This window comes from Vigna umbellata, chromosome 9, assembly GCF_029865625.1.
Source record: "Vigna umbellata cultivar VRB3 chromosome 9, Vumbellata_1.0, whole genome shotgun sequence".
Classification (NCBI taxonomy): domain Eukaryota; kingdom Viridiplantae; phylum Streptophyta; class Magnoliopsida; order Fabales; family Fabaceae; genus Vigna; species Vigna umbellata.
This window is the reverse complement of record NC_142173.1, coordinates 8,909,774-8,981,862: the sequence shown is the minus strand read 5'-3', so window position 1 is coordinate 8,981,862 and position 72,089 is coordinate 8,909,774. Positions and strand designations below refer to the sequence as shown.

Below are 72,089 nucleotides of genomic sequence, written 5' to 3'. Positions count from 1 at the left end.
AGACGTGAATGAGAAGAAGAGGAGGCTCCAGCTGTTCTGCGACGGTGCCTTCTTGAGTCAGCCATGGAGGAAGAATGGGAAAATGAGATTTTGAGAAGGTGAAGGGAAATGAAGAAGATTTGAGCTCTAGATTTGATTTCAGCAGTATTTGGGTGCAAAGGAGTGTCTAATAATCGATTATGGGGGCTATTTATAAGAAAAATGGACAAACTAGCCGTTTATGGTCGTTTATAGCCGTTATGGGATGCTCCAACGGCTCTTATTTTGAAACTGTCAGCGTGATAATCGATTATGGCTCGTGATAATCGATTATCAGTTCAATAATTACTACCCAGAATTGCATGATAATCGATTATGCATAATGATAATCGATTATCTGCTCAAGATTTTCCAGAATTAAATTTGATGCATGAATAATCGATTATAACTTAGTGATAATCGATTATGAAGCGTTAAGTTTACGAAAAATGCAAAAATTTGCATAGATTTTGATTCTAAGATATGTCTAACACTCCTAACTCTCTTCTAAGTTCATAAAGTAAAGATACTCCCTTAAATATGCAATTCAAATTTAGTTTTTAGCATACTCAATTAACCCACGAAATCAACAACCACTTTTCAAACAATTAAGATATCAATGATTAAGCAACCAATTTATAAACTAAAATGAATGCCACAGTAGCTTAAATGGAAATTATCACAGCTGCTACAGGTTTGACATGAAAGCATTTCAGCTAGCACAATCAGTTAAAAAAAAATTAACTTTGACAACACAATTTACAACTTTCAAAACAACAACTATGATTCATGCACTCTCATATCCCAATCTGTTCAACCCAATGAATTCAACTCTGCATATAAAACAACATATATAAAAATTAAAACAACAATATGCAGTAATCAGATTTAATTCAATAACATTGTTTATCTAGGTTCAATGGATTTTATCCATGAAATATTGGCAAACCAGAATTTAAAACTGGAAAATTGACTCAAACAAGGAAATGCAGTTCCGACAACTGCTTTTAAAGACTATTCTACAGTGATTTTCACAATTTGAAATCAAGCTTTATGCGGAGCAAATCATAGCTCATATGGCATGCATATAAATAGATCTCCACAGAAAACATCTTTGAAACGGAAATGCCAATTCAATCATCAAATAACTTAATTATCTAAAAATGCCAATGAAAATCTATCAACCAACTCATTTAAATGAATATAACAGTAATCAAATAATGGAAAATTAGAAAGATAACCAGAACAAAGTGCAATAACACAGTTCAAACAACACTTAGCTCAATCACATGGAGTTCGAACCAAGGCTTTGAATGCCATTTGATGGATTCACTTCCTGCTCTTAGATCATTATTTCCGAAAGCATAATACCATGGATCTCTCCTCTCCTTTTGAGAACTTAACCTGCAAAACCATCCAAGAGAGGTTTGGTGCCCACAATCTCATTTGGGTCCTCAGGGTTAGAGACAAATTACTTTATAATGGGAATCCAAGCACATTTTCCATCAGGAACATCAAAATGTTTGATTCTACATTTGTTTGAAGTATGTCCTTTTTTCATACAATAGAAGCAACAAACACCATGCAGTTTGGTTTTTACAGTTGTTCCTTTTTCAACCCAAACTCTACGAGTTCTCTTAACTTTAGACTTTTTATGATGCATTTCTTTATTTCTAACATTGCTCCTTCTAAAAACATGTGAGACAGACTTGGTTGCTTTAGAAAGTAAATTTTCAAGTATGTCAATGTTAAACATATGATTCTTACAAGACAAGCATTCAACAGTTTCAACAATAGCATTTGCATTAGATAATTTTGTTTCTAAAGAACTAACTTTATTTCTTAAGACAACTTCATCATCAAGCAACTTTTCATAATTCAATTTTAATTCATTTTTCTCTTTCTTAAGTTTTTTATGTGCAACATCAAGTTTTTCAGATTCAATCAACAATTCATAGAAAGCTTTTTGTAAATCTAATTCACTAGATTCAAAGCTGGAATCGCTTACTTGACTTCCAGTTTCTTCAGAATCTGCCATAAGGCATAGATTGGCTTCTTCTTCTGTGTCACTTGAACTTGTTGAGCTAGAGGCATTATCCTCCCAAGCTTTCTTTTTCCTTTGAAACTTTCTTTCCTTCTTGTCTTCACTTTTCTTGCTTTTTGGACACTCAGATTTTACGTGCCCTCTCTCTCCACAACCAAAGCACTTTACGTTTGATGGAGATTCTTGACTTTCTTTCCTATCTTTGTGAAACTTGTCCTTTCCCTTTGCTTTCATGAACTTTGCAAATTTCTTTATCATCAAGCTCATATTTTCTTCATCATCAGAATCATCTTCTTCGATTCTCTTAGAGCTTTTTCCTTTAGAAATTTCAGACTTGAAAGCTAGAGTTTTCCTTTTGCCTTGATCCTCTTCAGCAGTCAATCTCCTCAGCTCAAGTTCATGCTCACGGAGCTTTCCAAACAAGATTGGCATTGACATCTGAGTAAGATTTTGAGATTCCGAGATGGCAGTCACCTTTGGTTGCCAAGACCTGTCCAGAGATTTCAGAATTTTCACATTAAGTTCATCAGTATCAAAAGTCTTACCCAACCCTGTTAAATGATTCACAATATGAGTGAATCGTTTTTGAACATCAGAGATCGTTTCTCCAGGTTGCATTCTGAACATCTCATATTCCTGAATGAGAGTGTTCTTCCTAGCACGCTTTACGTCCTCTGTTCCTTCATGAGTGACTCTGAGGACTTCCCACATTTCCTGTGCTGTCTTACACACTGAAATTCTATAAAATTCATCAAGTACAACAGCAGATGAAATTATATTGCGAGCTTTAATATCAAACTGAGCTCGTCTATTTTCTTCAGCAGTCCAATTAAAATAAGGTTTTTCAGTCTCTACACCATCAACAGTATTCATAGGAATATAAGGGCCATTTTGTACAGCTTCCCAAATACCTCTATCAACAGACCCCATAAAAATCTCCATTCTAACTTTCCAAAAAGCATAGTTATCACCAGTAAACAATGGAGGTCTGTTAATGGAAGCACCCTCAGCATATACATGGTTTTGATTGTGACCAGCCATTTTCGCAAATTTTGAAAAACTATCAAAGCAAGCTCTGATACCAATTGATGGTATCGGAGGGGGTATTTTTCGAAGAGTATAGCGCAGCGGAATTAAAAACTCAGAGAGCGGAAAACGTGTTCGATCACAATTAAAAATAATTTGGTCCTTTTAGTAAAAATAATTTTCTTTCAGAAAATTAATCAAACAGTTGATATACGTAAAATAATATGAGTGTAGGGAATAAGAAGATCAACACAGAATTTTTATCCTGGTTCGAATCAAAAGATTCTACGTCCAGTCGTTAATCACTATAAATAGTGATTAACCTTTTTCACTAAAAATGGTTTCACAGATTACAAGATAATGAACAGGAATAAAATGAATAGAACCACTCTACCAACTTGAAGAGAACCGCTTCAGCAATCGACCAACGATTCACAAGCTTCTCCTTTCACAAGACCAGGCAGAGCACCTTGCTAACTTGAAGAGAGTCTGCTCCGACTATCGACACACGATACGCGAGCCTCTCCTTTCACAAGACCAAGCAAGGAAACAATGAACAAAAAGCTTTCTAAGAACGTTCCTCTGACACACAGTGTTCTAAGCTTTCTCAGTTCAAAAAACGTTCCTTTCTAATTTCTCCAAAACAAAATATATAGCCAAGTACACTGAGTGCCAAAGGTCAGCTCCCAACTGCCATGAATAATCGATTTTTGTAAGTGATAATCGATTATTCAAGTCCGTTATAGGTTTTCAAAAATGTGATAATCGATTATATGAAGTGATAATCGATTATTCAAGTATGACTTGTGATAATCGATTATTGCTTAATCATAATCGATTATTGTAGTTAAAAATGCAAGTTTACAAGGTTTACAAGAATTTCCTACTACATTTAATTTCTACAAATTGCTTTTAACTAATTCTAATATCTTCTGCAACTAAAACTTCTTGTAGCATCATCAAAACAAATTTATTCAATATTTACCAATACTCCTTATTGGTAACAAGTAAAGCAAAGTTAGAACTCGAACCAGTCACTTTACTTCATCAAGTGTGATAAGGTTAATCCTCTTGTGGTTTTGCTATACATAGGCTACTCCTGAGAGATCCACCACACCAAAATCACAAGCGACCCCATCAACTCTCACACACTTAAGTATTTTCATTTATGTGAGTCTCATGCCTATGCAACTCACATCCTAATGCACTTATCCATACGATGCCGCTCCATTGAGGTTACCCTCATAGTAAACTCCCACAAATCATGGGCATTATTGAATAAACTTTGACAAGGCCCTAGTCTAGACTCTCCAAATCAACCAAGAGACTTTGATTTCTTCTTGTTTGGGTTCTACTTACCCATTTCCTCTAGTAGGTTTTGACCAACCATGTCCAAGCTCTACACGACCCAAAATACATTCCTTCCCTTTGCAATGGATACATGTGAGCATACATCATCAACATTCATCATTTCATTCATTACAATGAGTATCCATTTAAATAGAATATAATATAAAGCACCACAAATTCACCTTCACAACACAGAACCATCATTATAACATGCATATAAACTTAACAAAGAATAATGTTAGCTTCTCTTACCAAAATAGGTTCACCTAATGATGTTAGGCAACAACTGGTTGTTTACTCTTTCTCAAGGCTTCTCAAGCTCTCACTTCTTATAAGCACTCTTAGAATGTATAGAGTAGAGATGAAGGAATAAGAGAAGAGAATATGGTGACATGACACCTTATATTTGACCTAATATGGCCCAATCTCTAGCTTCCTGAATGAGACAAAGTTTACAATCCTAACCTTGTCTCAACAGAAAGTTATACCAGACCATATTGTAGGTTTGTGTCTACATTGTCCATCAAACTAATAGCTTATAAGTGTAATCCTCATCATCTCTGTTAGAAAAGATGTGCTTCGTTTCTCACACTAAGAGAGGGGGTGAATTCGTTATGTATAAAAATGATCGCTTTTGAAATCTTTATAGCAAAACTGAAAGTCTTTAAACTTTTCTTGAATCGTAAGTAAAAATGTATCCAATGTAACAATATGCGTATTCGAATACAGATAAGGAAGAAAATTCAAACTCTGATTTTTATACTGGTTCGGCCACAACATACATCCAATGTCCTTCCACTCAACCCGAGACTGGAAGCCAATGCACTATAGAGATCTAAGTTGTTACAACAACGGCTTTACAGCGACCACAATGTCAAAATGTAAATCACCTCTCTAACTCATTAATCTAATATAGGCAAATACAAACAGACTAGCAGCAAGAACAATCCTCTCCTATAGTCAGCCTTTGAGATCCCCCTCAAAGTCAAGAACCACGTTCTTCTTCCTGTATACACCACAGGAAAACAACAACACTAAGCATTTGCAAGAGCTCTTGATCCAGCAGTATGCACCTCTGTTGTGCAGAACGATCAGACTTTACAAATCAATCAATCTTGCTACTCAAGAAATCTTCAAGACTTGTACACCACGTCAATTCTTGTTTCTTGGAGCGTTTCTCTCTTCTGTAAAACTTCAAAGCTCTAATCTGAAACTGATATGAAAGTGTTAATCACAATTGTCTTACAGAATTTCAAATCATGCGTCAATATATAGAGTAAGTCAAATCATACGCATTTTGAAAACTTTTCTTCTCAAAATCCATTATAGCACACTTGAAAAAGATTTGTGCAAACACACAAATTTTAATTGATTTAACCACTAACGTAATCGATTTAAAACTTGTTGTTTTGCCACAGTTTAAAGCTTAAGTTGTCTTATGACCTTAATTGATTAACCCGTCATTGTAATCGATTAAGTCATGCAGATATGCTTGGTGCATGTGGTTTTCATTTCAAAACTCATATTATGCATACACATATATAATCACATTTCAAACACAATAGTATGCAACAATCAACACAATATGTTCACAGTTATGCTTGTATAAATCTCACAATAATCACATAAGCATATAACACATATAAGACAATACATATACATGTGTTTTTATTAACTATGTGTTGTCATAACCAAAAACAGATATCACAGAGATTGTGGGTTAAGCTAATCTTATGCTTCCCCTATCAACAATCTCATTATAGTAGAGAAACATAATTCTAGAGTATTTTTCATTTTACAAATTCACTTTGCAAAAGAAATTCAAGTTTTATTTTCATGAAAACCTTATTTCAAATAAAAGATTAATTAATAATTTTATCTTTGTATTTAAGTCTTTCATTTATTTTAGTTTTTATATTTATTTTGAAATCATTTGAGCCTTAATGTTTGTTAACGTTGATTTTACGAAGGGACAACATTGTCTCTTTTTAAAAAATACAGGAACTCAACTAAGTCGAAAAAGTTGTAGAGACAAAAATGAAACATAGATCTAAACATAAAGATCGAATTACTAATTAAACCCTTTACTAGATTGATACATTGTCACATTTTAACATCTATTTAGCATAAAAGACTACATTAACTCTATTTAATGAATATTGAAATTCAATTAAATAAAAACCAAATATAAAAATAAAAACAAATCAAATATATGAATATAAAACCAAATTACTCGTTAAGTCTTCAAACAAAATATAAATGTACCAATGATAACAGTTGAATTTACCGTTATTTGATACTAAAAATACCCTTTTTGACTTAGAATATAGCTTAGAATCATTGTTTTGATGAATAAAAGAGTTGAAGGTGAATTTGATGGCTTTGTGCTAGATTTCAGTGTTTTCAACAGGAATTGAGATAATATGGAAGAAGATTTGAAAGTAGTAAGGAGTTGGAACTCAGGAAAAGATGGAAAAGCATCAAAGAAGGGAGATCGCAACAGCGTTGAGCGCCACTTTGGGGGCCCTTAGTGCCAAAGTACATTGTCTCACGCTTGACTGCCCTTTTCTGAAGCCCTCAGCAGGATGCTTATGGCTTGCGCCCGGGCGCCCTTTTCAGGGGCACTGAGCTCAACTCTGACGAGACGCACCATGCTTGCTTGCCTTCTAAGCTAACCCTGAGCGTAACTTGTGACTCGCACACCGCTGAGCGCCATAAGTGGGGCGTTGAGCGCCACTCTTGTGAGCTTGGAACCGTTTCCTATTATTTTGATGTTCTATTTAAGGACTTGGACGGCCTAGGGTTCATATCTTTGGACGAAATAGGCTCAGAAACACACTCCTTGCTCCCTTGAAGGCGAAATTGCATGCAAAAGCTCCTATCTTCAATTTCTAGGGTTTTATCTTTCATTCTTTTTCCATTGTTCATCTAGTTTCACCATGTCAATGGTGAACTAAACTCTATATGTTGTTGGGGATGATGTAACCTTTGTAAACTCTCATGTATTGAATTGATTCCTTATTATATATGCTTCTTTCATTAATTGTTAGGATAATTCTTCTTTACGTAATGCTTGCTTTGTTTAACTCATTCTTTAGCATGATGTATGATTTGCATTAGTATCGGAAGGTATTTTACAATTCATGATCCGAAGAATTATTCCAAGAAGTAGTATTACTCAGGAATGGGGGATATGAATTCTGGTTGTCTTAAGCTCCTGTTCTTCATAATTAACTATTTGGAATACAAGTTAAGGATATACTTTATTCACCGAGGAATCGAGTTTTAAGTGTTTTAGAGAGTGACATTGACATTAATGAAGAAGTAGAATTCGTATATACATGAGAATAAACTAGGTGAAATCTAACCCCAACAACATAATCATCTCATAATATCAAAATCGTTCATCTTTGCACTTTTGTCAAATTGATCAAATTGCATGCATATTTACTTTTCAGTATTTGCATTCTAAACCCAAAAGAGTTTATTTTCAAGTCCTATTTAATAAAAAAATCACATAACTGTGTAGGCCGTGAGTCCTTTGGAATACGATACTTGGTCTTACCATTTTATATTACTTGATACGATTCGGTACACTTGCCGGAGTCTTAACAACCAACATATTTTTAAGAATGATTAACTAAGTTTATGATCTAACTTGGTCATACATAAATCGAAACATAAAAAATGTTAACAACGGAACATAAATAACAAAAGCTCCAAAGGCAGCATTGCCACCAAAATTAAGCCTAATAACAGCATAGTCATTAAGCAAAGAAATTAATCAGCGCCTATGTTTTCTTTTTCATTCTTGCTTCTCTAAGGCTAGTGATTTTCTAGGCCCTTTGAAGCACTACATACTAACTCACAATTAAATTCAAGATGACCAAACAAGTCTCACGACCCTAAGAGTGAGACCACAAGAAATGGGTTGAAGATGTTCAAAGCTTCAAAGTGAGATCAAGATTAGCACTTCTTGCCACCACATTATGATTCTGAAACCTATCTGATTGTTGTCCAACTAGTGCTGCATTTGCTGAAGGAGGGATGAAATTGTAACAATGTTGCTGCTGTTGATTGTACCCTGATGGGGGAGGAACTTGATTCTTCATGTTTGCCTTTAATAAAAGAAAAATGGAAGTTAAGAACGAATAATAAAATTAGAAAATGGCTACTATGAGTTTTTCCGAATCGGACAAAAATCACGATATACCAGGTGGTGAAATGGTTGGAAAGCTGAAGTAGAGTTTAACTTAAAATTTGAGCAAGGGATAGGAGGAGCTAGTCTAAGAAAATCTCCACTGATACTCTCATTATCTTTCTTCTTTTTCTTTGAGTTTAGCTCTGAGTTGGATGCTGCAAGGGAAGGAACTTCCCTGCAAATGAAGAGTGAGTAAGCAAAATTTGTAACTACAAAGAACTTATCAACTCAAAAGATCAAAGTTGAACCAACAACCTTATAGTTGAATTGCTAAAATCCAAGTTGAATTCTCTTCCACGACGGCATGGAATTGTTTCACTTGCTTTAACAGGGGAAGGAAAAGTTAAAGGTTTAAAATTGGAAGAGGTTGCAGGTGGGGTTTGAAGAGAGAAGGAGCCTGGTCTTTTAATCCCTGTCATCTGCATCAAGCTCACAACATTAAAGTTCTGTTGTATCATCTATTCCAAATTTTATAAACAAAATCCATGGAAAATTATCTGATCACAAATATTGAATTCATCAAAATATCTATACAAAAATTGAAAGAGAGGATCTATGAACAACTAAATGAAAAAATGTGTTCAGCGGTGGAAACAGTTAAACTTAATCAATTGAGAGTTGAAAGTGTGAATACCCTCTCCTCCTGCCTCTTGGAAACATAGCATCCACTGTAGCTTTGGTTTGAAGGGATCTCTATCAAGGATTTAGGCACAGTTGTTGATGAAGTCCCTGAGGAGGCACTCACCTGCAAAATCCAAACCATATCTGTCTTATTCCACAGGAACAGAATGTGTAAAACATGGAAACCATTTTGAGAATTCAAGAGAGAGATCAAACATTAAAACATCTTACCATTGATGATGAAGGGTGTTGTTGTTGGGTTCTCTGCAACCAATTGAAGGAGGGGCTAAGAGGGTTGGACTGACATGGCAAACTTGATGCAAGAGTCAATTTAGGGTCCATCCCTAAGTTCTTGCTCTGAAGTTCAAAATTATGGTGGGCCCACAGGTGGGCCCCACTCACACGCCCCTGTGGTGGAACACCACCATGCCAACAAGCCTCAGAGCCGCCGCCACCACCACTGTTTGCTAATGAAACAGTGCTTGAAGGCATTGAATTTGAAGAAGATGGATAGTTGCAGTGGGGAAAGTTTGCAAATTGCAGACGCAGATCACAGGCTGAATTGTTCGATGATCCATTTGCATTTGCATTTGCACCTGCTACTGCTGCTGCTGCTGCTGCTGCTTTTTTCTCCTTTTCTTCTTCTTCAAGTCTAATTTTTTCAAGCTGTGCCACACCAAGTCCTCTCTGAGGCACCTTCTTTGGCTTTGGCCTTTTGCAAGGTCTACCAGCACCTTTTCTACTGCCACCAGCACCAGCACCAGCAGCACCACCAATGTTCTTATTCTTAGAGCTTTCATCTTCTTCACCCATTGCTGCTATATTTCATGCACCACTCACTGCAACAATTCGCCAAACAACTCCAAGGCAAATAAAACCAAGATGAGAGAATAAAACAATGTGTCAGAGTGTGACTACCAACCCAGTTATTTCATGCAAACCTTGAATTGTTCAACTTTGGGGGAATTCTGCAAAGCCTGTAATGAAATGTAGAAGAAAAAACGAGAAAAAGTAGGGTCACTAGGTGTAAAGACACAGTTTCTGAAAGATTTCGGAATTTTCTAAAATCTAGAGGTTTTTGACACAGACATATATCATCATCATATCTTATATATAGCCTAAACAAGAAAAATGGAATGCATGTTCAAAACAAAAACCAAGCAAATCTATGACAACTAAATATTATTTTTCCAAACATCATGAATGGTTTAAAATCTGATTCAAAAGATTTCAGTAATCTGTACTTTGATCTGCGTTGACCAGAAAAATCACACACTATTTATTAAATGTGCTTATGTAAATCCAATTATATTAAACTGAAAGAAAAATCATAGGTTGACACACCTGAATCAGAGGGTTCAGATACAAATAGCTGTATCTGTAATTTTCTTTTTTCTTTCTCTCTAAATCATTTTGAACTCTAAAACTATCTAGGAGACTCTTTGGGAAGACAATGTTTTCTTAGGTTGTTTGTTTCATATATATCATGGAAGGACCACAATTCCTTCGTTGTCTTTTATAACTTTCTTGTCTCAAGTGTGTGGGTCCCACTTATGGTTCTTACTACCCACCAAATAGCCTTCATAATAACTCATGCAAGAAGAGAAGGAAATGGACAATCGCGGAGTAAGGCTTATTTATGGATGGTAGTAATGAGTGTCATTAATAAAAGCAAAAAAGTCAATACAAAATATTTGTTAGAGCAAAATATTTAAGAATTGTTTATGACTGTTTTATTTTTTTTATTAATTGAAACTATTAAATGTTAATTATTATTTAATAGGAGAAATTAAACCATCACTCGTCTAATTTTTTAATCTACTCTTTAACAGCACCTTATTTTACTTGTTCTTATTCTGAAAGGTGACAAAACTTATTAAGAAAATGTCTAGGAAAATACTAATTAAAGAATATTTAATATGTATTTTTTATGGTCATAAGAGCATGCAGTATATTTTAGTACATATTTTAATTATTTGAAGGTTATTGTCAATGAATATTTTAAACCCATTACTAAATAAGAAATACTTAATATATTAATTATTTTTATTATTTGAAGATATGTATTAAATATTATTTTACGTTTCTAATAAAATAAATATATTTTTTCGTTTTTGTTTCTGCATGATACCTAAGATAATACTTAACATTATTTTATTTAAAATGATGATTAAACAATTTCATTGTTTTTTCTTTTGTATTTCTTCAACTCCGGCTCTGTCTTTTAAAAATTTGAAATTATAGGAAAAGTATATTCATATTTTCTATGATAATAAAAAATAATAAAATATAATAATAAAAATAATATATTATTATTATAAAAATATTTTTTTATTAGGACTAGTTATTTTAGTTTTAGAAATAGTTAAGTTAAAAACATATCAACTAAAAAAAAATTAAATTTTAAAACATATCACTTAAAGAATAAAATTGATAAAATAATTATTAGTAAAATTAGAAAACGAAACATGTAGCAAAATTGGTGAATCTTTATATAATGGTGTAGATATTTTAATCATTCTTTTAACATAATATCTTATAAATAAGAATCAGTTAAAAAACATTGTGAATTCATTGTCTTGACAGTTTTCTTTTTAACTAGTAAATATTAATAAATAAGGGTTAAATATACTTTTAATTTAAGGTTTAATATGAAATTAAAATTTATTTTAAATTTTAAATTTTAAAAATTAATAAATATATTTTTTATAACTTGATGACATTAATATATTTTAAGAATTAAATGATTTTCTAAATTGACATTTGAACTGAAAAAATATCAAATAAGGTAAATAACATAAATAACAATTTAGAATAACATTTAACACAAATAAAAATTAACATTATTGAGCTAAAAGAATTGTATCTCTTCATTTTAAAAGTTTGAAAATTAAAATGTATCAAATTTTAGATAGATAATAACAAATTCTAATTTTGTGTTCAAATTTAGGACTATATTTAACATTATTTATATATATATATATATATATATATATATATATATATATATATATTAAAAAATTACTTTTAATCTGCATTTAGTAGTTAATATACAATAAAAGATAAAATATCTTATAATATTATATCGGACACACGAATAAATTAAAACTACATTTTTACAACAAATTTACAATATCTAATATCTAATATTGTGACGTCATTTTCATGCATACTTTTATCATTTTGATAGTTTAATTTTTTTTCTTTTGTCTTTTTTATAATTTAAAATATAATTATAAAGATAAAATAATAATATAAAATGTATCCTATATATTCTTGTAGATGCATTAAATTAATACTATATTTTAAAAACTATTTCAAGATTTTAATACATGTCTAGTTTCTCATGTAGTTTATTAATGTTTAACGATAATATATTTCTCTTAAAAAAATACTAATTGGATATGTTACTATCACAAATAAGATTTTTTATATGAAACTACATTTAATTAAAAAAATAGTCAAATCCTTATATCGCTGAAAAAAATAAACAGCGTTTGTTTTATATTTTGAAATAACAAATATTTTGAAACCAACACGAGTGAAATTAATTATGTAATTAAAATTAATTTTGTTTTTTCTGTAAATATTTTTAATACATTATAAATAAAATATTAAATGAAAAGATAAATTCAATTAATGCCAATAAACTATAAAACTATTAATTCTTAACATTAAATATTCTTAATTACTTTATAATTTATTAAATACTTTAAATACTGATAGCAAAAAAATATTAATTGAAATGATAAATACATTAAATTTTTAAAAAATATTTAATTCCTTGAATATTGAAAAAAAATATTTATTTAATAAGTATAGAATAATTAAAAAGGAATATTTAAAATAATTTACCTCTAAATTATCCATTTAATGGGATGATTTAGTTTGGTATAATAGTAAAACTCATTAATAAATTGTGTTATTTCTTGAATGTAGTATGCAACCTTCTTTTAATTCGACTTTTTTTAATTGAACATATTTTGTTATTATATTGAATACGAAATAAATATTATAAAATTTATTTAATGTTTCTTTTAATAACAATGTAAAGTGTGTAATAGGACATACAGTAAATAAATATAGAAATGCATAACTTCAGATTTTTTTATTAATTTTTTAATTGTTCGTCTTATCTTTAAAATTATACGAATGTTTGTATATTCAAAATTTTTAATATATTTTAAAACATCAAAATCAATATAAACTCACATATTTTAAAGTTAAATATAGTAACAATATTAAAAACTTAATAAATAATCTAAATTCATAAATATAAAAAAATATCTCACCAACAATTTTGACATAGCTGTAAACAACTTATGTTCTTTTAACGGCTAAAATGGGTTTCAACTTTTAGTAATGCTTGGGATAAAGAATATGAATGCTTGAACGAAGTCAAAGTTTATGAAGGTATAAATTATTGTTTATTATGTACAATACCATAATTCAATAGTTATAAAAAGCATTCCTGCATTCTAAATTTAATAATTTTTAGTATTAAAATCATTTATATTGATTGACATTTCTAGATGTTAGTAATATACTGAAATATTTTCTAATTTAATTAGTCTCCTAGTAGATAATTGTTTTAGAATAATTAATAATTATTTATAGAATTTAGCATAGAGACTAAGATTATTTTAATAAATTAAGTTAATAATAAATATTATTATTTTAAGGTAATTGATTTTCTTAATTTTGGGGAAAAAACTGAAACTATATTTAATATTGTACATTATATGTCAACTTATTTGCTTCCACTTAATTATTTAATAATATGTATTATTTATTAAGAGAATGTAATCTATTGGTTATATCCACAAAAGGAAAGTACGCAGTTGTTAACATTTTGAATTCTAATAAATAATTCTTCAACCTTACGGGACTATTTCTTTTGAGGAAATAGTTATAAATTTTACGACATTATTTTAATTATAAAATAACAAAATTAAAATGTTAGTAATTTGTTTTTTCTTAATTAAATTTGTTGTCTCGTTTTTAAGAGATTAAAGTAATTTTGTTTAAAAAGAAGTTAAAGTGGATTTTCTATTAATTTAAAATTAATATCATTAGTAAATTTAGCATAATTATAAATCATCACGAAATAATCTCTTTCAAATTATTTATAAATGTATGATTAAAATAATGACATTTTATTAAATATTCATTAGTTTGAATAGTGAGATATTATTAAATGGTCAAGTGGTGAGTAGAGTAAATATTTTAATAAAAAAAGTTGAAATTTTAAGCAGGTTTTTTTAGTAAGAGAAGTTCATTTTATGAAATTCAGAATTTCTTTACTATTCTTTCTAAACCCTTCTTCTACCTTCTCTATGTATCATTGACTTCATTCTTAATTTGTTGGAAGATTAGAGTACATCATAAAACTCTTGATAGGAATGTCTATCTTTCTACCCGATTAGTTTGTTGAATATAATAAGTTTTTTTTTTCTCTTTCTTAGAATTGTTTGGGCTTAAGGTTGCACGTAGGGACTACGAGATTGTATGTTTGATCTTGAAACTCTAGATGCATATTTATTCAATTAGGATTGTTGGGGTATCATTGGATCACTTATCTTAGCCTTCTCTATGCATATATCACATTCTTTATGGTTAGAGGTGCTTAGAACCAAAGGATATTGTGTTGTGCTCTTAGACTGGCATGGGAAATTAGTTATTAAAAATTGGTGGTGTATTGGTATGAAACTGTGGTGAAATTTTGATTTGGGTTAAATTGGATTTGACGTCTAGTATGACTTAGTTAGTTGAGAATGTGAATTTGATTGATTGAATCTGAACTATGAATTGATATGTTGTGATGAAAATGATTTGGTGTTTCTGAATCAAATTTATAGAGATCTCATTTAAGGATACCTCCAAAAATTCGTTGTTAGGTATTTAGTTTGTAATAATCGATTATCCAATTATGGTAATTGATTATGCATCAATGAATGCACAATGGTCAAAAACTTGCTTGAAAAATACTTATAATTGCTCGTGATAATCAATTATGGCAAGTCATAATTGATTATTGATAATCGATTATGGCAAGTCATAATCGATTATTGATAATCGATTATCATAACTAACAATCAATTATCTTGAATATAAAATGAGGTTTTCTGATTCAAAACGAATTTAAACGCTACCTAAGGTAAACAATACAGATCTACTAAATTACAAAAGTTTAATATAAAAACAAGTCTGCATGGGGATCTGCTTACGATAAGAGCACTTGAGACTTGACTTTGGAAAATCATCGAAACTTCTTCTCTTCATCTTTATGCTAACACAATCCTCCTTCAACAACTCTAATTGAAGGGAATCCACTATAATTGGTTAAGTATACAAGAATACAGAGAAAACCTTCTCAATGCACTCCTCTCACCACTCAAAATCAGTATAGCAACACTAGAGATGAACAACCTCAATCTCTTACAAACCAAGAGCAATCAAAACCCTTAACCCCTAGAAAATCTCGCATAGGTACACAATACACAAATTGTTTATAAAGAACCTGATCTTTAACACAAACTCCTTAAGTGCAGATTCAATCAGAACCACTTTAGCACAAAGTCTTTAATGAATCTTAATGTAATCAACCAATGAAGTGTAGATCCAATAAGAAAGTTTCTTGAAACCACCTGTAATCAAAGCTCAATGAGAATGTTATTATTTCAAAATTGCAATGTTGTGGAAACAGGTTTCAAGTCACATATATATAGGATTTTCAAATCCTATCGTAGTATAATCGATTATGTTAATTGCATAATCAATTATGTTTTTTCTCTGTTTTAACAGATTATCCTATGTGCGTAATTGATTATTTAAACACTTAAGCCTTTTATTGATTCATTTAACAATCTTAATAAATTAGGCTATTTATGTAATAATTTAGGCTATTTATTTGTTTTAATCGATTATCAAACTTATGTAATCGATTATTTCAATACTTAATCATATTAGCTATCCATTTGTCATCCTTAACAGATTATTTCACTTATATAACAAATTATGTTTTTTCTTTGTTTTAATCGGTTATTTACCCTGTATAATCGATTATAACAAAGCATTTTGCCCTTCTTAGCGTTCTAAATGATTTCGAAAAATCTAACAGATTATGTAATCGATTATTTATCAGAAATGAGATTATTAATATGTTTTCAGCTTGATTTATTCAACATTAATCGTATTACATATCTAGCACAAACATGATAAAGATAAAACATTTGTTATGCCATTTGTTGTGCAAGAAACCATTAATAATCATTTAATTGTTCATCATAAAAAACTAAGATATAAAGAGGTTAAGCTCCCCCTATCAATATTCGTAAGAAAAGAAAGGCCTTATATCTCAAGCCAAGAGGAGGGTGAATTGGATTATCTATTTTTAATGATCTTTTCGAAATCTTTATGAGTTCTTGACTTTCTTGAAATCAATAAAAAAATAGTAATGAATCAATAAATAGAAAAAAGAGTAGAGAAAGATCAACACAAACAATCTATACTGGTTCGACTTGTTACCAATGAGGAAGCATTGGTAAATTGAAGATAAATGATTTTGATGATGCTGCAAGAAGACAGACTTGAAGAAACTGTTATAATTGTTGTAAAAGCACTTTATAGAATATAAATATATTAGGAAAGTCTTTGAATATGTAAAACTTAGAAAATCTCGTATCTTTAGTTAAGTTACGCATTTAATCGATTATGAGAAGCTATAATCGATTATTCTGAGCACTCTTGAAAAAAGCATTTCGCTCTGGAATAATCAATTATTTCTTCAAATAATCGATTATCAAATGATCCTCTTGAGAACTGCCAAAGTCTCTGGAATAATTGGTTGTTCCTCAGGATAATCGATTATTACTTTTTGAAAAACCCTGTAACGGACTCAGATAATCGATTATCACTAACAATAATCGATTATCAGTGACAGTTGTAATCTATCTCTTCAAACTCAGACCAGTTGCCTATATAAGGTTGTTCCAAAACCCTTAGAGGGTTAACTCTGAGCTTTTTGAGAATACAATGTGATATGAGGAAGTTCTAAAAAGCTGGTTCATTGCATTGCCTGGTCTCGTGAATAGGAGAAGCTCGCGCTTTGTGGGTCAAAGGTCAGAGCAGTTCTCTTCGAGTTGGCAACGCTGCTGTTCTTTCAATTCGTTGGTCGAAGGAAGACTGTTTCTGCACTGTTCCGGTTCGTTGGTCGAAGGAAGCATCCTTCCGGTTCGTTCGTCGAAGGAAGGTTTTATATTACTGTTTCATTCACTCTATTGTAAATCTGCGAAATTGATTTTAGTGAATTAATAACTTTTTATAGTGATTAACAACTGGACGTAGATTCTTTTGAATCGAACCAGGATAAAAATTCTGTGTTGAATTTTTCTACTCCCTACACTCTTTACATTTTATGCTCATAAACTGTTTGATAAATTTTCTCTAAGAAAATTGATTTTCTAAAACGGACCATCTTAATACGAGTTTGATCGAACACACTTTCCGCTATCTTAATTTATTCCGCTGCGCGACTCTATAATGGTATTGATTATTCCGACAGGGCTATCACAAGCCTACATCCAGTCCTCTTTGAACAACCTTAGTTGAAGGAAATCCACTATATATGATCGAGTATACAAGAATACAAAGACAACCCTCTCAATGCACTCCTCTCACCACTCAAAATTAGTATAGCAACGTAAGAGATGAACAACCACAATCTCTTACAAACAAAGAGCTATCACAACCCTTAACCTTTGGCAGACCCGCACAGGTACACAATACATAGATTGTTTATGAAGAACCTGATCTTTAACACACACTCCTTAAATGCATATTGAATCAGAACCACTTTAGCACAAAGTCTTGAATGAATCTTGATGTAATCAACCAATGAGGTGTAGATCCTACAAGAATGTTTCTTGAAACCACATGTAATCAAAGCTCAATGAAAATGTTAGTATTTGAAAATTGTAAGGTTATGGAAACAGGTTTCAAGTTACATATCTATAGGATTTTCAAATCGTGTTGCAATATAATCAATTATGTTAATTGCATAATCAATTATGCTTTTTCTCTATTTTAAAAGATTATCCTATGTGTATAATTGATTATTTAAACACTTAAGCCTTTTATTGATTCATTTAACAATCTTAATAAATTAGGCTATTTATGTAATAATTTAGACTATTTATTTGTTTTAATCGATTATCAAACTTATGTAATCGATTATTTCAATACTTAATCATATTAGTTATCCATTTGTCATCCTTACCAAATTATTTCACTTATATAAAAGATTGATGGGACGTCGGTTTGCACTGTCAAACGTCTATATGAACGTCTGACACTACAGATCAGACGTCTATATAGACGTCTGACACTGCAGATCAGACGTCTATATAGACATCTGACACTGCAGATCAGACGTCTATATAGACATCTGACAATGCAGATCAGACGTCTATATAGACGTCTGACACTATAGATCAGACGTCTATAAAGAAGTCTGACACTACAGATCAAATGTCTAAAGCGTCGCCGTATTTGATTGGATCTTTCTCCGCTTGAGGCCTCTCGGGTTGCTCCTGTCTCATGGTGATTCGAGTTTAGAACTTTATATTTTAGTTGAAGAGAATGGATTGTACGTTTTTTTGTATTGGATGGTTTTAAAAACGTAGTGAAGGAACTTAGAGGAGTGCAAAACGCAAGAAATCGCCGCCCAAGGACACGAGCAAGACTGCTCTGAAACCTAACAAAAACGCATTTTAATCGGTTCAAATGAAAGATAAATCATCAAAGAGTAATGTAATCAGAGTAAAACTATTTTTCAACAGTGCAAAAGTGAGAAAACGAACCTGAAAAATGTAGCATGTGGAGAGAAAACGCGAGGAAGATGATGAACATTAAGTGCGCGTAACTGCTCCCTCGCGTTCGTGGTGTTTTAATGCAGCCATATAGAAGTTTGTTCCCCCACATTAGACGTCTATATGGCTTTAGAAGTCGTATTGGGGGATCTGACGTCTAAATGAAGTCAAAAAGTGACTTTTTAGATTTCAAAAATGAGTATATAATAGTATGTTCCCTCCACATCAGACATCTATATGGCTTTAGAAGTCGGATTGGCGGGATCTGACATCTAAATGGAGTCAAAAAGTGATTTTTTAGATTAAAAAAATGAGTATATAGAAGTATGTTCCCCCCACATCAGACGTCTATATGGCCTTAGAAGTCGGATTGGCGGGATCTGACGTTTAAATGGAGTCAAAAAGTGACTTTTTAGGTTTCAAAAAAGAATATATAAAAGCTTGTTCCCCCCACATCAGACGTCTATATGGCTTTAGAAGTCGGATTGGCGGGATCTGACGTCTAAATGCAGTCAAAAAATGACTTTTTAGATTTAAAAAATGAGTATATAGAAGTCTGTTCCCCCCACATCAGACGTCTATATGGCTTTAGAAGTCGGATTGGCAGGATTTAACGTCTAAGTGGAGTCAAAAAGTGACTTTTTAGATTTTAAAAATGAGTATATAGAAGTCTGTTCCCCTCACATCAGACGTTTATATGGCTTTAGAAGTCAGATTGGCGGGATCTGACGTCTAAATGAACTCTTAACGTTTTAGATTTCAAAAATGAGTATATAGAAGTCTGTTCCCCCCCACATCAGACATCCATATGGCTTTAGAAGTCGGATTGGTGGGATCTGACGTCTAAATGAAGTCAAAAAGTGACTTTTTAGATTTCAAAAAAGAGTATATAGAAGTTTGTTCCCCCCACATCAGACGTCTATATGGCTTTAGAAGTTTGTTCCCTCCAAAACAGATGTTTATATGGTTGTTTTATTTACGGAAAATGCCACCGGTCATTTTTTACGTTGGATACTCGAGGGTCGGACGTCTAAAGGGTGATATTGAAGGCCTTTTCTGCACTAGTGGCAATTTGCCCCTGTTAGCTTTGTAAGTGATCTGGCAAAATCTAACAGATTATATAACAGATGTAATCAATTATTTATACCAGAAATGAGATTATTGATCTGTGTTAAGCTTGGTTCATTCAATATTAATGGAATTACATATTTAGCACAAGCAAGAAAAAGATAAAAAGAAACCATTAATAATCATTTAATTGTTCATATTCAAAAACTAAGATATAAAAAGGTTAAACTCCCCTATGTTTTGTTATAATATATTTGACGTTGGATTTAATGATATTTCCACGTCATATTATATTTGAACGTCGTCTCATTACCAAGGCCGACGTCCTTTTTTCGATTTTGACGATTTGTTTTTTAAGTTTGTTGAAGTTGCTCTTCATAGAATGAATCAATTTTCTCTGAAATCTGATAGTAGAAAACAAGTAGAGCAAAAATTAAAAAATGAATCATTCAAATAAGTTAAATATTTGGATTGTATTAGATCAAACTATGCAATGGTATATGTATTTCTTAATATTGTTTCACCATTAAACATATTGTGAATCATGGTTTGAGTTTTTTGAAGACTTTTCTTTCCGTAAGATTTCATCAACTTCATATAAATAAGCCCATAAGATGAATGTGCACTTTCAAATTAAAGAGGGAAAATTGCATTTTGGAGAAGAGAAATGCTTTGAAATCTGATGGAAAAAACAAATATTTAAGAAAATGTACAAATGGATCCTAATATGTTCAAAAGAGAAACAATTCTGAACAAAGGTAAGACATTAAGGCTTCCAACCCCCTGACCATTTTGACGTCGAAGCCCCATGAAATTCGACGTCAACCTTCCTTGGTAACAGCAGCAGTCATTATTAAGCCTCTCAAGTTCCCTTTCCCCTGACATGTTGACGTCGAAGCCCTGTTAAATTCGACGTGAAACCCTTTGTTGTAAGTATATGTGATTATAACTCCCACATGATCCCATCTATCCCTCAACAATTGAATGTCGAACACCTTATAAATTTGACGTCAACCACTCGTTTGTAACTGCATTATGTCAAAAGACCAAAGTCCACCTTTTCACTAATATATCGACGTCGTATTGTAGACAAGGTCAACGTGTACATGGTATACTGATTCATTAAATAAATTGTCTTGAAGATGTTTCCACCCAAATAAATCAGTTAGCTCTGGAATTTAATGGTAGAAAACAACTCCAAGACAATTTAAAAAATGAATCATACAAATGTGATGAAGATTGACACTATATTAGAGCTTTGTTTTTACTTAAAATTATTTCAGCATTAAACATATTGTGAACCATGTTTCATAACATTTTTGTCCTCTAAAAAACATTTAGGTCACTCGAATTTCAAATTGCACCTTCATATGTATTGAAGTTGAATGCGCACTTTGAACTTTATGTAAGAAAATTGTAATTTAAAGAAGAGAAAGACTCTAAAATCTAAGGAAAGGAAAATTTAAAGGAAAACACAAAGATATATTCTAATATGTTCAATAAGGAAAACGTTTTGTAAGAAGTTGGGTTACATGCATTGTATTTATAGAAAAAACATAAACGTCGAATACCACACTAATTCGACGTGAACGAAGTAGTTTAACTTCATAGGTAACAATAGTAGTTATGGCTACTAACTGCCCTTATCCGCTGACAAAGATTCACCTCGAAGCCCAGTTGAATTCGACGTCAACCCAATAGTTAAACTTCATGGGTAACTGCATAGTAATTATGGCTTTTAAGTGCTTTTCCTAAGCTTGTTGACGTCAAATACACCTCATATTCAATGTCAAACCCTTCCCCTGATCGGTTTAACGTTCAAGACCCATGGAAATTGAATTTAATAACTTCGTTGGTAACTCTTCTGTAATTAATGCTCCCAACCACCTTTGACGTCTTACTATATTGTAAAATTTTGTAAAAACTTAACCTAGTGTCACTGTTTTTCGCATGCTCATTTGGCTTTAACTGTCTTCTTCGTAGACGACTGCGAACAACAAACAAGGTTACTTTTTACTTAGTAATGTGTTGTGAAACTGTTTTGATTATCATTTGTGTTGTTTTTCTTATGTTTATACCGATTCATTTTCATTTTTCTTGAGGTTTTCTCATGGTTTAGCGAGTTTGTCGTTCTTCGCTTCAAGTGACCTTCATTTGCTTTCGTTTAAGTGCGAACTTCCCCGTCAATTTCAAGTAACCTAAAGCTCCAGATGAAAGAGAGAATGAGGGAGGTCATGGAACGCTTCTAACAACAAGAGGCATGTCAAAAGCTTCTTGAAGAAAAATTTCAGATAATGACCCAATAACAGAGGGAGCACATCCTCCCAAAAGATCCTACTCCATCTCGTTTGAGCACCAAAAGCTCATGCTCTATTGCAGATCCTACTGATTACATTTGTTAGTATGAGCTTTTGGTTAATGAGGATCCTTCGCACGTAGTGGTTGTGGAACAACAAATTGTAGGAGGACAAACCATTCATGGTGCTCCTTTATTGCCCGCTGACTCGTGGGTCACGATTGATGAAGTTAGAGACCCCATGCTCGAGTACCTATGCCAACATCTGAAATTCAACTTGTGGGGGAGGCCTTAGGCACATTTATTGCATGGCCTAAGGCTATGATCATGCCATATTTTGGCCCACTAGTAGTATTATATTGTTATTCTTAGTATTTTTATCTTCAAGTTATAAATAAATTATTCCTAACTTTTATAAATGTGTCTTTCAGTTCTATCGTCCTGACAAACAACCAATTGGTAAACCTGTGAGCCATGAAGTTGATGAGGTAGCAGAAGATGATGATGATCCTCTAGCCATATTGATGAAGAATTTACACAAGTTGAATATAGGACCAGTAGAGTTGTACTGGGAATTAAGAGTATTTGGCCTCCAGTATCATATACCATTGTATCTTTCTCTAAATGATGCACTAAAGGTTGTTGGTGGAGAAAGAATGTTAAACATTTTAGTGATACAATTATGGTGCACGTAAGTTTTTTAGTACTCTTTCACTTTTTTAATGTTGAAATTATTACTTTTTAATATATATATATATATATATATATATATATATATATATATATACTTTAACTTTCCTGTTATAGGTGCATGAACACCATCATAGTGGACCAAGGTCAGGCAACCATATATGGCTTTCTTGAACCTCAGACCATTCAACCATCTAGAAACACACTAGAAGAGAAGAAATTATATATGCAAACATTGATGGCTGAGTCTAAAAGAAAGATGTATATCGCATCATACTTTGATGGGTATGTGTTACTCAATATTGTCCACTTTTATAAACATTTAATTTATTGACTCACTATTTGTTGCTACATGTTAGGGGCCATTGGTAAATGATGGTGATCATTCCAAGAAATGCAAAAGCATAGGAAGATGAAATTTGACTTGTAATCTTTGTTACAAAAGTAAGTAGTACATTCCTTCATTTCAATTATGATATTAATATATTAACTTATGTTTCCAATGTTTCAAATGTTTCAAATTTGTTTAAAGTTGTGGGTAGACCAGGAGGACAACAAATTGAAGTAGTCTATCCTAAGGTTGGAATTCATTCATCTTTAACATAATAATTTTTGTAGTTAAATTTAAACCATCATATTTGACTATTTTTGTTCTCATGTTTAGTGTAACGAGCAAATAGATTCTTGGGCATGCGGATATTACATCATGTCATGGATGAAGACAATCATCAGAGAAGGAATCAAAGAAGATTGGACTGAGGTAATAATTTACATTTGAAATCTTACAAATCTCAATGAATTTTACACATTACAATGAAAATAATAGAAAAGTTTACTTAATTTTGCAGCGGTTCAACAACTCATCTTCATTGATAGATGCCACAATAAGGAATATAAGACAGGAATGAGCACATACCTTAATGAAAGATGGAATTAGGCTATAGAATAGTTTACTTGACTTTATGTTGTTTTTGTTTTGATATTGATAGTTTTCCTTTTCACAATGAATTATGCTTTTATATAGTTTGAACTGTGAATATATGAGTCTTGGATATATATACATTGGAAAATTGTTTTTCTGAGTTTTGGGTTTGGTAATTTTAAGAAAAATGAATTAATTTAAAAAAAAGCACTTAACTTAACGTCGACCCTTAAATTAAATGACGTCAATATGGGTCTATTGATGTCGGCCAGTGCACTACACGACATCAAATCCCTTCCAATAATGGACAACCAAAATAATAACCGTTGGGCGAAAAAATCCTCGGCTCAGCGAGGTAGATGTTAGACCTGAGTGATAGGCCGACGTCCATATCGCGTCTCACCTTAACATATTGGACGTCAAGTTCACGTCTCACCTCTACGAAGTGACATCAAGATCACGTCTCACCTCTATGAAGTGACGTCAAGTTTACGTCTCACCTCTAAGAAGTTGTAGGCTATTTTTGTACTAGTGATAGCACATTATCGAACTTGACATTCTTCTTTTAAATGCTTAGACGCTCGACCTGATAAATATTGGAAAATGATAGTTGTTATTATCGTGTTACTCAAAATATATATATACTGCAGCATTTTGTAAGAACTTCCTTTATGAAAGGTAATTGTTTATCTTGGAATATTCTTGTATTCGTAAATAAAACACAACTACAGGTTTTTCCAAGAGGATCATTTATATAAGAGAAGAAATAATTGCACAAATATTTTTATATTAGTTCCCTCCAACTGAGCTACGTCCAATCTCTTCCGTAGAGGGTTCCATTATAATCTTCACAAGATTGCAACTGAGTATTCTCACTACTCCTGGTCTGAGTATTCGCACCACTCTTGGTACTAGACTATCACGCCTAGGTTTCCTTTGAGTATTCACACAACTTCTGGTACTAGACTACATCACCTAGATTTCCTTGAGTATTCACACCACTTCCAGTACTAGACTATCGCGCCTATATTTCCTTGAGTATTTGCACCACTCCTGGTACTAGACTACCGCGCTTAAAATCCTCAACTCAAACTAAGTTCAGTTGTAAGTGTTTTGATTTTCTTCAGAATTGCAATCAACCATTGCTTACAATTCGTTCAGACTATAACTCTCATATAGAGGATGTAAATACAATACAAAGCAGTCTAAACACTCGTAGATGTTTCTCTTTTCTCTCTTACAGTGGTAAGCAATATAACAATAAAGTTCGAGAGTATTTCTTTTTCTTTTTTCTCTTCTCTTTTTCAGCTCAGATGTATTCTTTTTCTTAAGCTCTTTCTTTTCTTCTCTCTTGAATGCTTGTAGGATGGATGTTTCGCTGTAAGCTTTTCACTTGACTATCCTCTTAAGCTATCCTCTTTATTTTTCTTTTGAAAGATCTTTTATTTAAAGGCTTCATGGATATATATCCGTTAGACTTGAGCTTTTGGCCTTGATTTTCTCTTTTTTCGTACAACAACCATTGGGTAAGTCAACTTGTCAAACCATACATGCTTTTTCAGTACTTTTCTTGAAGTAGGTTGAGTTCTTTTTATGCATGGTTTCACGTGAAGAACATTCTGTGAATATATCCTTTGTCTCTAACGTCCACTTTTTATATGTGATCTGTAGTTCTGTGGATGCGTGTAGAATAGCTTATCTCAAAGAGTAGAGTAAATTGTGCATGCAGTAGATACGTCTTTTCTTATCATCTTTGTTGTTTTTAAACGTTGAGCATTTAATGTCATTTAATGTTTGATCAAAACAACAAAGTGCTTTTTTATTTTCTACCATTAGGTAGCTTTTTCCAATTAAGCTATTTTCAAAAGATACCAAGTGTTGTATACAAACTTCATTGTTGGACAAAGTATGGTTTAGGCTCATGGTATCATTTTTCCAAGTAAACACTTCTTTTGTTTTTGTCTCTTCTTAGTAGATAGCATTTAGTATGTTTCAAGATTTCTTTTATGTTTTAATCTTTAATTCTTTTAGTTTTGTTTTGTTAGAGTATGATAAACATCTAGCGTTTAACTTCAACTCTCTTAGAAGCTTTAGGCACAATAGCGTTTAACCGTGCGTTTAGGTGTTTTGACCTAGACGTTTTCCTATTTCCTAAGAACCTAAGTGTTTTCCTAAGCTTTTCTATGTTGAGGATTCAAGTTCTAAGTTTTGTGTAGGTTTTCTATTTGGGGATTTAGGTTCTAAGTCTTGTGTTTTCACCCTAAGTTGTTTTTTGTAAGAAAAGTTATGGCTTGTTTCTCTTATAAAGAAGGCGGGTGAATTGGTAATCAATAAAAACGTTTTCTTTTTTAATCTTTTTGGAAAATTTAGATGATCTTTAAAGCGCAGAATACAATTAACAAAATAATGCAGTAGAGAGATTAAGGATAGAAAACAAACACAGTCTTTTTATCCTGGTTCGGCCTCAATGTCTACATCCAGTCTCTTTCAATCAACCTTAGATTGAAAGACTTCCCACTATAAAGATTTGAGTTTTACAACAAGGCTTTACATAGACCACATTGTCAAAATGTAAATCTTCTCTCTAACTCACACAAATATAATATAGCATACAACACACCATGCAGAAGAACAATCCTCTTCACTATAGTAAGCCTTTGAGACCCTTCTCAAAGTACAAAGAACACCAAGTTCTTCTTGGCAACACGCACAGCGAAACAACAATCTTATAGATTGCAAAACAAATTATGATCAGTAAAGAATACACTTGAATTGTGTAGAAGTGATCAACCAATAAGCTTTCAATGTAAGCCTTCAAGAATTCTTCAAAATCTATAAGTTCTTTGATTCTTGATTCTTGGAGCACTAGGCACACCTACAATCTCTTTCTCAAACTCTCTGATATCGGATGTGAAAATTCTAAAATGATATAAATGTCAAAAGTTGTTAATACAGTGTGCAACTCACAATTATATAGATTTTCTCATATCAAACGCAGTTTAATCGATTACAAAAATAATATAAGCGATTATGCTTTATCAGAGTTATAACAAGATTACATTGCAACAGATTTAATCGAATACTCAAATAATATAATCGATTGCATGTTAACAGTAAGTCAAAACATTTAAAAATATGACCATTATTATAGTTAGGCTTAGCTTGAAAATAGTTTTCAAATAATACCAAACTTAATTGATTACGTAAACAGTGTAATCGATTAAGTCCTTCACTTAGACAATTTTGAAAAAAATTTCTACAAAATCACATCATTGCACATTTCAAACAAGTGTTTGCAAATACAGGAGTTTTAATCGATTTTACACATAATGTAATCGATTTGAAACTTGTATAGTTTGCCACAGATTTAAGCATAAGCTATCTGATGAACTTAATTGATTACTAAACCAGTGTAATCGATTACTTCATACACATTTTCTTTGTGCAAGTGGTTTTAACATATGAACACATGAGAATGCATACAATAGAACTAAATACATTTATGATCATAGTGAGTATGCAATACAATCAGTTTAGCAACATATGTATACAACATAAGGACACATTTTTGTTGTTGTCATGTTAACATATATGTGTTGTCATCACCAAAAACCAACCACATGGGAATTGGATTTAGCATTCACATTGCTCCCCCTATCAACAATCTCCCCATTTTTTTATGATGCACAACCATGATGTACAACACAACCATGATGCACAACCAGAAATTGTTCTATCAGTTAATGTCAGATTTCAATTTCTAATATCTCTCCCCCTTTGGGCATTAGCAAAAAAGGTATTTTAGAAATAGAAATAGAATATTATATAGAGATGCATCAACATGTACCTTTTCATATTAATGTCAGAAATTGATGCTCTCCCTATCATTATGCAGTAGCTCTAAGTTTATTAAGGTCTCCCCCTGACATTTTGTAACAGAGCTAACAGTAATGAATATAATAGAGTATGAATTTCAGAATCATTATCAAGCAAGTATCAGTTTAAAAAAACATGTATCATACTCACCTTACATAGATGACTCTAGCTCTTCTTGAATTTGCTTGGCCATGCTTCTTTTGATTAAAGCCTTGGCTATAGGTTTTTCATCACTCCCTTAGGTGACCTAATAATATGTCTCAAAGTGACAATTATATAAAATTGAAGAATCATGTAGATCTCTTTGAACTTCAAATGATACTCCAAGCATTGAGGCATGAATGTCAACAATGCTACAATATTGTTAAACAATGCAATAGTCATGCTTAAGACAAACTCGTTTCTTTTCACTTTGTACATCCTAGCATTACTAAGAAGACAAGGTTCTTCCTCACGTTGGATAGACAACACACTTACTATCTTTATTTATGTGCAAGGGTGATGACTCTATCTTCATGCTTGTTTGTGGATGATGGAAGATGAATGAAGATTTGTGAAAGCTAGGATTGAATTTTGGTTCGATGAAATAAAAGTGGAATGGTGAGGATGTCGCTCTAGAAAGGTTAGGTTAACTCAAAAGGAAGGAGACTAGATGAAGCCTTGAATAGGAGATCCTATTCTAGATAACTCACAAAGGAGTCTAGAGATATCTCACGGAGTTTGATAAATATTTATGAGTGAGTTTTACATTGGGTGGAGACCTCTATTTAAAATAGAAGAGGTATGCAAATTTCCCCATGTGCTCCAAAAATCATACCTAGATTAGTGGATCAAGTGCTAAGTGGCACTTATGCTTTCCACATTCCACCATGTGCAAAATAACTTGCATGTGTGCCCTCTCTACACTTGAGTGACTAGCCTAGGATTTCTTTCAAGCCTAGTCATCCCAATTGGAACCCTAGGTAGGTTGCTCTAACCTAGACAAGCCCTACTTTATTTTGGCCCAAATACAAGCCCAAAACTCCTACATTAAATTACTTGGCCCAATTACAAGCCTCAAGTGTTTGATGGGCCATTATTTTCCCTGTTTTCTTAACTTTTTGTACCAATCTTATTGTTCATATGTTTCTAATTGTCTATTGTTAGTGTATTTTTATTAATTAGGCTTTATTGGGCCAATAATTCGGATTTCAATTAATTTGAATTTACTTGGTCTATTTTTTGCTTATTTATTATTTTCAAGATTAATGTGAAATTGGGCTTGGACAATTTCTTGGGCTGAAGAAGTTTTGTCATATCAACATTAAAGTTGGGACCACCTTTCCACATTAGTTGCCATGTTGGACTTGTTAGGGTTTTTCTAATTTGTTTTCTCGTAACCAGACTTAGGCCCATTAGGGGTTTTAGTAGACCTTTCAATTTGACCCTATTTGTATGGTTTGGCCCTAACTCACATGAATTGGGGCTAGAAAAATTCATAGGTCCAAAAAACTCCTCATTGAAAAAGCCCACAGAGCCAAAATATTCACAAAAGCCATGTGGTTTAGGGTTAGTCCCTGGGCCCCTTTTTTAGAAAAAAGAATTCATTTTGAATACAAGAAAAATGCAATTAACTTCGAATATGTCACAAATCTAAGTACTTTTAATTTTTGAAAGAACTATACACAAACATTTTAATTAGACTAATATAGAGTTTGTAAGACGTTTTAATAAACTTGGTTGCTTACTTATATAAGAAAATTACACAATAAAGTAAGATATTGAAATTCTTAACAGACTAAACATATTTAATTTTTCTTGACTGGCTAAACATATTTTTAAAGTATATAAGATAGTTATTTGATTTTGTTGTGTGAAAAATTCATCTAGATCTGAATCAAAACTAAATAAGACATCAATTTAAAAATTTTAAATAATGAATATATAAATAATAAATTTTTTGTTATAAGTTGCTTATATTTTCTTTTAATGTATGACTTAAATTTATACTTAAATTCTACCAATTATTTATTTCTCTGTAATAATATATATATATATATATATATATATATATAATATTTAATAATTATAAAAAAATTTAGAGTAAATTTTATTAAAATTAATCAAATATCGCATTTTGGTTAAACTTCATATTTCTTTTATAATATTTGAGACTATATCACAATCACCAGTGCAATAAAGGGAAACGACAGTGGTTATTTTCGTCTATATGCACCGGTTCTGCAACCGAGGTATTTGCCTCGATTCAGAACCGAGACAAAAAGGTGTATGTTTTGGCCTCGGTTCAAATGCAACCGAGACAGTAAAGTGTGTTCCTTTTTTTACTATTTTTTTCGCCAGACTTTTGGCCTCGGTTGTTGGTGAACCGAGGCAGTAGAGAGGGATTATGCCTCGGTTTGAAGTTGAACCGAGGCAGTAGAAGAGGTTTTTTTTCCTTTTCCAAATATCATGCTGCAAAGTTGCTAGTAACATGCCACCTTATAAAAATATTGGAACTAATATTCTATTCCCTTGTAGGAGCAACATTCACCAATACAATAATGAAAATGTAATTGTAAATTAAATTATGCTAAATTCAATTCCACGGTGAAGTGAATTTGTACAGTTGAAATGAAAGCAACATATTATTATGAAAGTAAAACAAAGCTCAACAATTATCTGAACTTCAAGCTTTCTCTATTCCAATAGTAATGGGCTGTCAATAGACCTTTCAACAATTATCTAGACTTCAAGCTTTCTCTGTTGAGCTACGACATTACCTTTTGTTGAAGAGAAAAATTCATAAACCTGAAATGATAAATCAAAAAAAGCCATTACCACTTTGATTGCAATTTTCTTATCCAGTCAAGGAAAGAAAAGAAAACAAACCCAAGAATAAGGACTAACAATATGCATAAATGTATACAGGAAAAAACCATAATAATATACCAAAAGTTAACACTTATACATTCTAAATAGAGTTTAAACACCAGAAAGATGAACAACAAAGTTAACCAAATTATCAGAAGTGATTATGACATTTGTGGTAGTGAAAGAACTTAACAAAACATACCTTTTCTTGAACAAGCTTATACTCTGATAGCTCATTGTAGGTGTGTTTCAACTTCTCATTATTTGCATTAATCTCAAGGAGATCAGCTTCAAGTTCTTCAAGTTTAACCTAAACATGGACAAAAAATTATTACTTGATACTGTATTCATGAGAAGAAGAACGAGTGACAAAAGTTTCATAGAATGTAAGACCTCCAAAATTTCCAGATCAACATTATCCTTTCTTGCTAAGCTAGGGCCTAATGTACTTAGTTTGATAAATTAGGATGAGCAATTCAATTGAAATACTAAATTAGGGCAATAAGCAAGTATCATCTTACTCTTGTTCCACACATGTAATTGCAAAACCAATGACACAAACAAAACGTACAAAATAATAAAATTAATGCAAATGATATTAATGCAATTATTCAACATCTAACTTCTAGAGATTCTAGCTCTGAACCATAGAATTCTTGCTCTCGAAGATGACATAAAACAGTTGGCCATAAAGATGAGACATCTTTAATTGGATGGATATTGGAATCTTCAAAGAAAGCATTATTATCGTTGGAGTAACCCAATTGAGTAAACTGCAAAAGAATAAAAGTGTATACTTTTAAGCTTTCTTTCTTTCAGGATTACTTACTGAAAAATGAATTCATACAAACTCTTTGTTTCCACTAATCAAAGCAAAAGGGAGTTGAAAAGGTCAAACTTATAGTGATGCTTTCTCTTATGAAAAAGGCCAAGCCACTTGAGTCTAACATCAATATCATCCTTAATGTGCTTGGAGCTCTCAATTTCCTCAAGGGACATCTTAGCTAGATCCTCAATCCCACCTTCCATGAACATCTTCATGGGATCTCTCTCAAGCTTCAACTTTTCTTGAGGGCTGATGCCCCCTTGTACTCTTCCTTCAAAACCTAGTACCCATCTCTCTTCTCCACTCCAGGCTCCAGCCTCGACGCCTCCACCGCATCTAGAGCAGTTGAAGCCACCGTCGGTGGGGCACAGAGCAATGTCTTGGAGCGAGAGTTAGGACAGCATGGAGGGGACAGAAAATTAGGGATGGGCATAGAGCAATGTCTTGCAGAAAATTGGCTAAAAATCCCCAAACGAAACCATCTGCCGCGGCGGAGACAGGGAGGCAAGCGAAGAGTAGGCGCTCGAGGGCAACGGCGATGGAAGGGTTTTCGAGCAGGAGCGACTTCATTTGGAGAGAGGACCAGACGCCGATGAGAAAGGTGGTCTGGGCGTAGAGGAAAGAGGCGTGGCAGCCACGACGATGGAGGATTTGAAGGCGGCGAGGAGGGAGGAGGAGGCGGAGAGGAATAAGGCGAGTTGGGCGAAGATAAGGGAGAACCACACGGTAAAGAAGGCGGTGGGCTTGAGGCTGAGGGCGTCGAGGATGGCGATGACGGGGGTGCCACCAAGGTCGAGGAGGAATAAGGCGGATGGAATTAGGGCGATGGCGATCTGGTAGTTGTGGGCGAATGATGAGGGGGTTTTGAGGGATCTGGAGGAGGCAGAGGAAGAGGAGGTGGAGGAGACGCCATTGTCGTGGACGTGATGCGACGACGAAGGGTGGGAGTCGTTAGGGTTTGGGGAGGAGGAGAAGGAGGGGGCGTTGTTGGATGAGGACAGGGTTATGTGAGGGCGAAATGCTCGAGGAGAGGGTTATGGAAAGATAGGGTATATTGCCTCGGGTCCCAGTGGATTGAGGCATTCTCAGGGTGTTAGGCATCGGGTGGGGTTTGAACCGAGGTCATATTATCTATATGCCTCGGTTCCCCTTAAACCGGGTCAGAAAAGTTTACTTAAACTACGAAAATGCCACCCCTTTCTTATAGATTTCGGTTCCGCCTCAACCAAAGCCTATTGTGCGATTTCAAATCCAGTTTTTTTACTAGTGAATGTACTGTGTATTGCTTTATTAAATACTATAAGTTTTCTTCTTTAAGAAATTGATAAAATTAAGAAATAAATTATAGTCAATAATTGTATTAAACATATTGATTTAAATATAATAAAATTACAGCATATTATATTATTTATTAAAATATATAATTTTATATTTGTACATAAATGATATTGTTTCTAAGAGTACATTAAAGTATTCTAGCATAGCTAAAACCACCTTAACACTAACCCACCTTAACACTAACCCTAACACACTTGAGAGGGTTCTTTGGGGCTAGGGCTTTTTTCTTGGCCCCCACTTGAGGGGGCCTACTAAAATGGGTGTTTTTAATGGTGGGTTAGGGTTGACCCATGGGCCATGGGTTAAGTTGACACCTATAGTTTTTAGATTCTTTAGTGATGTGACCACATATGGGATTTTGAGGGATTACACGTTTAAGATTTTCAAATCATTATTTGCACAAAGATTTTAGTTTTTCATATTCTGGAACAACACACACTATTAGGGTTTTTCATTTTCTATTTTACTTCACTTGTTCACTAGGTTTGAGTCCATTACTTCCCTAGTTCACTTCTTCCTTTCACTTTATGTGCAATAATTTTCTTTGTTGTTTTTGTTTGCTCTTTGTTATAAAATCTTTGTGCTGAATGATTTTTGCCTCGACATGTTTAATATCAAGTGATATATTTATTTGTTATCACCAAACTTGTGGTTAATGGGTTTGGGTTGTTGGTTATTTAGATTAATTAATGCATACCTCACTTAATTGTGTGATGAAAGTCATTTAATCTTCACTTAATCAGTTAATTTCGAGTGGAATGAGAGTTAATCCTAACAGACAAATCAATTTCCCCCGACCCCCTTTCCCCCTTGAAATAACTGGAAAACACTAGATGGGGGGAGGTTGAATAGTATCGTGGAAAAATTTTCTATAAAAAGGTTGTTTTAACAACTTTGTTAAGAATTAAACGGTCTACAAAAGTTGTCAAATGCTTGATTTATAAATTATTATTTAAGCGGGAAAATCAGAGCTAAAATGTTTTTAAGCACTTTGGCAAAGCTATTATAGTATTTTGAGAATGACAACTCTTAAAAAAGATAGCGTTTAGTGACAAGAGCTTTTATAAACAATTGTGTTAACACATACTTCACTTAATTGTATGATGAAAGTCATTTAATATTTACTTAATTAGTTAATTTTGAGTGGAATGAGAGGTAACCCTAACAGACAAATAAATTTCGTAACGTGGTATAATTTGCATTTGAAAATGGTAATAAGTTTTTCTTTAATCATTGTTGCATTAGTTAATCGGCTTGTTGTATCCACCAAAAACCAACCTTTCCTCAACGCCCCCGACCCCCAACCCCCTCATCATTCCCCTTAAAATAACTAGAAAACACTATAAGGGGTTGAATAGTGTCGTTGAAAACTTTTCTATAAAGAGGTCATTTTAACAACTTTGTTAAGAAATAATCAATTTACATAAATTGTCAAACACTTGATTTATAAAGTATTGTTTAAACAACAAGATCAGAGATAAAATGTTTTTTAAGTGCTTTGGCAAAGCTACTGTAGCGTTTTCAGAATGATAACTCTTAATAAAGATAGTGTTAATAAGCAACTGTAGAGTTTGTATGTAAATTGTTTTATAAAGCTGAAGTAGTAAACACAGTTATTTTATAATGATTCACTCTACTAAGCTACGTCCAATTCTCCTTTAAGACCTCTTATAAGGTTCCAATATAATCTTCAACAAGATTACAATTGAGTATTCACACCACTCCTGGTATCCTTAGTCAATCCTAGTAACCCTTCATACTCTAACTAGAACCGAGTATCACCTACTCCTGGTTGTGTAGTATTCTTCACCACTCTTGGTATCCCTAGAAAATCTTGATATCTTCTTGATACGCTCTCTAGTTGAGTTTCAGCCACTTTTGGTTTTCACTAAACAATCCTTGTATCAACATGATACACTACCTAGCTAACGTTTAACTCCACCGAGTTAATTAGTAAGTGTTTGAATTCTTTTCAGAATGTGCAATCAATCATATTGCTTACAAGTGTTTAGATGATTACTCTCACAGAGAGGATGTGTTTACAATACAATTCAATCTAATAGACTTTGTAGAATTTTCTCTATACTTACAAATGTAAGGTTATAATTCTATGAAGCTTGAGAATATATTCTTTCACTAGTATGAGTTTTTCTTTTCAAATATTTTTTCGTTGTTCGCGTGTCTATTCTCTTGATCTTCTCTTCAATGATCTTCAATTTAATAAGCTTCATGCGAAAACATTTGTTAGATAATGCTTGCTTTTGATCTTCGGATCTTCCTAGCCTTTTCATAGGTAGCAGTCGTAGGTTGAAGTCAACTTGTCAAAGCAGACACTTTTTCAGTACTTTATCAAAAGTAGGTTGTATGAACTTTCAACGCGACTTTTTATGTAGAGAATATTTTGTGAACATCTTCTTTGTCTCTAACATCCACTTTTGACTTATATATTATAGAGCAGGTGGATACTTGACATAGACAATTGTGCCTTTACTAAAGCTTTTTCTTTAGACTTTCAAATTTCATAACGCTTTTTCATAAAATGCTTGTCTTTCAATCATATTATTTTTCACAAAGATAACAATTTGTCAAATGCTCATTTCTTTTATTGTTGTTTGTTAAACTTCAAAACATATGAGGACGTTACACTGTCTAGTCTTATAGACGATCTTGTCTTAACAATCTCCCACTTTTTTATGCTTAATAAATACACAACTAAATTATATGGTTTTCAATTAGTGTAGAAGTAAAAATCTTTTGAAAGCTTTTAGTGTGATTTTTAGATATCATTTGAACACTATATTATTTTTTATTCATTATTATCAGAGTTTTATATGCATGAGAGTTAGTTTGAACAATTAATCAAAGCATATATAAATAAAACATATAAAATCAGATATTCAAGCACATTAAGCATATCAGAATACATTAACATGAATATGTATGATGAGTCAATATTTTCTTCACTTCACTTAGTTTATTGTGCTAGAATTAATCGGGGAATTGTGCTTAAATGTCCGGTATTTTTCTGTTTTTGCTAATTGTGCTTAATTTGACCAGAAACTCTAATTTTAATTAATTTGAATTATCTGAGCTAATTACTTGCATTATTAATTGCAGGGAAAATTTTAGAAATACAATTTGGGACATTTGGAGGTTAAATGAGGTGTAGCTACCACCCACTTGCATTTCATTTTTTATTTGGGCTTGGAGAGCATTTAGCAAGGCCCTTGGGCAATTAATATTTGGAGAGACACATTTCATTTTCTTGTTTACGCAGTGCACATGCGGTCCAGAGGTGAGGTTTGGAGGAAGCAGCATTAGCATTCAATCTCATTTTTCACTTAGAAAGCAATTACAAGTCTAGCACTTCACGGGCTGAAGGGAATTGAGGATTTGAGGAGGTGCATCCAGCAAGCAGCAGGCCCAACAATTTGGAGGTGCTTCACGGTCATGGCCCAAAGCAGAAGTGAAGGAGCAACACGTGGAAGAGAGGTGTTGAGGTGGCTAAAGAAGAGAGTCCAGCAGCTTGGAAGAAGGGGGCAACACACGACCCTTGTGCAACACCACGGTCCAGCAGAAGAAATGTGTGTCACGGCTGGAAGCATGTGGTGGCAGACGGAGCAGCACACAATAATACTCATGCATTTGGGCTGGAAGAAAAAGCACACGGCCCATGAGCACATTGGAGAGCATCCAGCATTGTGGTGTTACGTCTTTGGTTGCCACGTTCAGTTGAGAAGATAATGCCTAGCATGGAGAGGTAGCAGCGGGGGTGCAGAAGGGAAATGAAGAGCAGCACACGGTCCATGAGCAAAGAGGAGGCAGCAGCGTTGATTCATTTGGAGGGGGTGCACACGGGATCCCAGCAGAGGCAGCAGCACACAGCTCACAGACAACCGAGCTGATTCACGCATCCAGCAGCACTCCACATGAGGGGCCAGCACAGCAGCAAGGGCACATGTGTGCTTAAAAAGAAAAGCGTAGCTGCCACAATGGGGGATGGTTTTTTTTGGGTTTAAAAAAATATGTAGGTCCAGGAGGTGCAGGGAGAGGAGGCTCTAGCCACCACGGTAGAAAGAGGGGGAGAACCACCGAGAGAAAGGAGAGCACGCAGCAGCTGAAACGGAGGGGAGAGAATGACTTGGCTATTTTGGAAAGAGCCACCTTAGAGAGCACATGCGGAGAATGGATGGGAGTGAAGGGGTTCCAGCCGCCACCTATGAAGCATATTTTTGGCTTTGAAAAGATGTAGTGCGTGGTAGAGGGGAGAGCAGATTTTATTTTATTATATTGAGATTGGGATGATTAGGATTGGCTTTTATGTTTGTCGTTAAATGCAAGGTGTTGTCACGGTGAGAAGAGACACACACGGCCTGGAGTTTCATTTAATTTCCATTTGAAAAGCACATTTAGTTTTCATTTTTCTAGAAGCTTTTACGTGAATTAATTGCATTTCAATGTGTCGTGCACTTTGGCATTTCGTTTATACCCAATGCATTTAAATTTGAATTGAAGTTTATTAGCTAAGTGTGTTTCTTTATTTCCACTACAATGAGCATTTTAATTATTAGCTAAACTTTGTTTCTTTTATTCCAGTGGCTTTGTGTGTTTCAATTGGTTAACATCCTGTTTCTTTGAATTTTTATTCCAAGTTGCAATGTGCATTTCATTTTTAGCTTTAGTGTTGCATTTCTATAGTTTGAATTGTGTTTGGATATTTATCTTATGCATCGTTCACTTTAATGTTTTCATGCACTTTAATGCTTTCAATTATGTTTGGTTGTATTTAATTTTCAATTTTAATTTAGTTCATTTCAAATCACAAAAACACTTTCAAAACCCCCCACTACGTGTTTGATCCAAGACTCGAACCACATTTGGTCCTTGAGAGACGACCTAGGAGTCACTTCCTAGCACTGTACTGCATTCTTTATTTGCACAACAAATTTGATGGAACGCGACAGCCCGCATCAATGTACAATGCTATGCATGAGGACTTTTAAAGACCTAAGTATTCCCCCTAATTGTATGTTATCCTATTCTAACCTTACGTCTAGTGTACTCTCCTTGAGTATATGCTCTAAGGAATGTTGACTTCTATCTTTTCTCCCCTTTATTTGATAAACATCAAAGAGGTGAAAAGAGGGAGAGATCATCATCGTCCGAAGGAGGTGAAAACGATAGTGAAGGGAAGATATCATCACTTAGGCTGACAGATCATATTAAAACATGGTGATGATAGGGTTGAAGAAGGAAAAGACTGAGGAAAGAGAACGATTAGAAGAGAAAAGGTGGACATGGAAATGGAAGTGTTAAGGGACAAAGGAGGAATTCGAGGAAGGATCTAGGTGAAAAGAGTAGGTGAGATCAAGGGAAAAAGGAAGGAAATAGGGGTGAGGTAAGGGAAGGTTTGACGTTGAAGGATGGTCGTTAGATTGGAGAACCACTTGTATAACGCAGGCAAGTTTTCAATATGCAGATAAGGAGGAAGGTTTTGTTGGCATATGCATCTTTATCCAGAAATAGGATGAGATAGTGATGTTCATCTAGAGGTTCAAGATGTGGTTTCATTTGTTTGGATAGTTGAGAACTTGGAGAGTCAATGTGTATTGAAGACACCATTTAGGAGAGGAGAAGATTAAGAGTGTAAGAGAGGAAGGGGAATGAGTCGATTTAAATAGGGAAAAGTATTGGTCATAGTCAGTGCTCATTAGTCATATCTATTTTCTTGAGAACCGAGACATTCTAAGAAGCTTTAAGGAAACATTCCGAGAATGTCTTCCTATCTCTTAACGTCTTCCTATCTCTTAACATCTAATGTAATCCTGCCCGACGTAGTCCTTCTTTAGTATTTTTACCTTTTATAGGTTAGCTTGTAAGGAGCATGGGTTACTATAAATACCCGTCTCCATCACTGTATCATGGACTTTTGAGATTAATGAGAATTGAATTTTCTGAAATCAGAAATTATTCTCTCTTGAAAGTCATAGGCTAGAGAGTCCAAAGACTCCCTCTGGCCACCTTCCAAGCACCTTCCTCATTCTCTCATTTCTCCACGTTAACCATTGTGCTTCTCACTCATCCTCCACGCTGACTCTCCACTGCCACTCTCGTGCACGCGTCAGCTCATTGTTACATCTCCGCTCCAACACATCAACCATGTCTTCATTGCATTGCGCACGGCTCACATCTCATTCACTATTCTCTCACGAATCAAAAAGAGCTTCTTCTTCCGCAAGAGCTCTTCCTCATCTCCAACCATCCTCCAATTGTAAGACACATTCTTCCTCATCTTATAGGCCGTTTTCCGCCATTTTCACCGATTGTAAGACACATTCTACCTCATCTTCTCCCTCGCTTCATCCTTTTCGGCCATAGAACCTCATCTTCACCGAACAGTTCTTTGATCTATGGCCTCTGCTAGGGTTTCCTCGACCTTTTCTATTTTCCTTCATCTCCACCGATTAAACCCTAGATCCTAGGTTTTCTAGTGTTCGATCTCAATTTTCCCCTTCAATCTCGCGTTTCTTCTCCATTCCGCTGCGTCTTCACTAGTCGGAGAAGCTTCGAGGATCCGGATTGCCTTCTACTGCCTCTGTCGGTCCGAACTCCTCAAGCTCGTCCATCAACATCTTTGTGATCCATGTGCAAAGATTTTGAATAAATATAATAAAAGCAAACTAGACAAAGAAGTACAGTACGTTCATGCATTTCATGTTCTTACGTTTACAGAGTGTTTAGGCATGATTTGTAGTAAAAACGTTTAGCATGTGTCTGTGCTTCTACATGTAATATATATATATACATACACACGGTCTTTAACATTACTTGTCTCTAGAGACACTTTTTATTACACATAGTTTTTACCGTTTATAACATCAAAAACATCATTTTTAATTTGCTTGCATTTATAAAAGGTGTTTTAGTATTCATTTCTCTTAGATGCTTTACTCACTAAATGATATTTCGTTAAGTCTTCTCTTAACAATATCTTATTTATTTTGTTTATCTTTATCTTCTTGTATTATTTTTATTGTATTTGACTAACCCTTTTAGTGTATAGATTTTATACAAAATAATTTATAAGAAATCAATTCTGTGTTTGTTGGGATACGACTTATGATTAACTTTACCTTTTTTATTTTATTGGCTATTATCTTAGGAATATAGAAGTTTCTATAGTTTAGTAATATTAATTTGATCGCGTCAATGACAAAATTATCGGTTGACTATATCTAGGTACTTGAGAAAAGTCCATTTATGAGGAGCCTTAGAGGTAGAACAGGTACGGAGTTATAAATGCTCATGGGTGGGAGGAATCACATTATTAATTTGGTGTCTCCGATTGTAGAATTAGGTCAAAACACAATAAGGATAGTTGAGTTTTGTCTTAAGAAATTTTGGAAACTGTTTCAAAATCTTTGTCTGATATCTACTAATATACAAAGTTTGAAGCAAGACAAATGCACTATCAAATAATCTCTTGCATTCAGTGAAGATTCATCATACACAACTTCAAATTGGTTTATGTATGATCTTAAAAGATTTTTTAAAGACGTCTTCATATATCTCTTCATCTTAAACCAGATACAAATAAATAACATGCAATAGAAAACTATTAGAGATAGGAAAAGTTAGTCTTGAAGTTTTTATATCAGTACATTTGAAAACACCATACTACATCAATTTCTCAATCAACACAATTGGGTTCCACTAAGCATACTATAGGCATAAAGAAAGTAGTTGTTGTAAATCACTTATGCACATTGAAAGGCTTCTTCTTATTGAGCTTATGTTTGTTCATTTATGAACATGGAGATTAATTAAATGCTTTGCTAGAAACATTAAATGTTCTACATGCATCATTCAAATGTGTATCTCTCATGTTTACCCAAGCTAAATTAAAGCATAGGATGATGTGAGGATGATTGTTGGCCTAGAACCACTCTAGCATGTCCTTCAAAAGATCATTGATGTAGACATGAATTTTACTAAATCTTCATTGTAGACGTGAAATGAATACATTCTTTGCAATATAGTAAAATATACATATAAAGATACTTTGAATTGTACAATATTAACTTACGATTATGGTATCATCAATTGATGGAGAGTTTGCTTATCAAACGAAGCAAAAGACATAATATGAATTTGCATATTCGAGATGAACCTTCCATAATTGCAACCATGATGTCTTATCTTCAAATAAACATTTTTTAATGTTGTCAACAAAGAAAAGAAATTTGAACCTATTTTTGTTTATGCTCTTATGCAAAGGTTTTTAATTCTCTACATACTTTGTTATGTAAAAATTGTTACATTAACATATCAGTATAAATAACATAAATATTACTTATGTTATGCATACCCTTCTTGATGTTGCTAACAAAGGAAATAAATTTGAACTTGTTTTAATTTATGCTCTTATACAAATATTTTTAATTCTCTACATACGTTGTTATGTAAATATTGTTACATTAACATATCAATATAAATAACATAAGCATTACTTGTTATGCATCTCATATATATATATATATATATATATATATATATATATATATATATATATATATATATATATATATATATATATATATATAAAAGAGATGGATGAACCTTCCACAATTACAACCATGATGTTTTATTCTTCAAAAAAACCCTTTTCGATGTTGTCAATAAAGGAAAAAAATTTGAACTTTTTATTTATGCTCTTATGCAAAGGTTTTTAATTTTATACATACTTTTTTATATAAAATTTGTTACATTAACATATCGACAGAAGTAACAAAAACATTAGTCATATTATATATATATATATATATATATATATATATATATTATATTATTAGATGTGATCAACAGAAAGAAGATTCTAAGACTTTCAGTGTTTAATCCTTATATATCTTTCCAAGAAAAAATTTGATGATATTAAATATTAAATGTTACGCTAGAAAAATACATATTTATACTACGTGAACCTTCTAATATGTGTTTTATACTAGCCATAATGCATTGGATTGTCTAATCGAACTCATAAATCTTAGGTGATCTATCAAAATGAGCTTAATAACTATAAATTCAATTACATATAATACAAACCATATTAAAAAACATTTTACAAATCAAATAAAATCAAAGAAGTCATAAGTACTTTTTAAACACATTGGTTACTCAAAATGTTTTTTTAGAAATAAAAGATGCTACAAACATCCCTATAAGATATAAAAAAGGAAACAAAAGAAACACACTACGAATAATTTAATTATCTTGATTGTATATTTTTGAATCTTTTCCTTTCTAGAAAAGAAGAATCCAAACTTTCCTTTATTAAACCTTCTAATCAACCATACAAAGCATGACTCAAGTAGTTGATCGTATCTAATTAAAAAAAAAGAATTGAAGAAATACATTATTAGAGGAAGAATCATTTTAAAGACTCTTTATAAAGAAAACAAAGTGAAGATGAAAGAACATCAATTGATTATATACCTTCTAATGTTCATAAGTTTGCTTAAGTTTTCTTTGTGAATAAGTCATAGCCTTTGTAATCCTTCAATTGTGAAGTTAATCTAGTAAGCTTAAATAGTCTACTCTTTGAGAGTTGTTACTTTCTTGTTTTGAGATCTTAATCTTAGGAGGAGAATAAGATAAGATAGTTAGGAGTGATTTGTATACTTATGTTAATCATAAGTAGTTTATGTACTTGTTTGTAGTAATTGAACTGATTAATGGAACCTCTTAAGAAGTTACCTTAAGAAAGAACTAGACGTAACGTATGAGTTTAGATGAATTAGTATAAATTTGTTTTATGTTATTGGTTCTATTTGTCTACAAAATGGTAGTATGTTCTCACATAGTCTAGGGCTTTATTCAACCTATTTTCTAGACTTAGCTATTCCAACAATAATATTTTTCATAAAATGGAAAAATTGTTAAGGCCAAGATGATCTAATCTCACATAGGTCTAGAAGTACTAGACAACCCTTGATTAAGAATTTTGATGAGAATAAACATAAACAAATAAACAAATAAACAAATGAAATGATTACTTCTTATTATAATACCTCATTAAACATATTCATATATTCATACTCACATCTTTTAATAAAATTAATAGGTCATTATGTTTAAAATTGAACCTTCTTTACTTGAATAAGATTAGATTATCAAATATTCATAACATAGTTAATAAATGAAATGTTTCAATGAGACTAATATGATTTCTACTGGAAAGTTACTTTAATGATAATCACATTACATGATTTAACTAATAATTTTAAACAACATAAGAAATGAAACCTTTATTAATTAAATTAGTTATATTTGAATAAATATTTGCAATTATTCTATTTTTGCCATGTATAAAAATGTTGAATCTAAAACAAGAAATTAATTCTTATCAATTGATACTAAAATGAAAAAAAACACATATAATTTATGATATTGTATTATGCTTTGTTTCTATCGAGAAAATATAGTTAATAATAATTATAGTTTCTAGTATTAAAGGGAGATTAAGTGAGAATAACAAGAGATAAATTGTGTATTTGTGATATATAAGTTAGAAATACCTGGGCACTTGCTTTGTATTAAGTTTTTTTTATTAGTTTATTCAAGAGTTTATTTAAATGAGTACCAAAAATAGTTTAAATGTTTAAGGTGAACCAATATAATTCTCTATGATATTCTTATATTTAGATTACTTCATTAAATGACTTGCTCTAACTAAGTATTTTCTCAAAAACAAAAAGAAAAATCTTATACTCTATATAATCTTCTTATAAAGTTTGTATGTACTTTTATTTCATAGTAAATCTTCCACTTCTTTAAATACTTTGATTTCTTAAAAATTATAATGCATGACTTAATTCACAAGTTTAAAAGTCGACTTAATTGAAAATTCAAATTAAACAAATCCAACATAATATAATCTAGAGCAATTTATGCTATAATATTTTATTTTAAATTGTATCTCTTTAATGAATTTAAACTTATAAGAACAAACCTATTTTAACATATTACCTTTTATACAATATTATTTAATTTTGTTGTGATGTTCTAAAATTAACAAGTATCATTAAATATAAAACTTACAAATGTAAAACATAATTTAATTATGTAGATTTTTTTTTCAATCTATATATACCAATTGACGAAATATCATTCTAATTCAACCCAACCGTTTTAACACATTTTTCCTACAAGTGAAGCACATCTATTGAATGCTAAGAATACTATGTAGTAAGATTTGTTTCCAAAAGTCCACCATTAAACAAGAAAATTATGGTTTTTCCATAAATGTGACATGTCACAAGATGAATGGAGTGGATTAGGAAATTACTTAGCGCAGATCTCAGGACAAGAAAAATTTACGAAGCAGTCAAATGTAATGAACCGACCAAGAATCGTCGCATTACATTCCCAAAAAGCCACAGTAATAAAATCGCAGGCGAAGCGTCACAGTCACTCCCTTCCCTCACAGAAAAAAAGTGTCACCCCTCACCCAAACCCACACCTTAGGGTTCCTCAGTTCCTCTTCTTCTCCTTTTAACCCAACAACAAGCCCTCTGAAAAAAAAAATTCCTCATTCCCCAAAACACCCTTCGCGCACCGCATGGCGAAAACGAGGCCAGGCAGAAAGGACTTGGACTCGTACACCATAAGAGGAACCAACAAGGTCGTCCGAGGTAACACACACAACCACCCTTTGCGTTTTCCTCGTTCAAAACGTTTCCTTTTCCTGTTTTCGGGCCTGCCCATGATGTTTTTTTGAGATGGGGTTGTCGTTGACAGCGTTTGGTTCTTTGGTGCTGCAGCCGGTGATTGCGTTCTGATGCGGCCATCGGACACGTCGAAGCCCCCTTACGTGGCGCGCGTGGAGAAGATCGAGCAGGACAACAGGAACAACGTGAAGGTTCGTGTGAGGTGGTACTACAGACCCGAAGAGTCCATTGGGGGTCGCAGACAGTTCCATGGTGCCAAAGAGCTTTTTCTCTCCGACCACTATGATGTGCAGAGTGCTCACACCATAGAAGGAAAATGCGTAGTACACTCTTTCAAGAACTACACCAAGCTGGAGAATGTGGGTGCTGAGGATTACTATTGTAGATTTGAGTACAAGGCTGCCACTGGGGCTTTCACTCCTGACCGTGTTGCTGTGTGAGTTTCCTCTCATATATGTTTTTCTCTATAAATAATCCGATTTTTGTCCTATGAAAATTTAATGCAGAAACACATTTATGTACATTGTTTTGTTATAATTTTAAGTATCTACATTTTTCATTGTAAAGGATTTTTAGTCATTATAAAAGAATTAGTACAGTTTTTACTATTAACATTTTAACAGAAACACGAAATTTTTGTATGGGGTTTTAGTCTTTACAACAATTTAATACATTTTCGCATTTGTGTTTTGAGTGAACTCGAGATTTTAAATTTACATTTTGACAGACACCAGATTTTGGCATGTGGTTTTTAGTCTTTAAAGCAATTTAATACATTTTAATAGATATATTTTAAGTGAAAGTCGAGATTTTCGGTAAATGTAAGTAAAAACCTATTAAATTTTTCAGGTATTACTATTAAAATTTGGGTTATGTTGGGGTTATTGATTGTGTGGAAGGGGATTTTGGGTTTTAGAACTAAAGGTTTGTTTTTTTGGCTTGTGTTTTGAAGGTATTGCAAGTGTGAGATGCCATATAACCCGGATGACCTCATGGTACAATGTGAAGGGTGCAAGGATTGGTAAAATCAGTGTGTTCTGCCTGACTTTCTTTACTAGTATTGTGCTTGGAATTTTGAATTTATTTTTTGGGTGTTTATTTTTGTATGTTGAATTTGAGCATTGGATGCTATTTACTGGGTTGAAGGAATTATCAGTTATGTGATCTCACCACCTGCAGAATGAGTGGCCTAAAGGGTGTTAGAAAGTTGTAAGTTCTATTGGAAGCTCATGTATGGTCCTAAAACTCTTGTATAGAACTGCATCTACCTGTGCAAGCCCTTTGCATGTTGGTCTTGAAAAAGCATTTTACTTGTGAAGTAAAAGTAAAACAAATCAAAGAAGAAACGGGTGAATATATAATGCGTTGTACATTCACTTGTGACATCTGAGCTTCACAGCTAAAAGTTCAGTGACGGATGGAATTTATGTCTGCCCGAAAGTGTCAATGTGCTTGTGGGGGGCTGTTGTTATAATGATTATGGGTTCTGTCGTTTCTTTTATTTCAATATATGCGTGACCAATAGAAATTTGATGATGCAGAGGCTTATTCCATCTGTTTATTGTTTCCATGCATGTTTTGAAAAGTATACTGGGACATGTATTTTCATATAACGTTTATGAAATACGGGAGCTGCAAATTACTGCAGTCATCATCAACATAGAACTTTGTGGACATAACTTCTATGTGAATTGTAGAAGAGTTAAAATCTAATGAGTGTCCAAGACTCACATTCTTTACATGTTGAGTGTCTCTTTATGCTCTATAGAACACACATTTCAATCTTTGTAGGTTTTTTGTAGGTATCATCCTGCTTGTGTGGGCATGACCATCGAAGAAGCAAAGAAATTAGATCATTTTGTGTGTTCAGAATGTTCATCTGATGATGATATGAAGAAACCGCAAGCTACATTTTCTGCATCACCAGGAGCCGATGGCAAGGTGACTTCTTGTGTCCAACACCAAATAATTGTTACTTAATGTTCCCAGCATATGACTAATACATTAGTTTTCTATTATCTAGTTTCTGGCAAGGATATGGGGAGGGAAACGGGACACATTGCTGAAAAAGGAATAAATGATTTAATGGAAAAAAAAAATCTCTTTAAAATCTAACCCTTATACAGCTAGTTTCTAAAATGACCATAGATTGCAGCTGGTTTTTCACTAGTTAGTGTGGACGGAGACACATGAATAAGTACTGCACATGTGTAAGTTAACAGTATCATGTGCATTTCTCTCCTATTTTGATACCAAACTTTTCATAGTTCTGTCTTATTTGCTGTCCTTAATCTGAAACACTGTTTGCGTTGCTAATGTGGGTTGGCTAAATGTATACCTATGCTATTTTTAGTTGTTGTACTGTTGTCTGGCCGGTATGTATTCTTTTTATATTCATTGGTAATGTATTGAAGGCTGTAATTTTCTTTCTTTTGAGATATAGGCTTAGCAATGATGTTTAATTGATATCCTAATGACAATGTTACACTCACTTTGGTTAATCTGCTCGAAATTTTAACAATATTTAACATGAAAAACCAGCACCTTCCTTTTGTGAGGGGGTTATACATGTAGGCTATTTATTTTGTTCACTACTTGTCTTATATCAATTGCTATTGAATTTTTGGAGGGGTTAATGGTGCTGTGGCACAGTGAGGTTATTTATTTCTGATGAATGCAATTTCATCCTCGTGTCTGTTTTGTGGTAGGCTCAAGTTAATATGGGAGTATGATTGATTATATTCAGTAAGATATTTATTACCAGAATTTGGAAACTCTCATCAGATGCCCTTTTGTTTGAAAAAGTGTTTAAAAAAAAAACAAACTTTCGAAACCAATAAGCAAAAGAGAAGTGCCCTTTTTGTAATTATGAGTAAAAATTGATTTTTTTTTTCTCAAACCAAATGGGGTCACAAAATAGTTGGTAGACAGTTGGTTCATTGTTGAGGCACAGTGACATTTTACTTTTTGGATTGTGGTTTTATATTATTGGATTTCAAATTTTGAATTTTGCAGGTGGAGCCCAAGCGGCGAAAGAGATGACCATAATGCAGTAGTAACCTTGTTTGGAGGCGTGAGTGACTCTTGCTGAATTTGGGTGGCACTCTATGGTAGCTTTTGTGTGTTGTACAGCTTCATCTAGAGGCTATGAACATTTCATTATGTATCTGACTTAGCTTATATTATGTATCTATTGGTCGTAGATTTTATAACTGTGACATTCCCTCAAGTGAATTCCGATCCAAGTGTTTATTATTCTTCAGATGATGACATCAAAACCTAAAATACTAAGCACAGAGAAGCGGTTAGTTTTAAATGTTGGTTCGTCTTTAGCACTTAGCTTTTTGTTCCTCCCTATTGCTCACCACCTTACAAATTTGAAAAATTCGCCAAATGATTTTTCTTATTTATTTATCTAGATGAACGCGATAACTGTAAGAGTGTGCAAATCCTACAAAAGGAGCGTATAGAATAAAGAATAAAAAAATATCTCTAACATTATGATGGTTGGATTTAAAAATAAAGAATAAAAAAGGGAGAAAAAAAAGACACAAGGATAAGCTTGCACACTTATTGCACGGCACAACTGTTGCACGACCTTCCTTGTCCATGCTTATCAATTACAAAAAGAAGCCGAAAGCAGTTACAGTTTTGTGTTTTGTTTTTGATTTTGCTTTTTGTTTTTATCTGTTATGGGCCTTTTACTGTCTTGCTTGTATTTGTATATGTTAACCTTCTGTTTTGTTACGTGAGTGATGAAAGAGTTTTCATATTTATATGTTCCGGTGTGTTTGAGAGCATCTTTTTTCGTTCTTTGCATCAATGTTTGGCATCTCTTATTCTCTATATTTACATCCGTCAATTTGGTTTCTCAAGTTTGGTTCTGACACGTGGATTAATGTCAGAAAATTCATAGAACCAAAAAGCTTCTTATAAAAAAATTCATAAAACTAAATTATCTACAAAAATCCTGTCGATTAGATCAATCCATAAACTCTTTTTTAGATTTTTTTATTTTAAATATAAAAGAATGTAATTAATTCAAATTTGTTACAAATTAGTGTTATAAATTTTGAAAATTATATTTGATAAAACAAAGTTACCTAGTTATCTTTTTTATTATATAAAATAAATATTTATTTTTCGTACCTAAAATTCTATAAATAACCTTATTTGAATATATAAACTATATATTAAATTTAAATTATGATATAATATTCTGTTTAGGTTAAAAAAAATCTTTATTAAAAAAACATATTTTAAATCCAAGGGTATTTTAATAATTTTAAAATTTAATTTAAAATAAAAAAATAAAAGGTAGTTATCTTAATTGTTTTTTAAAATAAAAAATAAAATAAAAGGTAGTTATTTATCATTTTATTAGTTGTTTTTTAAAATAAAAAATATGTTTTTGAGTTGCTTCAACGTGAGATTGAGTTATCTACAAAATATTCAAAAACTGTGATTGACAATGACTCTTAGTCGGTGCGACATCATACCAAACTTGATGGAGGTCGTTCTGTAACTTGGATAAAGGAAAAAAATTCAATTTATTGTTCTTGTAAAGAATTTGAATTTTCTGGGATACTATGTAGACATATTATTCGAGTATTGTTGAAGAATGACTATTTTAGCATTCCAAAAGAATACCTTCCTTCTCGATGGAGAAAAGAAAGCTCATTGATCCCACGATCAAGACACATAATCAACTAATGATAACTCCTCTATTGAGTTTCGATCACTTGTGCAATGTTTAGAAGTTGAATCTTTAAAGACCATAGATCGAGTTGAAGTAGATACTAAAGAGTTAAAGAAAGTCATTCACTATTTAAAAAGTATGCTTGAAGTTCAAGAAAATTCAATTGATCTAGAACACAGTGTTCTAAATGTTGATGAGTGTGATGCTGAAAATCTTATCACTTGTAAAACGAAAGACCAAGAGGATCAACGCCGAAAGGAGGAGTTGAAGCTGCAAAGAAGTCTCGTCATTGTCATTATCCTAACTGTGGTGGAACCGATCATGACTCACGAAATTGTCCAATCAAAAGAAAGAAAAACTCATTGTTAGCTTCTCAATCATCTCATAATAAATAATGCATAAATGAAATATGTATTTGTATCTTTTAATTTTATTTTACAATCACAGTGAACTAGCTTTTATTTTGTGTAATTTAGTCTTTTCCTTTAATAAGCTCTTTGTAACCTTAGTTAAATATAAATGAATAAGTTTTTCTATATGCTTGTTACTGGATGCATGTTTTTTTTTCTTTACTATCTAAATGGAAACAAATGAAAAGGCTAAATAGTGTGTACTATATTTGGTGTTATGATATTAAAAGCATGTGCTTGTAACAACTTGTTAGCCAAACGTCCGGCTAAAGTTTTCTCAAAGTGCACTTCTAAAATAATATGTATTAATCACTTCTAAAATCCTATATTTTAACAAGGTTTTACATTAAATTACCTACTACATGAATGTTATATGTAAAAAATTATAATAAAAAGTCTTATTTATATATTCCTAAAAATATTCATATATATATATATATATATATATATATATATATATATATATATATATATTGGTTTGTTAAGATTTGATTGAAATTTAATGATTAATAAAATAATCATCAAATTATATGAATAACAAAGTAATAATTGATGGTTCCCGTTGAATTCTATAAATTCTAAAACATAAATCATAATAATTATTGATCATCAAGAAAACCACAAAAACAAGTATATTAATTGATCATAAATTAAGAAAAAGAAATAAAAATTTACATGACTAAAATAGTTTATGTTTTTTAAAGTTTTTTTTAGTGGGGCTAAACCCACCATAACCTTGACCCTAACTCACTTGAGAGGGAGTTTTGGGGGTTGAAGCTTTTTTTGGTCCCACTTGAGGGGCTTCCTAAAATAGGGCTTTTTAAAGAATGGGTTAGGATTAGCCCGTGGACCATGGATCAAGTTGACACCTCTATCTATATTTCATGATGGTAAGAGAGTGGGTTAATTCTGCGTTGTTTCAACATTTACTCTAACATTACAGATTTCTCAAAATACAATTTACATTGATAGTGCTAGGGACTTAATGAAGGACCTTAGTAAATGATTTTCAAAAATTGATCATTTTTTGCTTTCAAATATTCTTGAAGAGATAAACTCCAATAAATAGGGTGAAAGAATTGTGTTATAATCTATGAAGCACATGCAAACAAGTTTTATTCTTTTGTGGATCTTAAGCATGAACATACAGACAAGTGACAAGATATTAATCGTGATTTAGATTGCTCCTGTTGTCTAAAAATTGTCTCCTTGTTGTTGAGAGATGAGAGATTCACCTGGAAAAGACTTTTTGACGCTCAAGTCAATAAGAGAATTAAAATTTTTGTAAATATTATGTGTATCAATGTTTAGCAAATTAGCATTCCTTAGTGATTACTTGTTATATTTATTGGATCAACATGGACTGTGGAGCTATGTTCCTATTAGAATAATACTTACTTGAGGCATATAATAATAATATAATAAATAGTAACATAATAGTAAATAATAACCAACATATCAAACTATCGAGATTTAGTTATAATATGTACATATGGCCCAAATAGACATAGGTTAGGGCTACTCCATGATGAAAACGCTTAAAGGGCCTTATTGGGTCACAATCATTAATATGTCTATTGGGTCAGGTAGGAACATAAGCTCCTATAGTCGTAGGAATTTGGTTTGGTGTATGAGGTCATATCAGACCTTTACTCAAGCTTGAGTCTATTTGTGTAGTTTACAAATAGATTGGCTATTCAACCGAGCTCATAAATTTGTTTGGGCCCATTCGACCATGTTTGCAGGTTGATTGACCTCGAGGTCGAACTTTTTAAGTGGCTAATCCAGTAGAACTTTTAAATAATCTTGCCATTCGACCAAGCTCCTTTAGTGGCTAATCCAGCCTAGCTTTCTAAATAATTTGGCCTTGAGGTTAAGCTTTTTTAGTGGCTAGTCTAGTTGAGCTTTTTAAATAATATGACCTCGAGGTCGAGCTCTTTCAGTGGCTAATCCAGTCAACCTTTTTAAATAATCTGACCTTAGGGTCGACCTCTTTAAGTGGCTAATCTAGCCAAACTTTAAAATAATCTAGCCATTAGACCAAGCTCCTTTAGTTGCTAATACAATCGAGCTCTTTAAGCAGCTCATCTAGCCAAGCTTTTAAATAATCTGGCCTCGAGGCCGAGTTCTTTTAGTGGATAATCTAGTTGAGCTTTTCTAAATAATCTGACCTTGGGGCCAAGTTCTTTCAATGTCTAATCTAGCCGAGCTTTTAAATATGTTGGTCATTCGAGCGAGCTCCTTGCGTGTCTAATCCAATTGAGCTCTTAAATAGGTTGGTCATTCGGCCGAGCTCCTTGAGTGGCTAATCTAGTCAAGCTCTTAAATAGGTTGGCCATTTAGTCGAGCTTCTTGAGATACTGAACCAATCAAGCTCTTAAATATGTTAGTCATTTGATCGAGCTGCTTGAGTGGCTAATCCATTCGTGCTCTTAAATGTTGAGACAAGATTGCCTAGAAAGACTAGATCGTCTAGCATCTCTAGTTTTGAAGTTTAACAAATAACATTAAACTAAATATCATCTTAGGAAGAAGTGTGTCTAAAAGAAAATAAACATAAACACAACCTGAGAAAACATAGAAACATCCCTGAGAAATCACAAGAGAAAGTGTCTGAACATTAGGCAACAAACAATATCTTGGAACCATTAACAATGTCTATCAAATAGAATAATTCAGATGACTGTTAGACTAAGAGATAGAAATCAAAAGAATTAGGCTCAAATCATCTAGAAGCATCTAGAAAAAACTTTAAAAGCCTAAGAAGACTTAAGCACAAAGATATCTAAGCAGTTATATTGAAAATTATTATCATAAGATCTAGCAAACAACATTTTCCTAGACTATAAGGATTAACAAGTGAATACGTCTGATTAATAAGAAAAGTTCACAAGAATACCTTGTAAAACAATAAGCTTAAAAGAAGAAAAGAGTTTTACAAAGACATCGATTTAGAAAAAGAAATGAGCTTAAATGATATGACACATTCTTAAGAAGCGTCTGATCAGTAGGAAAAGCCTACACAAATTTAGTAAGACACCATGCTTAAGGTACTCAGACACAAAGTGTCTGAATTACTCTCGTAGAACATTGGGTGTGAAAATCCTCTCTAAGGTAGAAATATATTTTACATGGATGATTCATGATAAGCATCGTCTGAACAGGTGAAAAACTTAAGGGCAAGTTCTCAAGCACTAAAATTAACATGTTTATCCTTAAGAAAGACAAAACACTGAAGTCTAACTCTTTATATTCAATTAGTGTTAATAAAAGAAAAGCTAAAGCAAAAAATTATCTAATGAATATTAGCTCTGAACAATAAATATGTGATATCAAACTTGTAAATAATAAAAAATGTCTCATGAATGATATCGTCTAACAGAAAGCACGTCGATATCTATGTATCAAATTACTTCATAAGTTTCTAATGCTTCACGATAAATAACGACAAGCTTTATATTGTTTAATATTATTTGAATGTTATGATCAACTGATATATTTATTATTGACATCATACATAACAAGATGTTTTGAACATATGGTGAAAGATAACATTCATAAACGATAAAAACATTTAATATCATTTAATGCATGTACTACAATGGGTTATTAAGAAAAACTGCATACGTGGATAAAGACGTTGAGAGAAGAAAAGAATATTCTAGGACAGATCTAAGAATAGACTTTTATTATGGCATTCCATACAAGCCCCATTTCAATCAAGATATGATAAAACACTATAGAGAAGAATGAATTATTATACTTAAGATGGGATGAGTGAAAAGAAGAAGAGAAGAAAACAAAAGAGGTTGAAACAATTGAGGTTAAAATCAAGAAAAGAAAAGAAGAATGAAGTTGAGAACGTATTGAAAAGAAGAGAACAAAAGAAGGAGAGAGCATGTCTTGAATATTCACTATTCACTATGCCTATACATATCGTCAAAAGCTCTTCCATCCAAGAGGGAACAGAAAAGAGATGAAACTCAATCAAAGAAATTGGTCGAATATTCAACAATGTTGTTGCTCAGAGCTTACACCATATATATAGCTCTTTAATCAGGAAAGAACAACATCATTGGGCTAGAGAAGAGAATACAAAGATCATGTATTCGTCCTACTACTCTTCATGCTACATCGTCTAATGCTTCTCTATGGAACAACCCCACTGAAGTGAAGAGATAAAGAGCATGCACAAGAAAGAAAATTGAAGATCAATATTGCTACTCTTCACACTTACATTGTTTGATGCTCTTCAAAAAAGGAAACAACCTCCAACTTACAAGATTGCACTCTAACTTTATTTACTATCTCTAGGAGAGTAATTTGAGTCTGTAACTTTAGAAGAGTCAGATGTGCTATAGTTGTAAAAATATCCTCTTATATAAGAGTAAAACCATCTGTATCTTGTTGTATGTTCTGGAGAGAACTAAAACACATAAAATCAGGAGTGAGTGACACTCAATTAGGCAGCATATCTGGTAGATACCAGAATTGTCTGGCGATGCCAAGAGTGTTAGAATACTTAGGTGCCAAGAGTGGCTAGAATATTCAGGTGCCAAGGGTGGCTAGAATACTCAGGTGTCAGGAATGGCTAGAATACTCAGGTGCTAGGAGTGGCTAGAATACTCAGGTGCCAATAATGGCTAGAATACTCAGTGTAACCAAGAGTGATGCTAATACTCAATTACGAGTTGTTAAGAAATACTCAAATGGACAGGTCATCCAGGGATACAAGGAGTGAGTTAAACTTAACTAGACAAAAGTCTAGGGATACTAGGAGTGGTGAATAATAGTACGCAATCAGGAGTGGGTTAAACTCACATGTAATCTTTGATAAGATTAATAGAACCTCTTAAGAGCTTTTGGGAGAGACTGAACGTAACTTAGTTGGAGAGAACCAGTATAAAATTCTTGTGTCTATTGCTTTATTCTATTAAATATCTTTCTTTAGAATAGTCCTTCTGACTTGTGTTACCGACTTTAGGTAATTTTTGCTTGGTGTTGTCGTCTTTAGGCAAGCTTTGTTTTTCCATTACCAACATCAAAATGTATTGACTTTGGGGAGATTTCACTTTGGCACTACCAACTTTGGGTAGTCTTTGTCTTTGATGCTATCGTCTTCCTTTGACAGTGTCAACTTCAACCGTGTTTTTCTTTGACATTACTAACTTTGAGCTTATTTTTCTTTGATTTTATTGACTTTCAGCATAACTTTCTTTGTTATTGCCAACTTCAGGCATAACTTTCTTTGATGTGGCCGAGCTGGGGAAGACTTGGTATTTGTTTTTTTTTTATGGATTATGCTCTTTATCCTTTTTACCCTCCCTCGAGTCTTCTCAGTGTTATTCGTTGTGTTTCTTTCTTCTCTTCTCTTTTGAGGATCTTTAAGTAAGGGTGGCCCAACTAAAGATGGAAACCTAGCCGGATGAGGGGACGAAAGGATGACTTTAACAATTAAGGTCAGGGAACCTTGTAGGTCTTCAGTTTGAGTTTGTTAAACTTTTTCTTGTGTCGCACGGGCTTGTTAAGTTTCTTTTGTATTGCTTGGGCATGTCGAGCTTCCCTCTTTTCTATATATTTTGCTGTTATCCTTCCTTCTCGATGCACTCCTCCTTGTATCATGGATTGGGCTTGCTCTAGCATTTTTGCATAATTCCTGTACTTGGGTGTTGTTATACCGAGTTACTTGTGTATTTGGGTGTCAGATTTGTGGTATTGTTTTTGTACTATGGTACTGGAAATGCTGAAATGTGCTCAAGCATTGTAAGGTCGAGCTTCTTTTGTACTCGGGTACATGACGATTTTTCTTTCGTGCTTGGATACTAAAATATCGGGTTGTTCTTGTACTTAGGTACTGGAATATTGAGCTTCCATCAATTTTTTTTTTCGTATTCCGGTCACGTTTCTTAAATGTCGAGTTGGTGCAACACCTGGTCGCTGGATTGTTGTGTTCAAGCACCACCTACATCGAAAGAAGCATCTTCCTTGGATTCAAATCGTATCCTCGTGGTATACATTGTTGAAGGAGTTGTATCCTTCAATGGCCAAGCTCTATGATCGAGCTTAATTTTATGGTGGTCAACCTTCATGGTTGGGCTTTATCCTTTGGTGGCCGGGCTTCGTAGTCGAGCTTTATTCTTTGGTGGTCAATCTTCGCAATCAAGCTTTATTCTTTGATGGTCGAGCTTTACTCTCTATTGGTCGAGCTCCGTGATTGGGCTTTATTTTTTATTTTTTGAACTCGTACCCTGGGATGGTGATTATACTCGTTCCTCTTTTTATATGCCCGTTTGATTTTTGTGCTCGAGCATTGGAATGTCGAACTTCCTTTATCTTCGTCCAAGTGTTTAGAGTTGTCTCTTGTAGCTCGATATCTCTTTGATTGTGTTGATACATTCCTTAGAGGTCTAGTGGATGAACATTGCTCGTGGGATTTTATTCCTTTTACAATTTAGTAACTAGGATCTTTGTTTTGAGTGCCACGTTCGTGGTCTTATGTTAAAAGAAATGAATATAAGTCGAAAACAAGGATTTAAAAATTAAGGCGTGCACATCTTCAAACTATAATAGAAACAAGTACATATAACTATTCAATTGTGATCATTGTTGGTATTACTAGCTTCCTTCCGAGCTTTTTTAACTTGTAAGCTCCATTATGGACCTGATTGGTAGAGTTGGCTACACGTGGGAAGGACAGTCAATTGGAGGTGAGCTTCCCTCTAGCTCTTCAAGCGTCATTGTCTATAACAACTTCAACCTACCATCATTGGCCAAGCTAATTAAATTGTTCTCCCAGGTTTAGGTCCATCTACAATGGTTTAGGCTGCTTGATTGTTGTTTGCTGGGATATGGTGTTGATGATTGTTAAGCTAGTTAGTGGGGCTACTTTCTAGTTATTGGGACTTGTAGCATAGCAAGTTCTTGTACCTTTTGGGTTTACTGGTGATGATGGCCCCATGTGAATCAAAATAGGATTTCAACACTTCCCATCACTTCTTAGGATGGCATGTTACCTATAACATTGACAATTATTCAACATGTAATTTAGCTATTTTATGCTTGCTGGTATAGCTTGCGACATTTGTAGCAATTTGTTTCTATCTTGTGTTGTGGTAGGACTTGGATGTGAAATCTATTGACATCCCTTCGTGGTCGAGCTCATCCTCTACAAGCCAAGCTTTGCGGCTGAGGTCATCCTATGTAGGTCAAGCTTCGAGGTCAAAGTGATCCTCTATAATTAAGCTTTGAGGTTGAGTTCATCCTCTACAAGGTGAGCCTTGAGGTTGAGTTCATCCTCTACAGGCTGAGCTTCAAGGCCAAGATCATCCTTTGCAGACCAAGCTTTGTGGCCAAGTCTCTTTCTTTATCTTTTCAATAACATCAATTCCTTTTCCTCTCTCTATTTTTCCTTACTTTGTGACTACCCTACGTAACCTCTTTTGTCTTCCTAATGCACGAAAGTAAGGTCTGGTAGGATGTAGTGGCCATTACGATTGATATGTCTTGGTGACAGGCTAAAATATTGAGGAGTTCAAAGCCTGTCCGTCTAAAATTGTTGGAAACAACTTACAGAAAACTCATTCATCATGAGTATTGATGCTAGAAACTCGTAACATGGTCATTCCTATTTTGGGAATATCTGACATGTATCTGAGAAGCCCCATGTTCATGCCGGTCTATCTGTCTGTCGGGGTGGCCTGTGGAATCTGGGGGCTCCACTAATCATCATTCTCGATTGCGATATCTTTGCATGCAGGGCTTCTATTCAAATTAAGGGAGCGTCCTCTATTTTCTCTCGTTCTATGACAGGATGTCCTATTTTTTTTCTCTTGGAGTCTGGTGTTGAGGAGGTCGGTCCCAACCTCTACTGGATTCTCGCTAGGCTACTAAGCTATGAAGCTTTACTAGTCGGGCTTCGTGGCTGAGGTCGGGGAGATGATTTCTCAACTTCTTTCAAAAATAATGGTGACAATTGCTTTCATGGCCCTCTTAAATTTAGGCCCAAGCTTTTGTGGGTTGGATAAGAGCTTAAATAAGCATACTAAATAGTTTCGCTCAATAAAACCTTTTAAGTTTTTTTATTATAGAGCATCCCAAACCTACTCCTATTTGGACTATAATAACATAATATAACTAAATTTTGGTAATTTTGTGTGTTAGTTATTATTTACCATTTTATTGTTATTCATTATATTGTTGTTATATGTCTTAGGTAAGTATTATTTCAATAGGAACATAAGTCTACGGTTTATATGGATTCTATAAATATAACTAGTATTCCCCATGGAATATCAACTTGATAAACACTAATACACATGATATTTACAAAGATCCTAACTCTCTTACTTAATTGAGCGTTAGAGAGTCTTTTGCATGTGATTCTCATTCCTTTCAACAATAAGAAGACGTTTTCCAAATAATGGGAGCAATCTAAACCACTATTAAGATCTTACCACTTATTTACAAGTCCATGCTTAAGATCTAGGTAAGAACATTGGTGTTCATTGTGAGACCTTGGTAAAACATTTCTCTAGCCTTACATTCCCATGGTCACCACCCACAATTTTCCCGTGGAGTCTAACCTAATGATGCATGTGACATCAATATAGATGCAAATCCAACATAACAACAACACAAAAGTGGCGTAGGCAATAGACATCACCAACATGTTATACTTATTTATCTTATTGAAAAGTATAATTTGTGTTTTATCAATAGATAAAACTAACAATGTAAAAAATTTCACTATGATTCAAAAAAAATCATCTTCGACCATTTTCCACAATTTAAAAAATAGATTATAAATATTATATTAAATATAAAAAATGCATTATACTCTATTTAGTTTTATATTATATTTAATTTATCATTTAAAAATAGATTATAAAAATTACACTTTATATTTGTAATTTAGAAATAAAATAAAATAAAATAAAAATATTTGATTCAAATAAAAAACAGACTGTATAAAAATAATTATATAAAAAATTATATTTATATTTAAATTAAAAATAAAACATAGTTAAAATAGTAAAAATAAGATTAACATTTTAAATTAAATAAAAAACAATAATTTAAGTGATATACATTAAAATTATTTGAAATTGGTTTTATATAAAACAAATGAAATTTTTTTAAAATGCCATGAAAAGGTGTACGTAGTTTTTAGATGCTTCGATAACAGGTGCAGAGTACGTGTCTGTCTTTTCAAATAAATGTTTGAAAGAAACCTCCTTTACTTAGTTTCTTCGTTCATTCGTTCATTCTTCTCTGATGATCGTTTCTTCGTTTTTTTTTTCATTTTTTCACAGATGCTCTCTGGTTGCTTTGCGTTTTTTACACTGTATTTCTTTTTTTCTCTTCTCTCCTTTCTTTCTATTGTGTGATTCTTTCTTTGCGATTTATTTTATTTTCTTTTAATTAAAATATTTTCAAGATTTTTTTTTCAGATTTCCATTTTTTTTATGATTTTGATTCGCAAATGTTAATCGGCTTCTCTCTCCGGTGTGTCATTCTGCCGTGTCAAACATCTGGACCGCGTCCTCTCCTACGTGTCCAAGAATTTGATCTATCTGGCCCAACAGGGTATATCAAAGGTGGTGTCGTACAAGTGTCCATCACGGGCGTCCGATGGGGAAATACCATTCTTTTAGTGTGTCGGTGCTTACTAGACTAAAATACTTCCCATATTTAAAATTTTACGGGAAAAGCTTGATTCCCTTATATACCTTTTCCTAATTGAGTATGTCATATTCAATGCATTTGTAATTTTGTTAAATGTTTAAATATTTTATTAGTTTTTATTTTTATTGATTTTATTTAATGTGATTTTTTTTTATGTTCATGATTTTTATTTTATAAATTATATTCAATTTGATTCTTTTTCATGACGTGTTCTAAATTGTTAAAGGAAGATGAATAATGTGTTATGTGTGAGTTTGTGATTTAGACGACATCATAAAAAAAGAATAAATTGAATATAATTTATCAAAATAGGAATCACATTAAACATCTAAAGAAAATGAGTTTCATATTGAACAAAGTTGACGAAAATAGGAACCAAAAAAGTATTTAAGCCTTTGTTAAAACTATTAATAAATATAATGAGTTTGAACACATGATATGGTTTTTATGACTCCGGAGAAATTTATGGTACTATTAAGACAAAGATACCTCATGCAACAACCACAAAATATTAACCATGTGTTTTTTGTTGTCCTTCAACAAGAAAAATAGCTAAGTCACTCCAACTTCTCTTTTTCATTCTGATCGCATGCTCAAGTGTCTTATCTTGGCTTAACGTTCCTCATTGTTTGTCTTAGGTCTCTAAGAGCAGTTTGGTTTTGTTGTGTTTGTAACCATCTATATATACCCTTTTTTTTTTCTTGTAACATACAAATACATATATTCTTTCAATCAATAATAAGTTTTTTCTTTGTTGCTCATGCTGATGTGGTTTCTTTTTTCTTTCCATTGTTGTTTTGCATCTTTGTACACATCTTCAAGGAAGATAGCACATTGATGAATCAACTCTGCACCATTGACATATTGAACCTTAAAAGGCATGTTAGAGCTTCATAAATTAGAATAATTCACTTATTTAAAACTTTAAGGGAAAATCTTGATTCCCTCGTAGTTATTCATCCTTGTGTCTGCCATATTCAATGTAATTGTACTTTTAATAAAATTATCAATGAATATAGTGAGTTTGAATAGTGTTTTCAAACCTTTAGCAAGAAAACACTTATAAACTATTTCTATTGTTAGACAATATATAACAACAGTTAAACATGTGAAAATATAATAGAGCATCTTGGAAAACATTTAATATAAAATAAGTAGTGACACAAGAATTTTTATACTGGTTCACTCAACCTAAGCTATGTCCAATCTCCCTTAAGAAATCATAAGGTTTCACTAATCTAATCCAATATTACAATTGAGTATAACCCATTCCTGGTTGCAACTATTATCAAACTACTCCTGGTTCCCCTAGTCAACCTAACTAGTTCTTAGTATTCTAACCACTCCTAGTAACCCAAGTCAACCTAACTAGTTGAGTATTCTAAACTACTTGTAGTTTCCATAGTCAACCTGACTAGTCCGAGTTCACCCACTCTTGGTTGTTAGTATTATAATCACTCCTGGTACACAACTTGATATGTGTTGACAGGGGGAGCACATGTGATAGCTGAACCCAATCCCTGTTATGTTGGTTTTTGATGATAACAACATACTGATAATAACAACACATAAATGTTGTCAAGTAACAACAAAAAGGAGTTTTTGTGTGTTATATCAATGCATATGCTAATTTGAAATTGCATAAATTGTGTGATAAATGCATATGTTGAGCATACTAATGTGACTACATACTATCATGTTTATGATGTGATTATATTTGTGTCTACACAATGTATGATTCGGTGTTATGTATACCACATGCACAAAAAACATATATGAATGACAAAATCGATTACAATGTTGTAGTAATCAACTAAGGTCATCAGACAGCTTATGGTTTTGAACTGTGACAAAACAACTAGTTTGAATCGATTACATTAGTTGTTGAATCGATTAAAACTTGTGTGTTTACATATATCATTTTCAAATGTGCTGTGATGAGTCTTTGGAAAGAAAAGTTTTCAAAATTCTGTTAAGTGTTGAAGCTTGATCAATTACATGCTTTGTGTATTCAATTAAGTATGTTATGTTTGAAAACTGATTTCTTGCTAGTCATAACTGCTATAATGGTCATATTTTTAAATGTGTTTGACCAACATTTAATGAGAATTGATTACATTAATTGTGGATTTAATTAAGAGCCAAGTTTGTTGTAATTCTATTACATCTGTTTAATGTAACCGATTACATAAGTTTTGTTATCGATTGCTTTGTGTAAGGACTAATATAAACTATATATTGATAACGATTGATCATACTTACACTTTCATATATCATTGAATTCATTTGAGAGATTTACATATTTCACAAAAGCTCCAAGAATCAAGAACGAGAAGAATTGGATCATCTTGAAGAATTCTTGAGAAGCAACTGATTGGATTGCATTGACTGATCAGTTTAGCACATCTGAAGGTTCATATTGATTGATCAGGAGAGAAGACTTGCAATATTTAATTTGTTGTTTCCCTGGACGTGCGCGTCAGGAAGAAGAGTGAGGAGCTCTTGACTTTGAAAGGGGATTCTCAAAGGGTTTTTTTGCAACAGGGACAGGTGGTTCTGTGTTTGCAGGTGTTGTTGTTTCTATATTCGATTAAGAGTTTGTGAGGTGTTTACATTTGAGAGTGTCTCTGTAAAGCCTTGACTGTAATACTCTGATCATTATAGTGAATTTCTCTCCGATCTAAGGTTGATTGAGAGAGTGACTGGATGTAGGCATTGAGGTCGAACTAGTATAAAAAATGTGTTTATTTTTCTCTCCTTTATCTCTTTACATTTTCATTGTCATTGCATATACCTATACTGTTTCATTGCACACATATATGCGTATTGCACAAGAAAGATTTCAAGAACCTTATAGTTTGTGAAAAAAATTTAAAAAGTGCAAGTTTTTAAAAAGTGCAAGTTTCAATGTGTATGTACAAAGGAGACCTTATATTGCTTATATAATACTAGAAGATTATGCAGGTGGAGAAAACCAAAGGAAGTGGGACTCTAAGGCCTACAAGTTTGGACAACAACTCTTAAGGTTGTTTTAAGTCCCACATCTCTTAATTCTACAACCTCCTAAAGGTATATATGCTACCTAACTAGTCTAAGATGCATTACAAATAATTAAAAGGAGAAGAGATTTATTTATTCTTCTTTCTTTAAGTCCAAGCTATGTGAAGTCCCACATGGCTTACACCTTAAAGAAAAGAAGAATATATAAGCTTCTTTATAACTAAACTAAGAGAAAGAAACTAGAAACTAGAAACTAGAAACTAGAAACTAGAAACTAGAAACTAGAATAAGAAAAATACAAGCCTAAAAAAAGGTATACTATTTCTTTTTATTGTTCTTGTCACTCTTTAAACTCTTCATTCGCGCTACTTATGATCATATCATCCCCAGGTTGGAGAGGATTCGACCTCAAATCTTGAAAAACCTCCAAATAAGAGAGATTAGTGACTTATTTCTTTTGTAAGCCAATGGAATTCCTCACAGATTAAATGTTAACCTACAAAAACCATCGAACACTTTGTGAATGATTTTATGTTTTTCAAACAATGTATATATACAAGAAATACTAGAAGAAAGTCTCCTTAGATTCTTATTGTATTTATGAATAAAAACTAGGAGACCCGTTTTAGAAAAAAAATTATTTTTGTCTTGAGTTGAATATAACCAAAGGGGTAACACTAACTCAAGATGTGGTTCGAAAATGGCTATTGAAAAGTTGGAAATAAGGGAAGAGGGGGCTGCGATATTTGTACAAAATACTTTTGGAACAAAGAAAGAAAACTTAGTAAAGGGAGAAAAGTAGAAGGATTGAAAAAGTCTCTTATCATAGCTTGGGTCCATTTGAATGATGAGAGGAGCATGTACCCTTAGTAGCACTTCCTTTGTAACTAGGAATTAGGCCTTATCTTTTTCTATCACAAATGCTTCTTTTTCTTTCTTTGCTCTCTCTTCGCATTCTTTCCCTTCTTCTTTTATTCTCTCCTCTTTTCTATCTTGTAGGTCCTCATTTAAACAATTAAGCATGACATTCTTTTTTGCATCACTTGATGAGGAAGATGAGGTATAAGTTTGTAAAGGTAAAGAATATGTAGACTCATCAGTGACAATTGTTTCACCCCCAATGCACATTGCCTTTTGGTTGGAGCAGGAAAAAGCTATACACCCATGTCCTAAGCATTTAAAACATTTAATATGACTTGGTCTAGAAGGGGATTTAAGTTGGTGGGCTCCTTAGAAACATTCTTGGCTTTATCCTTTGATGATGAGGATCTGTAGAAAGCATCTCTTGAAGAGTTTGAAAATTTGTCGTGATAAGCTTCTTTTTGCAAGAGTTGCTTCTCTACTTTCATGGCTCAATGAACCACTACATTCAAATTCTCATCATTATGGAATTCAATTATATCTTCGATGTAACTATTAAGTCCACTAATAAACCTTGTTATTTTTGTTTCTTCATTTTCAATGGTGTTAGTACGATGTATGAGCACTTCGAGCTCACGAGCATACTCCTCCAAACTTTGTCTACCTTGATTAAGCCATTTGAATTTAACCATTTGAATTTTACGAAGCGTTGGATTATAATGTCCTTAAAAAAGTTCCCATGTGCTCACAGGTGAAGCCATGGTGGTTAAGTTTCTCCTATTTAGTCATTGTTTGGTGTATCCCTCTAAAGCTAAACAAGCTAACTTTACATGAAATGCTTCATCTACATTATACAATGCAATTTTTTTATCTACTTTAGCTAGTAAATCTAAACAAATGGAAGGATCTTCTTCTCCTTCGAAAGCTGGCAAGTTCAACTTTGGCAATTGAAGACATTGGTCGAAAGCTCTATCTTCTTTATGCTTCTTGAAAGGGCCATGATCATGAGTAGAATGATTTTTCTCTTGATGTCCATATTCTTGCTTTCCATTCATCTTAAACTCCTTCTCCATTCTATGGGTGAGAAGATCAATTTGCTTTTGGATGTGCTTGAAGGCTTTCTTTATATCCAATTTTCTAGATGTACTTCCATGAGTGCTATCTCCTTTGGAGGAAGAATTACTTGAACCTATACACATATTTACACAACAACAAAAAAATTGCAAAAATAGTAGCTAAATCACTCAAAAATAGCAGCACACTTCTTGGTTGAAGGCTCACGATTTTGGTTAAAAAGATGGTAAGGATCACTCCAACTCACTTGCAATCTTCACTCAAGATAGCATGGTGTCTCAAAGTCAGAATTCAGAGCACTCACTCAGTGAAAAATATAAGTGAAAGGATGTGCAATCAACCTCAACACATACAAGGACATAATCCAAGGGATGTACACTTCAAGAGGCCTAAGATCAAGTGAGAATTACTAGAAAAATGATGTAAAAGGAACCTAGTAAAGAAAGAAAATTTGGCATAGAAAAATGGCAGCAAACTAAAGTAGTAAAAGAGAACAAAAAAAGCAGGGAAAATGAAGGAATCAAAACAAAGGGACATCCGAAAAAATACTGTAGCAAAAGAATACACAAACAAGAGGCAATCACACCAAAAACTTTATGCATACATGAAGAGAAAGATCTAAAAATGAGTGGAAATAATTGGCATTCTTCAATATATTTTGTAAAATGATTTAAGTAGAAGCTCCAAAATTGATGTCAAACACACACAAGACTACAAAACAATCTTGGCTAGAAGAAAACAACAAGCAATTGACATTAACTTTTGATGTTGTTAAATGATGCAATAATTTTTTTTTTCAGATTTGGCCAAGACAAGTAAAGATGTGTATGTGTGTTTGATCAAAGTGAATTTTATGTTTGAGAATTAATTCTACTAGTTCATGACATACAACCAAAGCATACACACTTAAATCCTAATTTGATCCATCTCAATTCATCATACAAGAAAAATGATGTAAATGACTCTAGCAAGTGAAATTCAAGATAAAATTTCTAGAAAACTCCTACGTAGTAATCACATATAACACAAATCAAAAGCTAAAGGTTTAATGTCTCCGTAGGTCCCTATTTTGGTCATGAATTTCAAATAGGTCCTCTTTCTTTTCGGCGTATCAATTGAGTCCTTGTTTTTGTAAAATTGAATCAATTACAGGCCTGCCGTTAAATTGGACAAACGACCGTTACAATATTGGTTACGTGGCATGGTTCAGTGCAGTTACTAATCAGACGTGGCATTTAAAACGATTTTTGTATTAAATAATTGGTATGCACAGATGTATATTAAGTTTTGGGTAAGGGCAAACAAGGAAATTTGAAAAAATTAAAGGGCAAGACGTTTTAATTGAGGAATGCAACTGAGATTGGGGAAAGAAATTGAGGGTTTTTATTATTAGGGTTCGCGTGAGAGGCCAAAAATCGCGATCCTAAGTTCGAGCTGAAGCGGCAGAGTGCATGCAGGGGTTCGTGTCTCGGTAGGTCAGGTGTGGGTCCTTTTGTTGTTGGAAGCAAGAAGCTGAAGCACGTTGTGAGTGGAGGTTAATCTCAAGGAAGGTCAGTGTTTGTGCTTTATTGTCTTCATTTTTATTGAATCGAAACTACAATATTCGGTGGTGGTCCCCCATTGATGTATGGTTTGGTCTGTGGTTTTGATTGCATTTTGGTGGTCCCCCATGTATGTTTAAAGTTATTTGACTTTGTCTGAGTGCGTATGTTTAAAGTTATTTAATCTCTGTGCCTGTTTTAATATATATTTTTTTTTTCGTGATATGTTTTCATAATAGGTCTGTAGATATATTTATGTTGTGCTGTGCGTAATGGAGGACGCTATTGTGTGTGTCTTCCACCATGGAGGAAAGTTCATTAATGATAGTACCCTAAAGTATGAAGGGGAGACAACAACTTTGTCCTTTGACCCTGACATGTGGAGTTTTTTGGTGGTTGTCAGTGTAGTCAAAAGTTTAGGATATGAGAATTTTAAAGATTTATGGTACTGTTTAGGAGGGGGTTTAGTGTTGGAAAATAGGTTGGAACACTTAAATCTGTTGTTTAAATTTTTTTTTATTTCTTTATAGCTGGTCAGCACACAAACTCTTTGAAGTAAGACACGTCTCCCAAAGTGGAGAAAAATTTGTTGTAAACATAGACGAGTTCTCATGCTCGTGCAGGAGATGGAGCATCACAGGAATTCCATGTTGTCACTCCCTAGCCGCAATGAAGTTTCTTAATATTGATGGCCAGCAGTTCATTCCAGCTTGCTTTCTAAAGTCCACCTATGAAGAAACCTATGCATCAATCGTATATCCCATCAACGAAAACAACATGTGGGACCTAACACCATATCCGGATGTCATGCCTCCTAGGAAAAAGGTTATGCCTGGAAGACCTAAAAGGAAAAGAAGACTGGAGCAGTGGGATATCAGAAAGGATGATTCACGAGTGAGCAAGGGTGGTTTGCGGAAGAGATGCGGGCTATGTAGGGAGGTTGGGCACAACAGGAGTCGTTGCCCCAAAGCAACCCAAGAACCAATCATGCCATCATCACAGTTATCTGAAGTGTGTATGCATGACCAGGAAGCTCAACTATAGATGTGTGTATAAATGACAATGATGCCAAGTTTAAGGATCTTATTATGTAATAGTCTAAGGAACAAGGTTTATGGTTTTACTGCTATGTAATTTAATGAATGACAATGATGCCAATTATGTATGGTTTTCGATGTATTACAATGTTTTGGATGTATTACAATGACCAGGAACTATTTTGTCAATGACCAGGAACTGTTTTGGATGTATTACAATGTTTTGGATATATTACAATTTCCTTCTTTGACGTCTTATATAGAAGTGAGGCCGAACGGTATCGATCGTAAAGGTCGAACGTTGGAAGGCAGGGAGCACATGTTAGGGGCTGGAAAGTGTACAAGAGAAGAAGGTGTGGGAGGGAGAGAGAGAGGGGGACCGAACGCTAGAGGGAGGACGACCAGACCGAACGTTTGGGAACACGGAGGTAGTTGGAAGAGCGATACAGGAGGGTGGACGACCAGACCGAACGGTCTTGAACACGGAGGTAGTTGGAAAAGCGATACAGGAGGGTGGACGACCAGACCGAACGGTCTTCACCACGGAGGTAGTTGGAAGAGCGATACAGGAGGGTGGACGACCAGACCGAACGGTCTTGAGCACGGACGTAGTTGGACGAGCGGTAGACAAGGGAGGACAACCAGACCGAACGGTCTTCAGCACGGAGGTAGTTGGAAGAGCGATGCAGGAGGGTGGACGACCAGATCGAACGGTCTTGAGCACGGACGTAGTTGGACGAGCGGTACACGAGGGAGGACGAGCGATAGACACGGTAGGACGACCGGACCAAGCGTTAATTATTATGTAACATTGTTGTGAATAAAATAAACATTAAACAATTTTCAAAAGGCCTTAAAACCTGTTACATTAAACCAAAACCTCAATTTATTATGTTTATCACTTCAGTAACACAACTTCATTCCTTCACATCTCGTCATATACATAAACAGTTCCATCCTAACAAACAGAAAAACCCGACTAATTTCTTCCTAAGAATATGATCAACACTACTACATTATGGATTTATAATCCATATTGAAATTACAATAATATTAAGTAAAAAAATAAAAATAACCAATCTTGTCAACACCTTCATCCATTTCTCCACAACGTTGACAGATTTAATCAAATCACTCATCATCTTCGATCCACCTCCCATTTCTCCTGTCTTTGACAAACACTCATGCTTTTCTTCCCACTTCACATTCGTATAGCTTTTGTCATTACCGTCTTCACAACACCATTTGAAGAAATTGCAACCACCTTCATGTCCAGTCTGTGAAAAAAATAACAATTAAAACGACTTTCCACTCAAACAAAACACTACTTCTACACGTTCTTACCTTGTACTTAGGGCAGCTCCAGAATTGCTTCCCTCTGTTCTTAGCAGTTCTAGCTGTTCTTACCACTGTTTTCTCTCCACAGAGGCAAAGGGGTGATACACCATCAATGGTAGATACTCCACCACCACGAAAAACGAAATCACAGTTTTGATTCCGCCACCCATTGCATGTCGAAGATGAACAAGAATGCGACTTCTGCACTTCATTATCCATCACTTCGAATCGAACAAAGAACGCGCACCCTCCCACTTCCAACTACATAATCTTCACCCACGAACACCGGCACTTCGAATCCAAGAAAGAATGGGATTTTTTCCCTCACGCGAACCCTAGTAGTAAGAACCCCCAATTTCTTTCCCCAATCTCAATTGCATTCCTCAATTAAAACGTCTTGCCCTTTATCGCGATTTTTGGCCTCTCACGCGAACCCTAATAATAAAAACCCTCAATTTCTTTCCCCAATCTCAGTTGCATTCCTCAATTAAAACGTCTTGCCCTTTAATTTTTTCAAATTTCCTTGTTTGCCCTTACCCAAAACTTAATATACATCTATGCATACCAATTATTTAATACAAAAATCGTTTTAAATGCCACGTCTGATTAGTAACTGCACTGAACCATGCCACGTAACCAATACTGTAACAGCCGTTTGTCCAATTTAACGACAGGCCTGTAATTGATTCAATTTTACAAAAACAATGACTCAATTGATACGCCGAAAAGAAAGAGGACCTATTTGAAATTCATGACCAAAATAGGGACCTACGGAGACATTAAACCAAAGCTAAAAATAGAATAAAGACGCAATATAGACCAGTCAAGACAAGAAATAATAGCTGGAAAAGCAAACAAAGGAGAATTTAGAAGCCTACTTGTTGAAGACTTCCAAGAGGTGCTTGTTGCTTATGTTGGAAGGTTCTGATTGTAGACTCTATACAACAAATTTTGGACTACTTCTAGGAACTTAATTGGAGTCTTTATATCATTATTAAGGTGTCCTTGATGAGGTATAATAGCCATAGGAAATAAACCTGCCAGCAAACACACAAACAACAAGCAATTAGTATCAAATTTTTAAAAGGAATAACAAAACAACAAGCACAACTATGAAGTATTGAATGAATTAACACCAAATGAACACAATAAAATATGGAGTTAGAGTGAAATAAGGATTAGATACTATTCCTAACATATAAACGAAACTATAGGAAAACATTTCACTCAACGTGCAAGTTATGATACAAATACTATTGGACAACAATTGCGTCCACGTTGGGTGCCTGAAGGTTGGGCTGGACACTAGCGGAAGGAAAACAAACACTTTTTCTATCTAACATGCATTCTTAAATTGATCTAACCTAAGGGTCAAGATCCCACATGATGTGGAACAACATGCCTAGATAGAAATAGCCCTAGGAACTAAACAAGTACAATTAAGAAATGGAATTAAAAGACTAAAAATGTAATTGAGAAAAGAGAGGAAACTTATGAACTGAAAGGCATGCCACTTGAAAGGATCCAAGATAAATACCAAGGAGGATCGGCACTTGTTCTTCACAAGATAAGACCCAAATTGAGACTAAGAAACATAATTCTATCTCAAAGAAATAATGCAATTGAATGCAAAGTACTCTTTATATTCAAATTTCAAGGTGTTCAAGGTGTATTTATAAAGGAAACCTTAGGTTGCTTATATAGCACTACAAGATGAAGTAGGTGAAGAAAACTAAAGGATGTAAGACTTTGAGGCCTATAAATCTGAACAACGGCTCTCAAGGTTGTTTTAAGTCTCACATCTCTTAATTCTACAACCTCCCAAGGGTATATAAGCTACCTAACTAGTCTAAAGATCAAAACTAAAACTATACATGAGATAACTTGCATTACAAGCAACTAAAAGGAGAAGAGACTTATTTATTCTTCTTTCTTTTAAGTCCAAGCTATGTGAAGTCCCACATTTCTTACACCTTAAAGAAAAGAAGAACATATAAGCTTATTTACAACCAAACTATGAGAAAGAAACTAGAAACTAGAATAGGCAAAATACAAGCCTAAGAAAACCTATGCTATTTCTTTTTATGCTTCTTGTCATTGTTTAAATTCTTCATTCTTACCCATGTATGATCATATCACAACTGAATATTTTCAAGCACTCCTGGTTTCCTAGTCAATCTTGATTAAAAGGTTTAGCTCAATACAATGATTGAATACAAACACATTCAGTGTTTGATTACAGATACAAATTTAAATAACTCTCAAGGAAAGGATCAATACTATATGGTACAATCTATAAGCATATGAGATTCTTTCTCTAAGGTTGAAGACCACAAAATGATATATGCTTGAAGTAAAGTAAAGATAGTGTTTAATGATCTTTCTAGAGCATGTTCTCTTTCTCTTTCTCACTCTCCTTTTCTCTCTTCTACTTTCACATCCCTAAACTTCAACAACTTCTTCTCTTCAATAGATCTTCCTTATATATCCTCGTTGAGAAATGCCTAGATAGATTTCATAGCCTTTTTAGGTAACAGGTCAGACTCAGGTCTATATAGTAGTGTGATAGTGCTTTATCAGCACTTTCATTCAAATGTAGCTTGTACGATCTTTTAATGCTAAGCTTGAGGAAAAATCCTATGAATGTCTTCTTACCTCTCAACATCTTTTTGTCCTTCACTAAATAAAGCTTTAGTATTGACATTACCTTCATATATAACAAGAACAAAGCATGCAAGCAAATATGCACTTTTTCGTACAAGATGAAATGTTTTAACGTTTATGATCATTAAGCATGTTGTGTGCTCAAGACATTTTGTCACATGTCATCACATTTTGATAAATGCATTGTTTGAAGGAAAAATGTTTGGTCTGTTATGATATGATCTTTTAATTCTTTTTGTTTCATAACCCCATCTAGGCATAAATATCATCTAGCATTGTTTAACATAGCTTAATGTTCAAATGCCTTATCATTTTGTGTCAGCACAGTGATGATTAGATACTTTCTTAAGAGTTCTATAATGTTTAGCGCTCTTTACATCTTAAGCCTTGGGTATGTTAGAGATATGAGATTATTATGTATCTCTTGAGAGCGTTTAACACATTATTTTGATATCCTAGATAACACGTTCTGTTAGACGCTTGGTGGCATTCCATATTTATATGTTTGAGTTTTTAAGCATCAACCTTTAGCTCATCATTCACATAGATTATGTTTCTATCATATCAAATGTTGATTTCATTTAGACAAAAAAATTTATTCAAGGTATTATATTCTTCATAACCGTTTATCTTTATTGGATATATTGTTATATTTGGTAGACACATGTTTCATCCAACATAGTCCCTTAGCATAACCAATTGTTTAGACATTACATCTTCGGATTATTATTTCGTTTAGTGTTGTTTGTTAAACCTCAAAACCTGAGTTGTTGGATAGTCTAGTCTTTCTAGAGGATCTTGTCCCAATAAATACCCATGCTAAAAGAAATAAATATGTGAAGTTTTTACATTAGATGATGGTTCAAAACATTAGATTTTAGACGATGCAATTCATTATGCGATTCATAAGGCTTGGCATTTAGAAAATTGTACACACTTTTGACAACCATCAACATTTTAATCAAAATGTTGGACAAAACAGATAAGACATATTCCAAACGATGCATAAGAACATTAGAGCTAATAATTCATGTCATAGCGAATGCATGATAGTGTTATC

General features: G+C 33.3%; 3 protein-coding genes across 6 annotated transcripts; 1 reads left to right on the top strand and 2 right to left on the bottom strand.

Annotated features, from left to right (window-relative positions):
- Positions 1 to 8,113: 8,113 nt before the first annotated feature.
- On the bottom strand, positions 8,114 to 10,732 carry LOC124832486 (uncharacterized). 2 transcript variants are annotated; one of them, XM_047306701.2, is made up of 6 exons: positions 10,605 to 10,732; positions 9,492 to 10,237; positions 9,274 to 9,384; positions 8,895 to 9,058; positions 8,652 to 8,814; positions 8,114 to 8,556 (listed from the first exon to the last, which is right to left on the bottom strand). In XM_047306701.2, the coding sequence occupies exons 2-6, from the start codon at positions 10,071 to 10,073 to the stop codon at positions 8,380 to 8,382; spliced, it is 1,197 nt and encodes a 398-aa protein (XP_047162657.1). In that variant the 5' UTR covers positions 10,074 to 10,237; positions 10,605 to 10,732; the 3' UTR covers positions 8,114 to 8,379. The 2 variants fall into 2 exon arrangements, with proteins under 2 accessions (XP_047162657.1, XP_047162658.1); XM_047306702.2 differs by lacking the exon at positions 10,605 to 10,732 and having other exon boundaries at positions 9,492 to 10,581.
- A 33,702-nt stretch (positions 10,733 to 44,434) lies between these two features.
- On the top strand, positions 44,435 to 48,037 carry LOC148192469 (chromatin remodeling protein EBS). Of its 3 annotated transcripts, none has more exons than XR_015782230.1 (5): positions 44,435 to 44,685; positions 44,815 to 45,157; positions 45,674 to 45,742; positions 46,513 to 46,662; positions 47,737 to 48,037. XR_015782230.1 is itself a non-coding variant. In XM_088099007.1 (5 exons), exons 2-5 carry the CDS (start codon positions 44,832 to 44,834, stop codon positions 47,761 to 47,763), a joined length of 561 nt encoding a protein of 186 aa, XP_087955133.1. In that variant the 5' UTR covers positions 44,441 to 44,685; positions 44,792 to 44,831; the 3' UTR covers positions 47,764 to 47,983. The 3 variants fall into 3 exon arrangements, 2 of the variants coding, with proteins under 2 accessions (XP_087955133.1, XP_087955132.1); XM_088099007.1 differs by having other exon boundaries at positions 44,441 to 44,685; positions 44,792 to 45,157; positions 46,524 to 46,662; positions 47,737 to 47,983; XM_088099006.1 differs by having other exon boundaries at positions 44,444 to 44,685; positions 46,524 to 46,662; positions 47,737 to 47,983.
- A 20,006-nt stretch (positions 48,038 to 68,043) lies between these two features.
- Positions 68,044 to 68,584, bottom strand: LOC148192468 (uncharacterized). Its single transcript, XM_088098654.1, has 2 exons — positions 68,372 to 68,584; positions 68,044 to 68,304 (listed from the first exon to the last, which is right to left on the bottom strand). The coding sequence occupies exons 1-2, from the start codon at positions 68,582 to 68,584 to the stop codon at positions 68,044 to 68,046; spliced, it is 474 nt and encodes a 157-aa protein (XP_087954780.1).
- Between the last annotated feature and the right edge of the window lie 3,505 nt (positions 68,585 to 72,089).

Excerpts from the sequence above, each read along its gene's own strand:
- LOC148192469 (XM_088099006.1), top strand. The coding sequence starts at position 44,613 with ATGGCGAAAACGAGGCCAGGCAGAAAGGACTTGGACTCGTACACCATA. Across the intron at positions 45,743-46,523 it reads TGTGAAGGGTGCAAGGATTG|GTATCATCCTGCTTGTGTGG; the intron begins GTAAAATCAGTG and ends GGTTTTTTGTAG. Across the intron at positions 46,663-47,736 it reads CACCAGGAGCCGATGGCAAG|GTGGAGCCCAAGCGGCGAAA; the intron begins GTGACTTCTTGT and ends TGAATTTTGCAG.
- LOC124832486 (XM_047306701.2), bottom strand. The coding sequence starts at position 10,073 with ATGGGTGAAGAAGATGAAAGCTCTAAGAATAAGAACATTGGTGGTGCT. Across the intron at positions 9,059-9,273 it reads CCAAGAGGCAGGAGGAGAGG|ATGACAGGGATTAAAAGACC; the intron begins GTATTCACACTT and ends AGCTTGATGCAG. Across the intron at positions 8,557-8,651 it reads TCCAACCATTTCACCACCTG|GCAAACATGAAGAATCAAGT; the intron begins GTATATCGTGAT and ends CTTTTATTAAAG.
- LOC148192468 (XM_088098654.1), bottom strand. The coding sequence starts at position 68,584 with ATGGATAATGAAGTGCAGAAGTCGCATTCTTGTTCATCTTCGACATGC. Across the intron at positions 68,305-68,371 it reads GGAGCTGCCCTAAGTACAAG|ACTGGACATGAAGGTGGTTG; the intron begins GTAAGAACGTGT and ends TTTTTTTCACAG.